We start from the raw sequence: 72,089 nt of genomic DNA, 5'->3' as shown, positions 1-72,089 counted from the left end.
TATGGCGGATATCGAATATAAACGTGTGTATAAACCGAGTAAAACTCTACCAGTGTTATTAGCTGTGAACAGTGGCGGAGCGTCGATACAGTCAGGGGGCGGATGCACCCCTGACGGACTCAAATGGACTGCTGGCGCCCTTTCCAGCCTTTTTAACACTTTTTACTTATTCACGATTATTGACTTTTTTATTGCACTCTCATCTACCTATTGACATTTGTCACATTTTGTTGGTGTAATTTGGCGATGACATCTATTTATTTTTCGTTTATCTGCAAATTAGCCAGGCCCGGAAAGGATCATTTCCGGCGATCTAGCGAGTATCTTTACCTAACAAAATTATGTATGCTACGCGCTAACCTGTGGTGGCGCTCAGCTTAGATAGTGTCGAAAGCGCCCCTACAGACCATTCTCGCCCCTCCTGATATACCCCAATACCCCTAGCTTTGCCACTGGCTGGGAACCTTCTTTCTATAACAAGTCAGTGCTCTTCCCATCCGTTTTAGGACGAACCACTGTCCACGTGCCTTCCCAGCCGGTTGAAGACGAACCACTGTCCACATGATCATCACGACTATATTATATTACCCCGATTCGTCTATTTATACTACTCCTTAGAAAAGTAACCGCCATTTTACTAGAATAGCGGTACGAATTGCTGATGTCACTTGATGCCAGTGTTAGTATATACCTGGATATTATTTTTTAATGTTAGTGTGTGTACTTGAGTCGTTTCGGCTTCCTCGGTGATGAATAGATCGCCGAAGCTCAATAGAATGTGGAGTACTTCCTATAGCTTGTAGTTTATCTAACAGTAGATTTTTAACCTATAATTGTAACCGTGAGGGGAATATTTGAGGGGAAATAGATCAAGACTACTTGAAGGAGGGTTTTTTTCACATAAAATGCGTTTGTAGTTAACTGAAGTGATGTGAATACTTAATGATCAGAAGTAGGATATGTGAGGGTGGGTATCTAAGTCAAGCGAAAGCATCATACATTTTATAGGCTACAGGTTTATGAATTTGCAAGGTTTTGTGCGATATACCTATATAGTTAGTGAGGATGACGATATACGAGGTTGACTTTGGTGTCAACTTTTCATTTCACAAACTTTCTTCACGCAATGGTAAAACGTTTGAGAGGAAATGTACCTCAACATGACACTGACATGGTAGGCAATTAATCGGTCAATAAATGACGATAATTTATGCCGCCGGAATAAAAATCATTTTGTGTGATGTGATAATTTAAAGACATGGGTAGCTGAAATAAAAAAAAGAAGAAGGATTTTCATAATAAAGATGATCTTTCTTTTTTTTAAGATCATAGTAAGTCCTCGGCTAGCTAGAAGGAAAAATGGTTTCTTCGATAATGTGTGACACTTTCAACATGGCAAATGTTATGTGTCTTTTTGATAAACAGGTCTACATAGTTTTCCTTATACTGTCATACATTTGGCGTGTAGGTTGCAATCATCAAGGTCAACACATGACAGAAAGAAAAAAAGAGAGAAAGGAAGAATAAAAAATAAGAAAGAAAGAGGTTACAGGTCATATGAGATCGCAACACACTGATACTGTAAACGGAAGCCTTTCGATATTCATGTAGGCTAATTCGATCTACTTAAATGATAAATATATATATATATATATATATATATATATATATATATATATATATATATATATATATATATATATATATATATATATATATATATATATATATATATGTATATATATATATATATATATATATATATTTATTTATATATGTATATATATATATATATATATATATATATATATATATATATATATATATATATATATATATATATATATATATATATATATATAGAATATTGCCGTGCTCCGATTGTTAAATGTTTAATTTATGAATATATGCAAAGGAGACGCCAGAAGCATATAGAGAACTACAGATACTAGTCCGGTAGCAAACAACTCCAAGCTGTTTGGGAGAAGCAAATGTTTGATTTGAATGTTAAGGAACATGTCAGTCCTTGCAGGTTGGAGGTATAACCGTCAACAATAATACAGTTTGTTGCATAAGTGTTCAGTCAAGTGTATCAGTATGGGTCTTCACCACTGACTGACACCTTTAACATAGAAAACCCCTTTATCATATCTATTTGACAAATGCAACGGCTTATACAGTGAACGCTATAAGATATGTACGACCGTTTCCACTTTTGGTATCAGTTTGAAAAGTCACTGTTGCCATAGATACGGGGGCATAGGTCTGGTGTAACTCTGTATAAGCATTACTACTTCATTATTGGTTCAACCTCACTGACGCGCGACCCAGTGGCGTAGCCAGGATTTTTATAGTGGGGGCGCTGGGGGGCTTGACCATTTCCTGGGAGGGCGTCTTGTTACTATCTAAGCGGAGCGCCACCATGAGTTGGCGCGCAGCGTATCGAGAATTTTTAGCTAAAAAGGCCTCCTAGATCGTCGGAATTGACACTTCCCAAGCCTTGTAAGCAGGGGCGTCAATCCGATTTGCAACATGGGGGGGGGGGGGGGACGTAAGCGATTCGAGTATTCCGGCCGCAAGTACTATCTAAGCGGAGCGTACCAAGAAAATTTCAGATTTCAATATCTGCCAGATCGCTGGAGATGGCACTTGCCAGGCTGGATAGCAGCCATCTAGTTGCGTGATTTCGGGAGAAAATTACAAATTCGTCACTCAGGAAATCTGCAATAAAGTTCATGCGGCCTTAATTTTTGTAGATTATTTCTGTTATTAGTGATTCCAATTGACATCAACATTAGAACCCAGGGCAAGTTGACAAATGATGCGGCGAACTGGAAACCCCAGCCCCATTTTGCCCTATGTTTCAGGATAGAATACCCCTCATTTGTTCAAACCCATGGCAACTAACAATCTGTGAATACATTTACTTCGAAATGGGCACATTATATTGCACCAAGTCGGTCAAGGAATGACCCCAGGGCCTCAGATATAGGCCTATAGGAACGATGCCCCAAAATGTCCCCGGACATACTAGAGGCGAAAGAAGCTATCCTCCGCGACTGCATGCGAGTTTCTCGACTTGCCGTCCTGGGAGTCATACCACAAAATTGTGAGTTTGACACCGGCATTGACATTTTTCGACAAATCTGCAAATTGCGCGTAGAAAATAAGGAAAGATTGACTGGGCTTTCAGCCAAGTAACATACTGAATGACCGAAATATATGTCAAACTGACATGATCAAAGATTGCGTCTGAAACATTATTAGGGTGAAATACTGATTCTCAGCGATAGTATTGTCTCCTTTCTTGAAAATTTGTTTTTTTAGCGGTTTTAAGAGCATCAGGGTACGTCCCAGAAGTGAAAACCCGGCCTATGCGCTATGTCACTATGCAACTATAGCCTACTGCCGGTCTGCGGTCGAAGGGTCGTTCATGAGTGGTCATCATGGTTATTCGAAACCATTCAGACCAATGATATATTTTTCGCACATGTAATTTTTTTCGACACCCAAAATCCCAGTGGGGGGGGGGGCGACTGGGGGAGCGACAAGCTTTCATGGGGGCTGTCGCCCCCACCCAAGCCCCCCCCCCCTTGGCTACGCCACTGCCGCGAACTGTTTCAATGTGCTGGTCTCAACCCCAAGACCGAATCGCAAGATACTTCGGTGGGTTGTTGACTGCTTTTCAAGAATATGATTTTCAACATGTTTCTTCAAATCAGTCTTAATAACGATTTTTCTAAACTATTACATCATTATGTGAACTCAGCCCACATTATGGACAGGAGGAAGAGTTGAGCATGGTATCTAACGTCACAATAATGTCGCTCGCATATAGAGTAACATAATCCGGTGTTATTGTAAACATAGCACACAATCATTGCGTGCGACTAAGTCCATGATAAGACCTTCATGGCGTATTGCCATAGGCATGCATTCCTTGAAGGTCAGAAGTCAAGAGTACTTTGTGAAATATAATACAACAAAACACATTCGGTATAATATATATAAATATATATATATATATATATATATATATATATATATATATATATATATATACATATATATATATATACATATACATATAGTTATATACATATATATATATATAAATATATATATATATATATATATATATATGTAATATATGTATTTGGTTGTGGTATACCGACACATTTTGAAGCACCTGATGTCTATTAAGCATATAGTGTTTTGTTTTATCATAACAGATTGTATCTTCTCGTATAGAAACGTATAGAAAAACTGCCTTTATTTTGGGGTAAGGCAGGATTGTGAGACTCATATATAATTAACGCGAGAATAAGTAAACTTACTTCTTAGATGGAAAATAGGCGGGTGGAGTGGGATGGGGGGGGGAGGGGAAGACTGTCCCCAAAATATCAGGGGACTCAAAATTCAAGCAAAAGATGTACAGACAGCGTATTCCAAGAACCGTGAGTCACGTGAACCACAACCAATCCGTATTTGTATACACCAAAAAAAAAAGACACGCAGGCTATAGTTTGAAGTTTATTTCAACATCTATATATAGAATCATCAACATATGACATGCAAATTATTGTTAATTTTCCTAATATTTCCTTTTTCAATGTTAAATGCTTTGCGTCGTATTTATAAAATGCTTGACATTGTATTGGATCACCTGAAACTGATTTGGCTTTATTTTATTTTACGATCATTACTGGAGGCATGTGGTGTTCTTTTTGGAAACCTCAATATTACACCAGCTAGGAGTAGACGTCATGGCCAGTGCGGGATGAGGATGGGGAGGGACGGCGGGATACAGTCCCATGGTACGGGGTCAATGTAGTGGCCCGAGGCAATGTGGTATAAAGAGAAACGTATTCTGCAGATATTTATAATATACCTTAGGGAAACGAAGACTTCCAATATAGGGCCCGGTGACCTAGTCTTCGTGGAGACCCGACCTAACTGTCGACGCACCTGCACGGTATGATGACCCCGTTTACAAAGTCCTGGTTTCAAAGGAAGTGGGGCAATGTGGAGGCGGAGTAGTTCGACAGGGTAAGAAATACTAGGGTGGGGGCAGGAGGTAAGAAGCTTAAAAAAGTGAGGGGTGGGGGCACAACATCAGAGGGGCACTTTCTTATTCCACAACCACCACTCGTTCTGTTTTAAGCCGATGCACACCGGCCATATCACTTAAATATGATGTGTTAGTATGCTATCAATACTATTATGGTGCACGTGAATAATTAAAATAAAATATTAAAATTTACAAAGGCTTAAGATATCCAAAGGCAGTTCTTCATCAAAGGGGCACATTGTATTTGCTATTTTAGAAAAAAAAGTGTTGTGGGAGGGGGCACGTTCCCCCAGTGCCCCCGGTTCATAACCCCTTGGCGGTGGTCGTGAAAGGTTATTGCGTGAATATCAGTTTCTTTTCAAGTTGTTGGTTTGGTATAAAACCAACAATTGGAAAAGAAATTGATATTAATCTCTTATGAGAGATGTTAATCTCTCATAAGAGATTAATCACTCGCCAGAAAATATTCAATTACACTTGCAGCGAATCCAACGACTCAAGATGGTATTCAATCAAATTAAGTGTTCACCAGTAATTAATTAGAAATATTTCAATATAAATATATAGACAAGTCGGCAAACACATGTTGGCAATTAAATTAAATATGAACTAATATTTCATTAAACCATATTTCCAGTTAGTATTTGATTTCATATTCTAACAATAAAACCTTTCTATTGTAACCAGGTTAGCAAAGCAAATTCTTACATTATAGATTGGCATACTAATCCTCCCTGACTACAGGCACAGATCCAGAAAAGGTATGGAGGTATAAATGTTTCCCCCCCCCCCACCCTCTTCTTCCCGCTTACAAACAATTTAAAGTATTTACTTACGCGATTTGCTTGTTGACCTAATTATAAACTGAATTAGTAGGCCAAATATACCTCAGAAACACCAATATGCGTCTAAAATATTAGAGAGGGACCCCCGGATCCCGTCCTTTTCCCCCTCCGCCTGGTCCTCCTCTTTATGGGAGTCGGCTACAACGACCACAGGGACACATCCCTATTTTAAAATCCTAGCTCCTCCTCTGAAATAAATCAATTGCGATGTGTAAGGATAGTTATACTGTTGGCAAACTGACTAAACCTACAGGACCTCTTCCTCATCCCGAAAGTTTGTACAAACTCGGACACCCAACAATCACGTGACGAGTAAAGATTGACCAGGTTATACTGTAATTTAAAAACAGAGAGAATTCTCCATTTTAGGAAGTTTCTACACCATCAAACCTGCCTGGACTCGCGTCTGCTATCCCTTCTTTTATGAATCTTGAAATGTATGGTCCAGATTTTTTTACCAAACCGTGGACTCTAAATTAAAGATAAGTTAGTACTTTAGAGCATCCAAACGCAATACATAATTCTTCCCTTTTGAAAGCACAAGCTAATCCGTTAAAATAAGTTAGAAGACATTAGTCCTTGATTGATAGTTTTCTTTCCTCCCAAAAATTAGAAAGAAAGAAGTCATTTCCTTTTCGCTAAAGCAAAATGAACTTTCCGATTGTAATTTTGCCCTCTATTTGTAGTTGTGAAAGTGAAAAGTTCACAATTACCAACCTCTGAGGGGATTTTCTCCATTCTTTGTGATAATATATTGTACTTAAATAGCAAAATGCAGTATTTACATTGCGAGTTATCTTATTAAGCTTATTTCGCCATGGAAAAAGTCTCGTAAGTTAAGTATCTACGGTGGAACTATTTAAAACAAGAAACATGAACAAGGTTACAAATCGTCTGCAGTTATTAATACATTAAGAACAGTAATGTGCGGACAACATCTAAGTATCCATTTTGGAATGTGACTTCACATAAACACATATATTAACAAATGCAATTAATTTAACATTATCTGAGCGTTATAAGGTTTAGCTGCAATTGTTTACACAAGTGCAAATATTTAATGCAATCCGCCTTCTAGCAAGTCGTGCATTATGCCTAGACTAATCATTGGTTACCACTGAATGCTTTCATAACGAAACATGATATCCTAGGCTCACGATGTCAGAACGGAGAAATGTTATAATTACTTGACCATTGTTTCTGCTCCTTTCAATGCTTCAATGCTTTCCCCTGCATTTGGCTGGGCTGTGTGCGTGCACTTGTTTTGTATTCTGACTGAGGACTTGAACAAAGTAAAACCATTCCTCAGACGTCTTTTCAAAAGAATCACTACGTCCTCCGAAGAATTCTTTTGTTTAGGGTATTGTTATGGTTAAAGTATGTGTATTTGAACAATGGAAAGAACTACGGAGTCCTCATTCTGAATGTAAAACACATATGCGTACGTTTGTGTGTGTTTTCCCGTCTCTTTTTTTCAGGTAAGACACAATACCCCAAAGCCTGCGTTAAATTCTTGTTAATTTTAATAACGAATGAATACTGACAATGGTTTCTTCGAAGTAACTGGAGACCAGAAGAAAAAATGCAAAGCCGGATTACTCTCGCAACGGGTCCAGCGCCGCTTACATAGAACACTGTAAGAAGTTATCCGGGAACCATTTTTGCACATCGCACTTTCTTTTGAGACACCATTTCGTCCACTGATAAATGACGTCATGAGATCTCATTATGAAGAATAACCCAGCTGGTCCATCCCAATGTTAAGAGATTCGTCCTGTCCGTTCGCCTCTGTCATACTGCCCGATCTCCAGCCTCTCCCGCTCATCCGAACTTTAATACGATAAAATATCTCTTTCCCGGATTCCAGGTGTGACCGAGATAACGTCAAGACAAAAAGTGGGAAAAACGCAGGTGGAATGAGTGCAAAAATTCTGTCGATTACATGTAAATGACCCAGAAATTCATTGTTTTCTACATTCAGACTAAATAGGCGCATACCAAGGTGAGCAAACGTGAATGCATATCGAGGAAAATAACCGACGGTGTAGGCGAGGGCGGTCGCTACCAGCAGGGCAAAATACCTCGGTGGCCGACGGTTGACGTATGATGTGGTCGTCTGCGCAGGTGCGGTGACTCTTGACCTTATCATACGAATGAAAATCACAATAATCATAATGTAAAGAAAGAATAAAGGTAGAATGTATTCTAGACAGCATTGCTTACTTGACATAACAATGTACATGACGAGCGTTTGATGTTCGTAAGACTCACAGTTCGTGATTGAATAACTGGGTTTCGACAGCAAAGATAAGGCGTTAATAAGATCCGGAGTGCTTAATAGGAACACTAGAATGTACAAGAAAAATACTCGAAGACCCTTCGAAGTTCCAGAACCTCCTCGATTACTAGACCTGTCTGCAGTCCGATATCTCTGGCACTGTTCTGCAGCGACTGCAATTAAGAAAACAACAACACTGTACGTGGTAACCGGTTCCGCGAATTTTATTATCATACAGATGGAGTTACCTACACGCCAGCATGGGTCAAACGCTTCTTCAGTGTATATTCCACCGTTTAGAATCAGTTTTAAGACGAATGCCCAAATCAGATGGTTTAAAAACGTAAACGTCGATGATCTCAATTGACGTTTGGTAAATATGATCGAAATTAGGAATGCTGCTGATAATATTCCAAAGACAGAAAGTGTACAATTGAAAATAATAATGCTATAATGTTTTCCAGGCAAGCTACAAGTTGTCAATGTACCACTGTAGCTCATGGAGTAGTAATAATCTTCCATTCTGGCATAAGAAAGAGAGTTAATGTTTAACCAAGTTGTATACAGCGACTTTGCTTGCACTAAAATGATCGCTTTGACATTAATTCCCGGGATCCTGTTTGGGGCGAAAAGCTGGTCAGTTGCCTGATCTCTTCAGGTGTCTAATGTAGTCTAAATCGCTGCCACAAGACGGAACATTAGACAAGAACTAATAAACACTTCCAGTAAGCAAAAAAGACCTCCTTTTCTAATCCTCCAATAGTTCTTTTTCCTTATTGTAGTCTTGATTTCCCTCGTTCCTCCAATTACTTGATACACTGTGTCACCAACTCTGATTTTATATCACTATGGTAACTGTCCAAGAGTCTTTCCATAATCTGCAACAATATAACAAAATATGATATTAAATCTCGCCTGACAAGCCAAGAAAGAGAGAAATCAAGAAAGAGAGAGAGAGAGAGAGAAGTTAAACCGACGCACAAATATCTAACTGGATATAAACGTCGACTAGATCGTCTTCCAATTTTGTCATTAAACACGTCCAGGATAATTACACTTTACATTGGCAATGACTCGTTGTGTCACTTAACAGCCGCCGCTGCACACCGTTTTCATAATTCAGTATAAATGTTACGAAGGCTTGTCTTGTAAGCAATTGCTTCCATTCGTGACGTCACTCACGGCATCAGACATCGCTTGGCGTTGATATGAAATTCATAAAGCGGTCTGCGGTACATAATGCAACTGAGACACTGTCAACTGCAAAATAATCATAATATTACTAAAAGATGACTGTGATGTTCTGCGAAAGATATCAAAGTTATCAAACGGCAGCCGGTATAGGTAAACAGGTTTGCACGGTAAATGGCAGTGCGGAGAGCGTATATGGAGATGTCTATTACCCATACTGGCAATACTATACGCTATCTCTATACTCACTAGTGTGTACTAGGTGTTTTATATTAAATATTCACAGCATTTTGAGGTGATTCGAGTTGCTTACTTTGTAAACAGATGCAACTTCCCAAACGGTGTGTGATAAGAGGTACCGTTTCCTCTAAGGGTCGTCAAAGACCACTTAGTAGTACCGGTAACGGAGAAGAGTGGACTCGTTGCGGAAGTTCACAGTCATTCGAGTACAATTATACACTGGAGCGTGTATCCGGCCTGACATGCTAAATACACACCGTACGGTATTATTACTTTGCTGTCACAACATCTACACCGTGCACCTACCTATACACAGGTAAGATGTACAGACTAGCTAGCTATAGAGAAGTGGCGTGACCCAGTAATCTACCTTTGCACGCGCCACCGATGTATCTCTGTGATCACGTGATGCTCTACTAAACTAGTATATGGAGTTATCGAACAGACTCTTTTAATGACAGATTAACAGTTCAACTGGTACTTACGGGGAAGGAGGGGCAAGAGGAGGGGGTGGAGGTGGGAAGCGGATGCAGTTGGCACCTCGTGTAAGAGGTTCAACGGGGGAGGGGTCGGTGAGTAGGGGACAGGGAAGAATATTGCCTTTAATGTAGGCTATAACGTACCTCACTGCTGCAATGTGTTTAAATAGTTTACCGTGGCACGCTGCCAAGCTATGTTACTATAGAGATGTGATGCTGGTAGTTCACATCACTGTTTTTATTTGTACTTTTCACTATTATGGTACATTGTGGTAGTATAGGTAGGTAGCAGGGCTTGGAACGAAGGAAGGAACCACTGGATTTGGGGATCGGATGCAGCCATGTTGGGGAATAAACAATGGACTCTTTTGTTTTATCTCTACTTTAAAGGCATATTAAGCATGGAAGCATGGCTACGCATAGATCGTTACCGCTTTGGTTTGTTTATAAATTAAATTGTTTAGCATTAGAAATCAGAAAAAGGTTAGGAACTGTTCATACTGTCAGTAGGAGTGCTGTGAAGCATGGTATAGGAGAACAGTATTTATCTTTTATTTATTTATCTATTTTTTACCTAAATAGTTTTCTACGTATAGAAAAATACAGAGTTAAATCATCACAAGCGATTTGGGCGAGTTCAGATTGTTGTTGTTGTTGCAATACTAATAACATTTTATGCTGTCCTCCCAACTTCATTCTCCCAGAGCAATCATACTGATAGTACAAACAGTTCCTAACCTTTATATGATTATAATGCTAATACCACTATAAACTGTTCTCCCATATCATGCTTCACAGCACTCATAATGGCAGTATGAACAGTTCCTAACCTTTGTCTGATAGAAAAATGAATATTCCTACTGCTTCTGCCGTCAGTAAAAGGGCACTGAGGGAAGGGAGTACAGTACATGAAAAATAGTCTCAACTGGGTTGAGCGAATGATTTGACTAAATGCAAATTGATAACATGCGTGTTCTGCTTCATGATATTCAACTATTTACTATTTTACCCAATTAGGTTTTACCGCCCTCATTAATATGCTGCATACGTTATTTCCAGTCTATGCATGGATAACCATGACAAGTATTATTTAATTGGCAATGAACTCATTTTATCTCTTCTGTTACTAATAGAAGAGGCGAGTTGTATCGAAAGCATTGCTACCATATCAGGGTCTTCAATCACCTTCACGAAGACAGTTTTGTATTTCGGTTTTCCCCCTCCCAATATTTTTTGTAATCAATGTCCAGATAATTTTAATTTAGTAGTAAATTGCATATATATATATATATATATATATATATATATATATATATATATATATATATATATATATATATATATATATATATATATTCAGCAAGTTTTGAATGTTTTGAATGAGCCGACCGGCAAAGGTATATTATCTTTGAGAAATTACAAGACCCGTTAGACTGAAGTCAACACTCACCTGCAAGGCTACAAGGCTGCAAGACTACAAGTTTCGTAAGTCGCCATTAGATTAGTAGTCAGGTGTATCAAACAATGGTGTGGCTGAGTGAAACGCCGCTACGACATCTGGCAGACAATTAAGAAATGAATGGTTTGTCATCCATAGTTAACATTGACGAGTAGCGCCATCTATTGCCCAAAATCGTTTAAAGTTTAGCAACGATGTTAAAAATTATCCCGATACAAAATGGTGCATTGAATGTAATTATCAAGTACTGAGGTAAAAGATGCGAATTTCTGTATGATAGGCACAATCCTGCAAATTAATGGAGCTGTTCTCGAATATAGAACTATAGTGGTAGTGGTATTGCGAAACGTGGTCATCTTGTGATCGCAAACTCTGTACCATTTCGGCAATTAGTTACACATTCAACCGCCTTAGTAATGGGTTGTCTTATCCTTGCAGATAAGGTTACAACTCAATGGATAGCTGACACGTTGGTCATTAATTGCGCCCTCAATTTTCCAATCTTTGACCATGCAGATTTTTTAGCTACAGGATTCGCATCTTTCTTAACACTTGTAAACAAGCCTCCTCAATAACCTGCCTACAAATTTCCAACGTTGCTCCTTCAAGGTCTAAAACGGTCTAAACTTGCTTCAATTGTCCGATGTGTGCACCCAACTTCCTTTCATTTTCTTTATTATAAGAGCTACCAAAAACAAACCATATCCAATTTCCAATATATTTTTTTTTTAAAAAGAGAAGAAGCTTTTAGACACCATTCCTGAGGGGACACAACCACCCATAAAATGTTCAGTGGTTCAAAAATAGGTAAGTTTAACATTTCAATGATCAAATACAAATGCATTTTTAGAGGCTCTTGCGAGAATACAATTTATTAGGGTTGATACTTTATATTGCAAACAAATATTGTTGACTCGAGTGGAAACATTATATAAGTTGGTAATAAAATATTTCTTTACGTCTCAGCCTTTTAGCTAGGATGATAAATAACATACATCTGATCTTTGGAGATATACAATACACTGTAGATCGCACACCAACCTTTAGTTTAATAAGGTCATGTGTAGTAATTACATCCTTTTTCGAGGGACCAGTTTCGTCGTAAGGTCGGCCACCAGGGACAATTTTTGAAGTGTTCAGGAAAATGAAGAAAAAAGTCCGTATCCCATATTTCCACGGGGCTCCTAATTATTCACGGGCCTGTGTCCCCTCTGAGCCCCTTCCCCTCCCCTGCCCCCACCCACCTACTCTGTTTCTGACGTCAGACTTGGAAGGGACTCGGGAAGAATTACTTGGCGTAACAACGACTTGATCACGTGGTTACAGATTCGATGGAACGGGATTGGGAGTGAGTTGTTTAGCTTTTGTCTTTGGGGCTAACCTTTCTTCCATTGTTTTTTCAAATACATTCATTTGCTGAATAACAACATAACAACTCCCTGCGGAGATGTCCATTGCTGCTCTTTACACTGTGTTATGGGTATTGGCCGTAGCTGCATGTATTGACTGTACACTAGTGTCTAATTACCGACGGTAGCACGCTGTGTGTGTGTATTTTCTGGGATCGATGGTGGTGTCTAACACTTCTGTTACACCGCATTCGAAACTAGGTCACATTACCGACATTAGAAATTTCTTTTTGCGAGAGTCTTCACACCTTTTAATCAAATCACTGACCGAATAAGCACAATTCATCAATGATATTGACTTCTTCGCGATTGATTCTTTGCTGATTTATTTCGAAACTGACTTGGGCAAGAGAAAAGCCTTCCAAATAGCCTTACCAAGGGGAAGACCGATACATCAATAACTGATAACAGATATGATGTTCCGTCACAGTGTCACGTTCGTTCTGTATATGCTTCGTTACGGAAATAACAAAAGAAGAAAATACAATAGAATACGGAAGATGCGAATGGTTTTCCCTTTATGTTGTCAATGTCAAGAGAACATAATTTATAGTCCCTGGTATTGGAAATAATTCTCAAATTCAAGTTAGGATATATTTCTACCTATATATGGTAGTTCGAGATCCGGCTATAGGAATAACAACGGAATTAGAGTTAGCATTATGTTTGATCTCTAGAGCAAGGTAAAAAGGTCACCAAAAGAGAACTAGCATTGTTCGATACAGGCGACAAACACCCACACCGGAATTACGACCTTCCTTACCGGTTTCGAAACCCTGGACATACAATTAGCGTTCATAGCCTCGTGGTTAGGGTGTCCGCATATAAGCGGGAGGCCCGGGTTCCAATCCGGGTGGAGGCTGGAAGTTTTTCTCTGTTCTGGATTTTTCAACTCACTAGAATTTCAATGCTATATAGTTTCGCTGGAGTGTTCATGAGGGCCCTAGAGTAGGTCCAGGTGTAGGCCGAAGGAGGGAGCGGGGGGGGGTAGGGTGATTGAAAGGATCTCCTAGAAGCCCAGCTTTCTCATATATTTGTTGCTCTCTGGTTATGAGTTTAAATTCAAATTACCTATACATGTGTGGGAGAGAGAAGTTCAATTCCTATAGAATTTATTTTGCAAAGTCGTTGTGGGGGGGGGGGGCCGGGGGGGTGGTCCAAGAGGCAACGCCTTCAGAATTTATAGCATTATTGTGATATTTCTTTTTCTCCACGAGCGTCTTTGAAGCACACACGCACACATAAAAAGAAGCGCGTGGGAAAAGGATGAATGATTTTTTTTGAAGCTTTGGCGGGAGTCCTCGAGACTTGTAAGTTGGTTTTCTTTAGCTATGTGAAATTCACGACCGAAATACATTTCAGAGAGAAATTAAGTTTCATTGCCAGAACGTGTATGAAAGCCCCGGTAGGGGTCAAGTGTGGAGGGGGGGGGGAAGGAAGCACCGGAAGAAGTATCCTTTTGTTTGCATATTATTCATTACGAAAAAAAATTCTAATGTAGACGTAAGAGAAAGTTTTTCAGTTTTACCACAGCTGGTTTAGTTGGTGGAGCAGGGGAGGGGTAACGGGGGGATGGGGCATTATGATTGGTGAATTTCCCCTCCTTACTTGTGGCCACCACTGCCCTAAAATGCTTCCGAAATAATGGTGCATAAGAAAAAAAAACATAATGTGTTACAAAATGTACGCTATAGAGACATGTAATAAGAATGTAAATTATACGTTCACATGTCCTTCTAATGATCAGACGGTTTTTTTTTTTGAACGAGAGAGGGGAAGCAGGGTGATCCATTATTGAGGCCGTCAGAGTAATGCTTGTTTATGTATGAACACAATGTGACCATGCATGAAAGCTCTTTGGAAAGATTATAGCGTGATAATATTTGGCGCCAAATATAGTTCATGTCCTTTAACAGATAACGAATACATAGAACATTAACATATATGAAGTAACTAACACGCAAGCGGATATCCCAGCCTGAATAATAATGTTTTTAAGACAAATAAAAGACCTTGAATAAAAATAACTAACATGCAATGCATGTCAACACAGCCTTATGTTTTCGTATACATAAACAAAATTATCTTTTCTTCAGGGGGAGTAGAGGGGAGTGGAGGGGAGGGGGATGGGAGGGGAGGGAGGGGAGGGGGATAGGGATTCTACACTGCCATACCCGTCTGGGCATATTTGGAAGTGTCAACGGAAAGTAACCGGACATCTCGTGTCACGTGCAATCCCTGAGCGTTCAGACTGTAATCTTGATCGTCCTGACGGGGTCAGGATTCTACGAAAACTTTAGTGATTACGATTTTCGGATTCTGATCCTGAGAACGAGAGCTTTTAACACTACGAAGTAGATCTCCCTTGCGGTATCAGATTCCACCCCACCCCCCCTCAACCCTCCCCCTTGCGTCCTAAAATGTGAACAAGGCTTACGAACTTTGATCTTGCTTTTTTCCGTCGGGTAGGTGATTAAGTTGACCCGTGTCGCGTCCATGTTTAAGAACGGGTGGCGGATCGACGTCGAACGAAAGACATTACGAAAGTGTGGACACGGTCACGACGATTGTTATAACACTACTACGTATACTATACAGTCGGTGTGTCGGTTAGTAGACGTGTGTCGGTCTGTGTTTTATGAGGAATTGACGAGGGTAAGAATCTGGAGATCTCGGATCATGTAATCCACCCCCCCCCCCGATCGTTCTTTCAGGTTAAAGTTCCTCCGGTGGATCACGACATCGCCACGTGTACGTGAATTTTAACACTACGAAGTTCATCATCGCCCTTGCGGTAAAAGATCCCGATTGCGCTACCAAAGTGTGAACACGGGCTTATGTAATATCATCACAGTACATTCCAACGTATATTTGACAAGCGAGGCAACTGAAGTTGCAAACGCAAGCATGTCATAGCAGTCAACCTGTGGAGAATGTTTTAATCATCAACGATCCATTATAACAGCTGAAAACAACGCCTACAACTTCCGGTGCTACCCTCGATGTTCCTCCAGGTAGCGACATATTGGGTACTAACATACTTCCGGTGCCGCCATTAAAATGGACTACCATAACCTTTACCATTAAAAATTATTAAGATAACAGATAACATTTGGCAGCGCGAAAAATAACAAGATACAGAATTATCACATATTGTTAACCATCAAACAGTAAAATCGATATAGGATAATGAAGGACAGGATGATCGATCGATCGATGTTGCGGCATGACATGTATATCAAATCTCAATGATAAAGTCTTTGTTAAATGCGAATTGATACCCGTCTATGCTTATCAGAAATTGACATGTATAAGAAAAAGGAGGCAGAAATGTCATATGTTGCAGACCTTTGAAAACTACTTACATATCAGAGCAGGCTGTTTTATAACACTTTTATTTTTTAACTTTTGGGAGATTGCTCTTTTTAAATAGCTGAGTTCATCTGCTAAAAGCGACTGGACTTTGTAGCCTAGTACATAGACCATTACGTCTGTTCCTCAGATACCGCCGCAATACAACTCAGTCGGAACCATAACACTTATACGGCCTCAAAAATGACAAGTTCGATAATAATAAATGGTAAAGAGCAAAGGTATTAAGCGTCTTAGATCAGGCTTCGAACCAGTTTAGTACCTCTGGGAACGTGGAAAGTTTTAAATAAGAATTGAAAATGTTAAATTACAGTTGTCATGTTAAACAAATTGCATCCGAGAAGTTACATTCCAAGGAAAAAGAAAATAAAAGAAAAGAAGTTTAAAGTACAAATCCATTCGTTACCGTTGGCACAACTGACATGAATTATATTGCATGTATACTGTACGTGTCAAGCTGGCATAGTGCTGCCACAGCTGGAAATTTAAATTAAATCCCCATTCATTGGCAATTGGTTTGATCCTGCCCTCCACTCCCCTCCCCTCCTCTCTTCTCCCATCCCCTCCCCCTCCCCGTCTCTGATTTTCTACATGTCAGTACCACCCCCAATCTCGGAAAAAAAGAGAAGAAAAAACAATAGACCACCGGGAAAGGAATCGGTCAGTAATTACGTGCATTTGTTTCAAATCCATATAATATTCATAATACTAATAATAGTCAGTAGTTATTTTTTACGACGCATAAGCGACCACAAATGTGGGAGAAGCCCGCAAGGGCTTATGGATTACAACTTACACGTCGGGTGGCTTCCAGATCAACAATTTAACTTAAATTTTGAATCTTTTCAATTTAGAAAGTCATTTAAGATGCATGGAACACCGTAGATTGCGCTTGGATAAAAACCCCACCTTACTATCGAACCCGGAATCGCCCGATCGCTAAGACACATTGCTTCAAATGCAAAATGCTTTTATCCACTCGGCCACAGCACCAATTGAATATATATATATATATATATATATATATATATGTGTGTGTGTAGCAAGAATTAATTCTTTTTACTCACTATCGTACGATTTTCATGTTGTATTGCTACAATCGTATGGATGTGGGGAGAGATGGGGGGAGGGGGTCTTATCTTCTTTTTCTCTTCTTTTCGCTATAAGTTACAATTAATTGAAATCTTTTGCACACTATGTCATTTTCCCACACATCGTATACATGTCTTGGTATGCTCCCACGAGAAATAAAGAGACAAAAAAATAAAACCACAACGGCAAAGAGGAAAGTACATACCTGGATAATCACCTTCTTCCTCAATTAAGCTAACACCATGAGTTCCGTTTCGTGCCTGCGCTCATTTGATCATCCTATTAAAATATTATGTATAGGCTACACCAGGTTACCGAACTCACTCCCGGCAAAGTTCACGACTCCGCTCGACATATTATAATGCTTGTGAACTTGTGAAGTGACGTCAACCCGACATGTTACATTTCCAGAGAATGTCATCATCGAATGTTACATCCAGTACTGACACCTCCCGTACCACCCTCCCCAACCCTTACCCCACCCCTCCAAAACCAATCACAAATCACCACCAACGGCATCGTATAAAAACATTAACTTTAACATCGACATCATTTTAGTCTCAAACAGGGCGGATGCAACAGCTTTCAATGTATCACAGAAGTATAGGAACATGAATTGATCCTGTGTCCACTGGTTGTATACCTGGTATGTCTATATGTAAACTGATACTTAATTCTCCTGTGGAATTTCACAAAGAATGAACCAATGTTGCCTAAGAGAACAGGAGCATGTTCTCAGCGTAAGTGCAGGTATAACAACTAGATCTGCATTTGCCCATAAATACGCAGTTTTGTAGTGCTCGTGGAGTGCTTGCAGTATTAAGAAGAACTTTTCGGTTGTTCATGGTGTTAAATTTTGGGCGGACAACACACCAGGGAGTATAGTCATGTAGGTACCTACAAAGTGAGGGCGCATGTGAGCCCCGAGACAGGCTCAAAATAAGTTGGCTACGTAGCAAGCCTCTGTAACTGTAAATGTACTTAAAGTTGCAACGTCCAGTCGTGTAGGTATCGTTCGCTTGGCCAGTAATGCCAATAATGTAGCGCGCACGCGCATTACAATAATTAGCATGAATCACTCTACAGGCCCGATGCCCATTCTAGAGAAATATAATCGTGGTCATATATAGTTCACTGTTTCTGCACTTGAAGGTAAATAAGCATACCCTTTATTCCATCTTTAAACGCAAAGACATGGATCTATTGATTTAATTTATATCTTTTGCATATCGGTATAGATAACGAGTTAGAATGTCATTGATTTCTCAACTATGTTTTCTTATCTTACATGACTTGAGTCCGTGGAGTACAATTTTTACGTCCTCGTGCTTGTATACCCGAGACTCTTTTTACTCGTAAAACGGGATATTTTAATAGTTATTGAAGAAAGTAAACTTCACGTAACAGGTAAAGGGTTTACTCAAATTATTGTCCTCTTGTCTCGGAGAAACAAATTCATTTTACTCCATTGTTGTAATCTAGACTGTGTATACTCCACACTAAATCTGTATTCTACATGTATTCTACAACATATTGTTTATACATTTCCCGATTTCCGCTCAATTTGATAACAGGAGTCTGCAGTCTATTAAGAAGATTTCAAAACAGGAAGCTATAGAAAACAGAAGAGACATTGATATGTCCTCTAAGCCGAACTTTAATCGGGCACCACGCCAACTCATGAAATCAAACGTCATGTCCTAGTAAACACATTAAGGGAGCTTTCTTAGTTGATTTTTCGTTTTTGTTACGTTCAGAAGTTGCTCCCTTTTGTTGCACACAGTTATATGTATGTGCTGTACATTCAGGAACATTAACGTTATGTTGCTTTACACTAAGCAAAGGTTGTTAACCTAGATAACAAATAAATCACTTACCGGAGGGGGGGGGGGGTAGGGGTGGGGCGTGGGGGTGTACACCCTAGACAAGAAATACAAACCTATACAATAATTAAAAGAAGATATTCGTACAAGTTTACGTGTAGATCGAATTATGTGGCACTAATTTCTAGCCTAAATATTTATCAGAATGCATAATTTCTCGTCTATATTATTTTTCTGAAGGAGGACCACCAGTCTGTTATAACCAAGACAACGACCCCCGGGTCACAGCCATTTTCGAGGAGTATCCAATTGATGTGAAAATATATCTTGCCTTTGGGTAAGAGTGTCACAAAGTTACATCACATCACAACATATATATATATATATATATATATATATATATATATATATATATATATATATATATATATATATATATATATATATATATATATATATATATATATATACAGCGCAACATTTAACAAGCAGGTTTTTTTTTCGTCCATACATCCCATTTATAATGAATAAATAAGTACACTGCCCTACAGTTTTTACCTCAATAAAAAGAAAAAACAACAAGAAAAATAAATCATATCTGCGAACTGATAACACAAAAGTCAAGAACTTATCAAATTATCCTTCATGTGATAATTTATTAGTAAGTACATACACCATATATTTTTGCCAAGTTTTACTGAATACACGGTAATTTATGTAGATATCTCGATTCATGTCGGAATGTATGTGCGTTTACTTTTATGTACGAGGAGCTGGGGGAGTGGTGGTGGGGCAGGGGGGGGGGGAGGGGAGGAGGGGTTAATTGGGTGATGTCTCGATGGGATGAGAGTGGTTTACGGTACGTGGCCTTAATGTATAATAAAGTAAAAACGAGCCTCTTAAAAAAGAAATAAAAATTATAATAATAAAACGCGATAATAGTTACAAGAAGAATTCGTCCAAGGTAGAATATTGTCTGACTTATTTAAAAAAAAAAAAAAAAAAAAAACAGAACCGCAAGATGGGAGGAAAAGGACGATGGAAATTGAGGGAAAAGAACAAAGCACCGAAATCGGAAACAACAGGACGAAAAAGGACCAAATATATCGTTTAGGGAGGGTAAAAAAAAAAGATAACAGGAAGAGAAGAGATTGCAGGGAGGATGAGGATGGGATAGGGTTGTATTGGGATATGATGGACCGAGGAAGAAGGAATAATTGTCCTTTTAGTTTACGCCCTGACCATATATATATTAACAAACATGCACTTGTTCTGTTTTTGCCTTCTCTCTCATTATTTTCATATTTACAGCAGCTAACCGAATCTACAAGTAACCAAACATTGTAAGTATCATACTGAAATATGTTTAATAAAAATAAAAAGAAACATAAATTTTTACCATCAAACCCAATATGTAAATATTTACATATACATAAACCTATATCGGGGGTCATCGAACAAAGTGACTGGAATGATAAGTCTAGCATACAGGTAATTAGGTAGGTTACCAAATAGAACCCATTGCGAAAACATATGACTAAATTTATGACCATAAATAACATGGATATACATTGAAATTTCTTACACATCTGTCAATGACGAATAGCGTTGACTGCGTTAATGACGTTTAACAAAGTATAACATAGATGAATCTTCTAGAATTTACAAAAAAGTAAAAGAAAAATAAAATAAAACTGTTAGCAAACTGCTTATCCACTAGAGAGCCTGTGTAATAGAATGTGTAAAAGTAAGTTGGCCTGACGTTTCGATCCTAGCAGGATCTTCTTCAGAGGCTAAATGACAAGTTACAGTAACAGAGGGGACAAAAACACGCACAGAATACAGACAGGTTAATGAGCACGGTGAACACAATGAGATGGATGAAAGGGGATTATAAGTAGAAAGCAACAGGAGAAGAGGAGAGGAAGGAGATAAACTGTGGAGGGACAAAGAGAGGATTAAAGGCACAGGGTAGGGAATAAACTGGAGAGGGACAAAGACAGAAAGGTGTGAAGAAAAATGGAGGGGAAGAGAGCTGTGAGAAGAAGAGTGAAAGGGGGGGGGGGGGGAGGGAGAAAGGGGAGAAGGAGTAGGGAACAGAGGAAAGTTAGTCATGTCCTTCCTGAATGTTCAGCCCATGAGGTTGAATGGTACGGAGGCGTTGCATCCAGAGCCTCTCTCTGCTGATTCGTACTAGGTCAGGACGGCTACCTAAGGATTCAATCCCCTGTAGGGACATGTCGTTAATGGTATGGTTGGGAAGGTTAAAATGTTCTCCAACTGGGGTCTCAGTCTTCATGGTGTTGACTGTGGATCTGTGACCATAGAATCGCTTCTTGAGGGTGGTTTTGGTTTCGCCAACATACTGGATGCCGCAAACTCTACAAGAGATCAGATAGATGACATTGGTGGTAGTGCAAGTGATGTGACCCTTAGTCTTTTGTGTGAGTTGCATGCTGTGGCTGGTGATGGAATTGGATTCAACAATGTGGTGGCTGCAGACGATGCATCTCGAAGTACGATCACATTTGAAGGTACCTTCAAATGTGATCGTACTTCGAGATGCATCGTCTGCAGCCACCACATTGTTGAATCCAATTCCATCACCAGCCACAGCATGCAACTCACACAAAAGACTAAGGGTCACATCACTTGCACTACCACCAATGTCATCTATCTGATCTCTTGTAGAGTTTGCGGCATCCAGTATGTTGGCGAAACCAAAACCACCCTCAAGAAGCGATTCTATGGTCACAGATCCACAGTCAACACCATGAAGACTGAGACCCCAGTTGGAGAACATTTTAACCTTCCCAACCATACCATTAACGACATGTCCCTACAGGGGATTGAATCCTTAGGTAGCCGTCCTGACCTAGTACGAATCAGCAGAGAGAGGCTCTGGATGCAACGCCTCCGTACCATTCAACCTCATGGGCTGAACATTCAGGAAGGACATGACTAACTTTCCTCTGTTCCCTACTCCTTCTCCCCTTTCTCCCTCCCCCCCCCCCTTTCACTCTTCTTCTCACAGCTCTCTTCCCCTCCATTTTTCTTCACACCTTTCTGTCTTTGTCCCTCTCCAGTTTATTCCCTACCCTGTGCCTTTAATCCTCTCTTTGTCCCTCCACAGTTTATCTCCTTCCTCTCCTCTTCTCCTGTTGCTTTCTACTTATAATCCCCTTTCATCCATCTCATTGTGTTCACCGTGCTCATTAACCTGTCTGTATTCTGTGCGTGTTTTTGTCCCCTCTGTTACTGTAACTTGTCATTTAGCCTCTGAAGAAGATCCTGCTAGGATCGAAACGTCAGGCCAACTTACTTTTACACAAAAAAGTAAAAGGAAAAAGGTTAACTTTAATATTTAGTAATACACTGAAGAGTCGACTGACGTCATCAAAATTGAGTCTTAATGAAGCCTTTTATATAATTGAACTCAGATGGATATTGACACCCGAACGAGGAGCCAACTCACGTCATCATCATATAGCCTTAAAATAGCATATTTACCCACATATTGAGCATATTATCAAGTAAATTGATATTTAAGGCCCGAACCGAACTCGAAAAGCTTTGCTAATATACATCTTGCTGCTCTGCCCACCATATATATTGTCTTTAAAATTCTGCTTAATCTGATTTCCTCAGTTCATATACCAATCAGTATCAGCAGGAAATTCCAGTCAAACCCTGTCAAATTTTCTGAATTTGAACACTGTATTACGTCAGAGAGTCTGCCAAATACAGACCTCTGATTGGCTAATGAAATGCGAAAACTTAGTTCTGCAGTAGACTTCAAATCTAGCATTCTGTCTTCGATTGAGTGTAAACATTCTCTTATAAGAAATATTTATCATACGACATAATGACGTCACATAAGAATTTATGAAAAATATACCAACAGGAATCATAAAGTGAAAAAATAAGGTATCAACTTTCCTTCAAAAAGTGGGATTTCACCACTTTTTGGAGGCGACACGCAAATTTGCATTAATGATGATGATGAAAATGGGAAACTTGTCCCAAAACCGGAACACAGTCCTCACGCCCCCACCCCCTACCCTAAAAAAAATGAAATCCTGCTTCCGTCAAACAGATTTCTTTTAACTTTGTTTTCTTCAGGCACACATATACGTTGAATAAACATATCAATAATGATTTCAAACATGAAACAGTTTTCCAATGGCATTAACCATTATTTTTACAATATCACTTTATTCACTCGTATCAAACTCTCTACTTGTTTACACATGAACGTTCCTTTAAGAACTTCTTTTTTAAGTAAATAGTGGCTTCATTTTCTATTTTTTTTCTCTTCTGGTTCTAGTTCAGTTTCGAGTAACGATAACTTTGTTCACAATTGTTTTTGACCAACGGAGAATGACAGATCGTCACAAACAACAAGAACCCCTCTGTCTCTCCCCCTCCCCCTCCCCACTCCCTCCTACTGCCCTTCTCTCTCTCGACTTAAATAAATCAGAACGCACTTTCTTTAATTTGATCATAGGCAAAAGATAATTAATGATTCTGCCATTTTTTCGAAGAAAAATATAGATTGTAATAAGCTCTACGCAACAGCTTGAGTACCCTGCTCCGGTGCTTTTTCATCATTCCCATTGTTGGCTGAATCTTGCGGAACCTCATCGAAACTCTCCGGAACAGTGAAATGTTGATAAATGGACTTTAAAACGTTACAATGTTCCCATGACAACAACATAATCAGTATTGGTGTAAGAGCTGGGGGTAACAGAACGAAAAATGTGCTCACCGATTCCATGTGCCACCAGAACGTGGCGAAGTGGTTCTGGTAAGAGTTGCGCGCCAGCGATATGACGAGTTCGTACGAGTATATAGGGAAATACCCGATGAGGAAAACGACCGTCAAGGCGAAAACGAGTCCAAAGTGACGTGGGTGGTGATTGTCTCGTGGAACTAGACTCTCGCCAGTCGTTGTGCCCCAAGTGGAATATCGCGATTTCAGGACGATGACGTAAATTCCGGTTACTGTGGTAACGATAGAGAGAAGAAGGAGCGGCGCGATATATTCTACGAATAGTAACTTGGCGGTGACGAAAAAACGCTGTCGTAGGTGGGTGAGGTATAGCTGACATATTGAGAATTGGGAAGAGTACCATAACACACTCGCAAACACGAACTCAGGTATGCTGACCAATAGCGCGACGGCCCATACCATACCCATGACTATCATACACCGTGTGTGTGTCGCGTTAAACACCGTCACGAACCTCTGCCGATATCGGTTTAATTGTTGGATGGCTATGAGGATGAGGAACGCCGTGGAGGTGTTGGTCAGATACGTCTTCGAGAAATTAGCCAACCGACATAGAAACGGTCCCGCTTGCCAACATGGGTTAATCGCATCCTCGATGTAAAGCGTACCGCTGACGAAGAGCAGACAACAACACGAACCAATCAGGTTATTCAGAAACAGATATTTGTCCTGCCTCAGTCTTGGATTCTTACAAATAATCACCATCAACAGGAATGAGGCCAATAAGCCAAGGACTGTGATCACCGTATTGAAAATCGCCAATGTACCGTAGGTGGTAGTCTCGCAATAATTGTCAAAATCGTACGAATACGACCAGCTGTCGGTATCGGCGGAGACCTTGGCAGGAGCATTTGTCGATGTTTTCGGTTGACTCATCTTGATAGGAATTTTCGCGATAACTTTTAGTCAAATTAAACAGAGACAGACGTCACATTTATCAGTCATTCCTTGTAAAAAGTGTTGATTCTTCACTTCAAAGTCTGCTGAAATACTCGAGAGATCTTGTGCAGAGTCTGCGGCGCAACGGCCAAGCCAACCCCTCCTTTTTTTGTAATTCAAAGAGAGGAAGAAAGAAAGAAAGAAAAACTGTCGAAGATGTAAAATAAGAAAAGTAACGATTGGTCTATATGCCAGAAGATATCCAACTATATTCCTACATAGAAGCTGTACTTGCTTGAGCTCTTTACAGCTTAATAGGTAAAACCTTACCAAATCAATACACTATTTATCTGTTATTGGAAGTAATTTATGGTGAAAAATACTTCCAAACGTATAGCAATCCTATCAAGTGGTTTTTATATCAAACGGAGAAGATATGACAAGGTTCACAGCCTGATACTATTACTTCCGGTAGAAGCCGATAAATACTGTAATCAGGTCTGTGCGGATATCAGTTTCCATGTCAACGAAGGCAATACCCAGGTTAGTTGTTTTCAACGATGGGTTAGTGAAACAGGACACGCGTCTATATAGGTTTTTTTGAGTCAGGAGTTATATAAACCGGCATGCAGAATGCTCTACGTTCCTCAGGGATGTGCTCAGGAATATTGAGTGCCGGGCAGATTGCGCGGTAGTGTGATCCACACCCTGGGAGAGGGATCTCACTGGACAACTTTTGCACATGAAGTATGCTTAGGTGGTGCAATTTCCTATTCTGTGCAATGTTTTCTCCCAGATTTTGGTTATGGTAAAATTTGTTAAATTATCATAAAAAAGTGCCGGGCGGAAATAATTAAAATACTGTTTGTGCTGGGCGGCATTCAGAACTGATGGGCGCAGCCGCCCGGTGCCACCCAGTGTGAGCACATCCCTGGTTCCTACACGCGAATGTGACATAATGCCATAAATCCGCAGTTGAAAAAGGATCGAACTTTAACTGAAAATGGTACCAGCTCCTTGTTAATTGTAGCCAAAATTGAACTAAACAGGCTACAAAGAAAGACTTTAAACTGTCAAATCTATTCCCTATAAAACTATTAAATTTAAGGTTATTATTTCATATCATGAAACCTAATTACGAACTAGTCACACCCCCTATCAATTCATTTTCATGATATGGAATGTCGTTATCATATTTGGCCAATGTTGTATAGCAGATTTAGCCGACGTTGCCCTTCTAAAGCTGGTCAACTATCATAACTGGTACAATATTTACAAAATACTGCCAATTCCTTGTAAAAACAAGGTCGCTATGTTAATTTTCCTGTCCTGAAATTGACCACCGATATTTCTTTATGATCTATCGTAACTTTGGTACAATACGGCAGTCTTGCATAATAAAAGTTACTGGACACGTTGTTGCGCAGACCACCATGTTTAATAATGTTTAGTGATAGTATACAGCGATGATCATCCTGAGTACCATGACATTAGAAATATTTATATAGAATGAAGTTGCCGTTGGCTGGATTCAAATAGTTATTCTGCAGGTATAATACCCCATCACTACCGGCGCTATTACTATATGGAATGTATAACTATAACGTTAGGCTATATAGCCTTGATATAAAATCATAGACCTCGATGTTGACGTCATGCATGCGACTCCGCCGGGGCTTACAGGGCGTGCCGTCATATAACAGTTTTCACAAGTTGCAGGTATATATATATATATATATATATATATATATATATATATATATATATATAGGTAATGATTACATTTTACCTGCAGTGCCCTGCGCTGACATTCGAAGAAAACATTGCACTATGTATTCTTTCCTTTGAGTTAACTGAAATTAGCATATAGGGTTAACTTTAGACACAATCGTAATGTTGATATGTTGTAAACTGTTAAAAAACGACAACAACAACAACTGATTTCGGTCTAGCGTGTATTTCTATATCAGTAATAATTTGTGAGGAATGACCCTTTCAGCATCTGAGACTCGTCGCCGTAGACAGTAGTAGGACTACTTATTATAATATATAGAACGTTAGGTCAGTTCCTCAGAGGAAATACAAAACTCAATAGGCCAAAACATAATACTTTTATGGGAGACAAATGAAAAGTTTACAATCCTTTTGAAATTTTTCAATGATAAATTGTGTTATACTTCACGGAGGCTCTATTGTTCGCATGAAGTTAAAAGAGCATGTTTTAGTTGAGTTATTATAGCATTGATGAAACAATGGATTAACATTTAGATCGGCACCGAGGGGCATTAAAGAAGCATTCACGAGATTTATCATAGTTTAATGCTGCAGGTATTGAAAACCAGATGATCTATTGAAGCATTACCAAAAAACACTTATTTTGTTTCCTTTCTTCCCTTGATTATTACATGTATCAAGAATGAAATTCTTCTTGAAGTTAAAGGCATTGAAGACTGACTCGCCCCAAACCGCGTGCCGCCCTCTGAAAAGAAGTTAATTCTCCATTGATTGCAAGTGAAGTTTTTTCTTGTCGCTACAAAATGCAGACATTAATGAAAAGTGATACCTTGTTATATTTAGCTGGACCTGAGATGCCCATCGCTGATATGTACACTGTGTTGTGGGTATTGACCGTAGCTGCGCATGTTTTGACTGTACACTATTGTCTAATTGCCGACGGTTGCAAGCTGTGTGTGTATTTTCTGGGATCGATGGTGGTGTATAACACTTCTGTTACACCTCATTCGAAACTAGGTCAGTTTACCGGCATCAGACGTTTCTTTGTGCGCGAGTCTTCACTCCCATTAAAGTGTGCAGTTCCAATTGCCTCTACTCGCCTCATTTCCCGACGGTTGGCACAAAACATTCTCATTTCCGAAGAGATCTGCTCTCAAGTAACTATAGTAACGGTTAGTTATAATCATTTAACTTGGCTCGACTATAATAAAACCTAAGTATATGCTACACGCGTCCGTAAACAAAACTTCACAACCTTACACCACGTCCGTGATTCTAAACACCGCTCCTGTCATTAAAGCTTCATTTTAAACGGTAAAGATATTCTAAAAACTTCCCTTTATACGATATCGTAATCGTAAACGACGGGGAAATTGTCATCAAACAACGTCGTAAATGATTTATGTAGTCTGCCCCCCCCCCCCACCGCTGACGTTTATCGATAGTTAAGCAGCACATTAGTGAGACATTCTTCAATCTAATTGCGTCATGTGACCGGTCGTTTCTACCTTTATACAGTCTAGGCGTTCCTATGCGATTGAGTGCTTATGTTTAAGTTACACTACTACCCCGAAGCACAATCCCCAGACTGTGTCTGCATATCAATTATTCTTGCTATACCAGCAAATCTGCACCCGATCCTCATTGTTGTCATGATAACTATATGGTGTATATTGATAATGTTAGTAATCGTGCTGTATTATAACATCATAACAGATGTCATGAATGTCAGCATATTTATTGTGAGCGTTGGCAGAGTACTGGTTGACTTATTATCTAATGTGATTCTGCATATAACCAGGCATTTAACTTGTTTGATGTGTGGGTTGACTTAAGCCCGGTGAAGGCACAGTGTATCGTTTTATGGTGGCAACAACAATCACTGAAATTGAATTGTATTGCTCAAATGTCGATGTACTTTGTCAATGTCTTTAGAGTTAGCATCCTAGTCGCTTTCTGTAATATCCGACTTTAAAAGGCCTCCTTGAACGGCTTGTAATACTTCCACGATAGTTACCATGAAATTCATAACAATGTGTAACGACATATGTGAGGAAGTTATAACTATTGTGGAACAACATGAACAATATCCACCATAGTTATCGTGACCACAACGAGAATCGGTTAAAATCTAAAGTCTAACTTCAAAGTGTTTATACTCTCCTAAAAAAAAAAGAACCAAAAGAAATATACACACATATATATATATATATATATATATATATATATATATATATATATATATATATATATATATATATATATATATATATATATATATATACATATATCTATATGATTATTTAGATATTACATTTGTTGTATACGGTGTGTTATGGTCGCTAGTTGTTTCTATGTGCCTAACGGCGTATCGTCAACCCTTCTAGTTTTCTTAGCCCAAAAGAATCTGGCATAATCTAAGGTGGCCAGGTGACCATGCAGACATCCCAGTATTTCATGTACCCAAGCCCGCATTAAAAGCATGTTCACGAAATTGTCCTTGGATTCTACGTATTCTCCTCAGATAATTACAAGTATGCTAGGAACTATTCCTCAGTTTAACATAGAATAGAGCTTGAAGACATTTGAATTTGGATAGAATGTTTAATGGGGATTTAATACAGATAGAAACTTGGGCGTCCGATTAACATAGTTAAAACGAAACGCCTGTGAACACAGTAGGATGTCCTTTAATGTCTATCATCGAACAACGTAGAGATAACATAACCACTTGTATGTACCATGTTCAAGGTTTTCCTGAACAAAAATAACTATGGTTACTTTAATGTTAGGAAAGAACTGCTCGAGGGGGAGTTGGGGGGGGGGGTATTAGCGAGGCTGAGATTAAGTTTCATACCGTGCTTAAAGAAATTTTAATATAGTATGAACTCGTGATTTAGCTGACAACGTTATCAATGTGAATACCAACTTGTTAATAGCTACACGAGACATGACCACAAAGAACAATCCTCAATTTGTAATTTTGGCTTACGTTAACATAGAAAACTGGGCAGGAATCCAACACTTGTATTCGCCTAAGCTTTCTGCATGGATTTTGAGAACATGTTCTCGTGAATTATGTGACACGATGTCGGTCTTTGATGACGACTTGGCTAACATATCACATGAATGACAATGCTTCACTGATTAGTTGGTTTTGAGCAAGCGTATAGTAAAATGCTTTTTTTGGCTCTATTGGCTTGCCATAGGATGGTCTTTGTTTTACGCTGACTGTCACTGATCAACATTAATCAAACCGAGTAAAGGATCTTCCCTTGTACCACACACAAACCCCCCAACTGGCTTAGTATCAATAAACTTAGCTGTAAGTAACAAAAAACTTTGATAAATCACATAAAGATTTGTTTCCTTTCACCTTAACGTCATTCTTTGAATAAATACGAACTCAGTATCGAATAGTGACTAGAATAATTTTTCTCGAAATTCTTCTCAGAAAATATGTTATTTGTGGATATTTGGTCAGTGAGGTGCAGATGATTCTAAAGGTGTAGATTTTGTATATCCCCATCTCCATCCCACCCCGACTGGTTCAGATAGGGGGGAGGGGTATGAACTCTTTATGGGATAGACAGAGACAGATTCAGGATTTTATCAAGACGGCCCGAGGGTGGTCATGCGGTCGTTGAAGTTGACTTCCAAGTAGTGAAGGAGGGTACATGCATCCACCCCACCCCCAGTGAACATTCAGAGAAGTCAAATGCTGCATTCTGATGTATATTTAGGGTATGAATTAGGTGACTATGGAAATTTTGCTCATAAATACTTTTGTATGAAGATGGAAAAGGTAAGAGATTGGAGAGTTGGGGGGGGGGGGTGGGGAAGTTGCATGGAAATGGTATATACATACATATGTGTATATATATATATATATATATATATATATATACATAAATAATGCCTCTGACATACAATAAAAATATATTCATTCCGCCCACTGATTATTCGGTGTTTTTACAGACGGGGTAGGCGATACTCGAAAGAACACATTTAAAGAATTATTAGAAGGTCATAAACTTGCTGAGAATGAGTAAGTTATTGGAAGATCCTAAAGATGACACTGACGAAAAGAAAAACAAACAAACAAACAAACAAAACAAAATAAATTTGCCAAGTTATGAAATAATGTATTTCCTAGTGAATTTGGCATACATGTTTGAAGATATAACCACCATTATATATAAGCAAAGCATCCTTTTTTTTTAAATATCAAACAATAAGATGTTGTATTAACATCAACTGGCCCATACATAAACCTAAAAATCGTAATGAACTGCTATATACATTGCAAGGAAACTCCTAGATACCCCCTATACACTACACACAGAGAACACAGAATCTACTGGAAAACTATAACACATGCTACCGATTTATCAGCACGATCCAGTTTTAAATGGGAGACAAAAAGTTAATAGGTTTTGTAAATATGATAGGCCGAAGGTTAACTTAAAACTATGCTCTTTAAAAGAATACAAAGCGAGGTGAACTCAGATATGACGTCATCAACTCACTCGGCTAAAACGAACTTAAGCCTGTGTTAAAAGCGTCATCGGTATTGTCCCGCATATATGCTAGATGCCATAATGGTCACCCATGTTTGAAAGTTATCTTCATTGCCACAGTTAAAGTAGCTACCTACACTGGGATATTTAATTGTCCATGTCCTCAATGTTTGTCTATAATTTCGAGATCGGAAAGTCTAGAAAAGCACTATTGGAAACGTATTGCCTTTGTGCTGAAATTTTGATGAGCTTGAAAGAGCTATCCAACCTCTTTATGCGACCTGAATAGGAACACAGTACGGTAGGCTGAATAAACGGGAGACCTACTTTCTTCTGTTATCACGTGACTAAATCAGAAACAACGTCACGCACTTGTGCTGTTTAAAAAAGAAAACAGTGAAATGGTATAGTTTTAATATAGTATCGTCAGTTTTATAAACCTTGTGGCACGATCACCGTATGATGTATGACGTCACTATATAGCCACATTTCATAACATTCCATGAAGCCCTATTTCTTGAGGAACCGAATGTAAACTACATAACCCTGAATGATAACATGATACCATCGAAATATCACCTACACATTTTTAGAGGTAGAGATGTAGCCATGGGCTCGTTGCAGTCGACTCCAAAGTATGGCGAGGGGCAGGGGAAGGGTGGATATTCTGCTGGAAGAAAACTTGAGACGTCAATTTGTGCAGTTTTGGACATTTTTATATTATAAATTAAGTATATATTGTCCGATCTAATGCAATATGTTATGCTAGTTACTATTTTAAAATACTTGTGAGAGATTGAAAAGAAGTAAGTGTAGACACCGCCCAACCCAAACAATCACCTCGCGCATGCGTAGAAAAGAACGTCTGACGTATTTACAGTGAAAGGAAGATGGGATACGATTTCGGTAGTGATGAAGGGTAACGTAAGTTGGTGTTACTGCTTTTTTGATATTGTACATATGTCTCAGTATTGGTTCGTACAAGAAACCTCACATTATTATTATACTCGTTACATACCAGTTTTTTAACACTTTCACAGTGTACTGTGATTGTTTAAATAGACGCGAACACATATTTACCTAAAATAATAAATGATAATGTAACATTGTCAAAAAATGAGACAGAAAAAGCATCAAATATTGTTTATTATGCTTTCAAATTAACATCGGCAAATTCTTCCTGTTTTTCTGCTGCCGCACCGGTTTCTCTTGTCTGATCGTCAAAAATAGTAACCGTAATACCGCGATATATCTCTATCACGGTGTCACGATGTGGCCATGAGAACAGCAGGACGAAAAGTGGCACGAGGGCCGGCGGAACCAACACGAAGAAGGTACTAACAAGATCCATATGAAGCCAGAATTTGCTAAACCTTCCAGTTTGAAACAAGCCTTCTTTAAATGAGGCTAACTCGTACGAATAAAGAGGGAAATATCCTATGGTGTACACAAATGCCAAGCAGATGACGAGCGCAAAATGTTTGGGTTGTTTCAAATCTCGGACGACTAGACTCTCACCAGCCGTTACTCCAAAGGTGGTGTATTGTGACCGTACCATGAAGACGTAGAAACTGGTAATGATGACAACGAGAACAAGAATAAGAAACGGCGAGATGTATTCTACGAATAGGATCTTAGCTGAGAGAGTAAATCCTTGCGCCAAATTGGAATTGTAAACACCGCAGAAAGATAGAACACCCTCTTGATCGAAGTGGAGCACGTTTGATAACACCAACTCCGGTACGCTTACCACTATCGCGAAACACCAAATCCCGGCCACGGTGATGAGCCAACGCTGATGAGTGGCGTTGAAAAAGTTGTCGGTTTTTCTGCGGTATCGGTTCAACTGCTGTATCGCTAGGCAAACTAACAAGAAAGTCGAGACATTCGTTAGAGACGTCTTCAGGAAGTGAACCATCTTGCACAAGAAACGGCCGATACTCCAGCAGGGGTTAATAGCTTCTTCAGTATATAGCAAACCGGTCATCGCCAATAGAACAATCGCCACACCGATCAGATGGTTGAGCAGCAGAAACTTATCCCCTCTCAATGCAGCATTCTTCATTATCATCGTCACTAAGAAAAAACCGGTAACGAGACCGAAAATGGTGAAGGAGATGTTAAATACAGCCAGCGTTGGGAAGGAGTTGTCATCACAATAGTTCATAAAGTGGTAGAGGTAGTCGACTAAAGAATCCGAATCGGTAGAGTTTGGCTTTGTTGTATCACCTTTCATATTGTACAAAAAATTGTTCCAACTGAATTAAACAAGAAAAAAAAAGTGTTCCGTGGCAATACTAGTTTTATAAGGTTAAAGTCGCCAAAAGAAAGTCCGTAACGGTTGAAACTATAGCCAGCCTTCAGATGACCTGCAAGAATGGAACAAAATATTCCAAGCTAAAAACGTACGAAGCCTCTATCCAGAAATTACAATATTGCTTGATGTAATGACAGCAGACGAATGCTGCAAACAAATCCTCAAAGAAGCACACACTTCTAGTGAGAATATGTGACCCCAACACCTCGTCGGAATAGGTGAATAAATATTTTCTAAGCTGTGCCAAATCAAAGTTGATCATAGAGCAATATGTGCCATTCATACGCCTGCACGTGACAGTCTCAGTTGTCGATCCCCAGCAATCCAGGTCTCTCTTGGTGTTTTTTTTAACAAGGTCGATCGGTCAATGCCAATAGTGTCTAAATATGATGACTTTTCCATTTTTTTCATTTATTGGCGGGAATCCAGAATGCCAAAAAAAACAAAACAATATCGTATGGTTTCCATGCAACCCGTTTTTGTGAGCATTCCCAGGGAGGTAGCATTTGTTCAACAACTTAAGTATTTTTAGGTTCAGTTCGCTGGTATCCTATAGTAACAGAAGTTTCTGAACAACCAAAACAAGTGCCATTCAGTCCGGGTTTCCAACGGATTAGAAGGGGGTGGGCTGAGGGGGATTCTAAACTTTTCCAACTGATGTTAGTATCGGGGGCATATATAGAAAGGCGTCCCCGGGCCCGGAAGAGTGGGCGAATGCTACCCCGAATGAATTTAACAAAACACTAGAACCCGAATGAACATTATATATCCTTTATCCTCAGATTGATAACGGAGATTAGGTCGGGTTTGGGGAAGGGGGCGGTGATGAGACTTGTTCCCCTACCAATCCTGACTTTGCGTATATAGATCACTGATCTAAAATGGAATTGCATTGTTACAATATGAATGTTGGAAGAACGTTAAGTGCCAATTAAGACTGAATGTGGCCTTTAGGTATTGATCGATTATGCTATTATCACAATCATATGCCATTTCCATCACTAACGAAAAAGTTCCATATCAAGGAAAACGTGTAAGGAATACATTGGGTGCTTCTTAAAAGAGTGACAGAGTTTATATTGACTCCAAAGCTATCTTATTTCATTATGCAATTTGTCTATAGTTATATCCGTAGACTATGAAAGCGGCTGATTCGACGATCTGTTAAACTTAGTTGATCAGTCACAATATATAACGACCTTTGCATCAGTATCATACGCGACTCTTACACTGAAATATTAAGTAAAAATATGCAGTGTGCCTCCCCCCCCCCCACCCACACACACACACACGTACTTTGCTTATCTATCTGTTGCACATCTGTCTTAATACTTTGGCAGGTTTGGTTTTTATTCACAGCTCCATGCTCAGCTGTAGCATTACATACACCCCTAATATGATGCCTAATGTAAGCAGACTTACATGAAATGTCCTCATTATTGTGTGTCTCTCTATATATTATCAAATGTAGTTTATACCAAACTGTCCTGTAATGATACTGGTATCATTTACATGTGCTTTGTAACTGGATAAGTGCACCTGACCTTTAGTTCCCCTTGAACTAGGACATCAAATATCGGTCGCAGTATTATACTCGTTGCAATCCAACAAACTACACAAGGCAACTTTTCATGGAGCTTTCTTTTGGATTTTCTACTCGAACAGCAACAGCTGAAAGTGTCAAATTCTTCATCATGTAATACTGTCGTGGATTGAAGGGACGGGGTTGTGTGCTGTTTGTGGTGTAACCCCTCCCCCACCCCACCCCCGTTTTCAGCCTCACGCACAACTGTCAAGGTATAGTTACCTTATTTATTTCATTTTTATTTCATTTATTTATTTGTGTTTTATATAAGTATGACATATGACATAGAAGGAGACAAGAAACAAAACTTGTGAAAGGAAGTTTAGGCTACTAAAAAGAACTTTACAAAAAGAGAACCCCCAAAACAAAACAAAAAACAAACAGAACCACCCCTTCCTCTCCCTTCCCTCACCCCATTTTTCCCTCTCAGTTTCATTTCGCAGTTCTAGTACATGTTGATGAAGTGCCTTTGTAAGCTTTTTCTAAAATCAACTAATGAAGGCATCGCCTTCAAAGTGAAAGGTAGAGGATTCCAAAGTGCGATGGCCCGATGATGTAAACTGTTTTTAAAGAAATTGTTCTAAACATTTATAATGTTGTGACATTTATAATCTAAATGTTACTCGGAATGCACCATTAGACGAATTAAGTTTTGTAAGCTGATAACCCCCAGGGCCTCCCCTCACCAAACAGGAATTCGGATTCAACGATTCCATCACCACCCCTCCCCCCTCCCACCTCCTTCATGAAATCTTTAAATACTTCAATATGATCATGTACTATAGTATGGAATACAACATGCATGGTTCTACAAGGGAGCAGTCAGCGAGCTGCTTCGATATAACAAAACAAAGTGCAATTGACTGCTAGCTATTTTTAATAAAACTTGATATGTTGTGTTATCAGACCCTCAATGCACTTTTGAATTTGGTATTTTTAAATTAAATTGTCCTGAGGGAAGTATATTGGAGTGTATAGTGAACCCCTCTTCAGGCAATATTTATGATAACACTGTACAGTAATCGGATATTATATCAAAGGCGCTTACAAGGTCATACCGGAATTGCCTCCTCCGTCACAAAAAAAAGAAAAGAAATAATAATCATAAAAACTAACAACATGAGCAAAAAATCTCAGTTGCTATAAGTTTTTAATCCTGTTTATATACATGGACGTCCTACCCATTCCAAAAGACTGCCTCTCATTATTATGAAGGGGTTACATAATAGTCAAATGCCACCGTCTCTGTACCGGGAAAAATGCTGTGAAGGAAGTTTAACGGGTACTACCGAAGTAATAATATGTCCGTTACCCTCAGGTGCGGATCAATTATTTCAAAAATTAAGAGATGTTAAGGATGTACGGGCGTCTGTTGGATACTCCCCCCTCCTCCCTCCCAGACAGATACTCCCCCCTCCTCCCTCCCAGACAAGAAGTAGAATTTAAGACGTTGAATAGTGCATTCTGAGGCATATTTAGGCTATAAATTAGGTTGATATAAGGAAGGGAAGGGAAGGGAAGGGAAGGGAAGGGAAGGGAAGGGAAGGGAAGGGAAGGGAAGGGAAGGGAAGGGAAGGGAAGGGAAGGGAAGGGAAGGGAAGGGAAGGGAAGGGAAGGGAAGGGAAGGGAAGGGAAGGGAAGGGAAGGGAAGGGAAGGGAAGGGAAGGGGAGAGGGGAGAGGGGAGAGGGAAGAGGGGAGAGGGGAGAGGGGAGAGGGGAGAGGGGAAGGGGAGAGGGGAGAGGGGAGAGGGGAGAGGGGAGAGGGGAGAGGGGAGAGGGGAGAGGGGAGAGGGGAGAGGGGAGAGGGGAGAGGGGAGAGGGGAGAGGGGAGAGGGGAGAGGGGAGAGGGGAGAGGGGAGAGGGGAGAGGGGAGAGGGGAGAGGGGAGAGGGGAGAGGGGAGAGGGGAGAGGGGAGAGGGGAGAGGGGAGAGGGGAGAGGGGAGAGGGGAGAGGGGAGAGGGGAGAGGGGAGAGGGGAGAGGGGAGAGGGGAGAGGGGAGAGGGGAGAGGGGAGAGGGGAGAGGGGAGAGGGGAGAGGGGAGAGGGGAGAGGGGAGAGGGGAGAGGGGAGAGGGGAGAGGGGAGAGGGGAGAGGGGAGAGGGGAGAGGGGAGAGGGGAGAGGGGAGAGGGGAGAGGGGAGAGGGGAGAGGGGAGAGGGGAGAGGGGAGAGGGGAGAGGGGAGAGGGGAGAGGGGAGAGGGGAGAGGGGAGAGGGGAGAGGGGAGAGGGGAGAGGGGAGAGGGGAGAGGGGAGAGGGGAGAGGGGAGAGGGGAGAGGGGAGAGGGGAGAGGGGAGAGGGGAGAGGGGAGAGGGGAGAGGGAGAGGAGAGGAGAGGAGAGGAGAGGAGAGGAGAGGAGAGGAGAGGAGAGGAGAGGAGAGGAGAGGAGAGGAGAGGAGAGGAGAGGAGAGGAGAGGAGAGGAGAGGAGAGGAGAGGAGACGAGACGAGACGAGACGAGACGAGACGAGACGAGACGAGACGAGACGAGACGAGACGAGACGAGACGAAACGAAACGAAACGAAACGAAAAGAAATGAGACGAAACGAAGGAAAACGAAGGTAAACGAAGGTAAACGAAGGAAAACGAAGGAAAACGAAAGAAAGAAAGAAAGAAAAGAAAATAAAAGAAGAAAAGGAAGAAATTAAGAAAGAAAGAAAGGAAGAACATCAACCAGCCAACAACACAAATCAAAAAACACAATTGCCCTTTTGTGTAGTATTAATTTTTTATCATTTATTTCTACTGTGTAATTTCCGATCGAATAATTGCACGTTTGTCGTACAGTCGTACACGGTTGTTTTAAAGATCCCCGGAGCACTTCTACTTGCAATGATATACCTGTATATTTCGCAAAATGTTGTAGCAACGATATTAACTTTCACCTGAGACAAGTGATTGATTTCATCTTTTCATAACAAAATTGTATCTTTAAAAATCTAGAACACACTGTAGGAACGAAATATCGTATATCACGTCATTTTTATATCTATCTATATTTTAATGGAACCAACGCCTAGATATGTATTTCATTATTTTCTTTATCCACGCGATTTTTGTAGGCAGTGATATGTTTTACCTTCCGTTTACACTAGTTTCTCTATGCGATTTCAATACCTGTAAAATAAAGGAAAAATCGACAGTCTTAGAGGTGATGACTTGTCGCAGAGGTGGATTTCGGGACACTTTTTTGGCGCTTTCATTTGGCAACGGGCTGTACAAAATATTTCCTAACGGTAAGTAAATATTGAATACGAATGTGTTACTTTATTTTACGAAAATTTGTTTAAATTGAAATTATTGTAATCTTTTAAAATTAAATTCGGTTATTTTCCAGTATAGCAATACATTCCAAATGTCTTTTCAAAGACTAGCATCGTTCAGCATTCTGGTGAAGGACTTTCTTCCGTCCTCCCCCCCCCCACCTCCCCCAGTTCACCCTAAATTCTTCTCACATAGCACTAATCGATGGTGATACTGTTGGGTAAGATTCATCTAAAAACAAAAAGCATAAATAAACCTCCAATATACAAGTGTTTTTGTTTTGTTTTGCGGGAGAAAATGTTTGAACTTAGGAAAATTAGACCGATCTTTCTGGTAATTGCTTCAGGATAGAATCAACCAGTATTGTTTTTGTTATATATATTGCCAATTTGACTTTCAATTTTTAATTTCAAATTTCTGTTTATTCCGACAAACAGTCTCGAATTTAATGACATGGATAGTGAAATCGCGTTACGAACAATTCAACAGTACAGTCAACCATTTGTTTTGTAGTAATACGTCGATTTTTGAAAATTTGTATTTCGTTATTAAAGACAAAAACAATTATGATAACAGGAATTTTTGGAGATAAAACGTCAGATTTTCGAAATGAAACATATACATATCGAAAGAAACAAGAAACATAAAGAAAACATAAAATATTTCGAGATAAAATGCATCATTCATACAGGGGCGATCCTGCAAGCAAATATAAATAAAACAATAAAATATGCATTGTAACTCGTTTTTACTCTACTCCGTATTCGGATAAAGTATATACGGCGTTCCTTACTGCCATGATTTGCATAACAAAAGGTTACGAGGGCATTTTTCGTCTCATTTCTTTTCTGTAAAGTAGTCTGTTTAAAGGAGAGTTAAAGAGTTCTATGGTTTACAACAGCTGAAGGAGGGAATTATTACATTCTGTTCTTTCTCATTTTTGTTTTGTTCACTTTTGATTCTCATGACTTCGTTGCCCAACGTCTTTGTTTTAATTAGGTAAAGTATTAAGTAAACCATATGTAAAAATGGGAAGAGACATTCTTCAAACCGGTTAACGTATTTTTATGAAATTAACAAGTTATGTATTGCAGTTATAGATTTTATCGTTATCGAATACCATCGAAAGATTATGTAAACATATAACCCAAAACACTGCGTTATAGGATGAATTTGTTCATAATGTGCGTTATGGTATGTCATAGGTCATGCAGTAAGTTAACAAAAAGAATCAGTCATTGGTATATGTTCCTTTAACTGTTTCCTGCTTCAGGATATTCAGCTTTAAAAAAAATATACTAAAACTCTGGAATGCTCCTTTAAGACTGAATTGACGATGACGTGATTCCTCTGCTCATGCTTTTAACGTGTTCTTTTCAAGTTCATATTAACAGCAGAAAACTCACATATGGCATTCAACACCATACAATTGTGGATTGTGGGGGAAGGGAGGGTGGAGGGGGTGGGGCGACGGTCAGCATGACCTTGTTGATAAGCAATAGCATATTCGTAAGGACATATATACCCATAGCCGTAATCGTAACATGAAACAAACATGATCACCTCAAATTAACATTAAACCATAAGCTGTTAGTATAACTGCAGTATTAGTATTACATGTGTGTTACGCCCCCATATCGACAGTGCTTTCTATTCCTTAACAGTATAGTTGAATATCACGGTACTTACGGTATTTTTTTAAACAAATATTCTCAGATATTCATCCAGATCACGATGTGAATGTCACAGTGTCTATTGTGTATATATCATATCGCGATGTATGCCGGCGATTTTTAATGGCAAATATGTTGGGCCCCTACATACAGGGGGTCTTGAGCTGGCGTCCCTGTGGTTCGCCTTAATCCGGCATTTATTGGCAGTAATGAAAATATAAATCATTTAATTAAATTCGTGGGACAGAAACATGTTTTGCTACTTGATGAGGATAAGCCATGTAAAAAGTAAAGATAATTAGGCATCTGTTAAATTTATTTATTCACGCTTAGATTGCGAATATCATCTTATCTCGAAATTTAACTGCAAGACTTGGTCTGAAAACGGCACAAAGTTACAATCAAATATCAAAAGCGCTCTTTATCAAGAACGCATTACATCTTGTTTGTTTATAGACACCAACGATGATGTCACGAGGCGGACTTGCAGCGATACTAGTGATAGGGGCGATCTGCCTAATGATGATGGATTGTGTTCAAGGTAAGTAAAATATAGAATCCCAGAAATTTGGCAAAATATGGTCACTCAGAGGATCTATAGGAAAGGGCGGGGGGGGGGGGGCGAGAGAAATCATAGTGTGAAGGAGATTAAACATAAACTGTAATACGAAGCCCAGAGAAATTCTCTAATCTTTTACTTATAATACGTATTGAGCTTTTTGTCACGATCAGCTGAATCGAATCACAAGTAGTAAGTATTAAATATTGATCTGGATCCTTTGAAGATGCCAGATTAAATGTCAAGTCTGTAAGAAACGGGTAAACTTTAAGATTTCCATTTTTTCTCCACTTTACAATGGAAGATATTTGATGATGATCAAGAATAGAAATTGAACTAGGAAGAATGCTGACACAGTGTATCGCCGTGTGTTTAAGCAGTGAAGGCTTGAAAAAAGTGAGGGCGCTTTGCATTGTACGGCAAAAGCCAAATCATTTGTATACGTTTTCATGCATATACTGTACATAAATTGAATTTGATTTTATCCGTTTTTTTTTCGAAAGATTTTAGGACTTCCTTTATACAAATGAGACATGTTAAGGATACCAGAGTGGTTATTACTATACTCCTGATCTAAAGTCTCAATGTGTGTTTGCCAAATTTTAACTTCCACCTTTCCAGCATACTGCCCTCAAAGCTCACTGAAAATACACCGTTCTATGCAATTTTCATATTAATAATCATTATTGTTATTGAGTTATCTGTCGGTAAACATTTTGAGCTGAATAAAATCAGCCAGAATTTTAAACGAGTCCGTAGATTCTTCAAACTTCAATCAAAATTTGCAAGCCCCGCCCAACAGATCATACGCCAATCAAAGCTCTCTGTTTGTTTGCGACCGTTAGCCTTGGCTAACTTTCTTTCTTTCGGTCCTACCGATGTATCTTGCACAATTGAGTCATTTCCTTCCATTGCAAGCAATAACCAGGTGTTTTCAGATGTTTCCTCGTGAAATTGGATCTAAAAAGGGGACGATCCGATCATATATATATATATAGGTTACATTTTATGTAATGAACATGCTGATATAGGCGGTCGCAGTGATTTTACGGTAAATTGTTCGCGCCATAAGGGCAACAGAAAATATATTTGTTTCTTTCGATTGCGAAAGCTTATCTCCATTAAACCCACCTGGTCGGAGTGCATTTAGTATAAGAAACATTGAATCTACTTCGGAAGTGTGTTTTCCGAAATTCATCAACAAACACGTACTGAGACTTTAAAACCCAATTTTGATTTTTTTTTCGCCTCTTATGACTCGAGAAAGTGAAATGTTTTATGCATCTTTTAATGTCTTGAAAGTGTCATTTTCGGTATCTGAGAGGCACATGGCAAACATTTTCTTTCTTGTATTACTTTAGTGCTCAACTCAGATAGTGTCATGGTTGTCCCTGGTTAATGCCGTGAAAAGTCAAACCCCGCCCACCCCACCCCTTACCACACGCACCTACTTTAGTGTAATACTTAATTCGAGTCACTCCAAGATAAATGTATGTCGTCCAGTTACAGAGTTTATGACAATTGACAATTCATAATCATGGACGTTAAAATATGAATCTAAGAGACTGACTTCGGTCAGCTTGCGGCTTTGATAAGCCAATGAGGCTTTTTCGCGAGTTCCTGCTTGCAGGAGGATCTAAAATACATACATACTTTAGTTATGTCAAAGACGTAGTGTTTGTATTATGCGCCGATATTTTCTTGCCGTACAAGCAAAGCGCCACTATTTGGATGAGTGGCTTCAGTATATATCTCATGACGTCATTCTCCCTACTTCAATTTCGATGTGATCAATGTGATCAAAACATTCACCTTAATCATATGGAATGCTCCTGTAAGGTGAAATTTATAATGACGTCGTCTCCTCTGTCGTACAGGCATTAATTTTCGATGTTAGTCCATTAATTATATAACTTCGAATAAACTCACAGCAAATCATGTTTTTCTTTTCGTTAACTTCATATATAAACAGCGTAGCATAGGTCCTTGAATTACATCCAACATAATTTATCATTGAAAACCTTTACCATAACGTAAACAGTCTCAAGAGGCCTTAAAAGTCGTATGTGTTCCCCTTGACTTCTACGTTACACTTGAGGAAGTATTAGCCTATGTAGTTCAGTCGCTTTGATTGATTAACCTCAGTTGTTTCAATGGTCATATCTCAACAACAGCAAAATAGAATAAAATGTTATAGAAACACACACTGGACTGCATAGCATTGTTGTCTTAACGGTCTGTCAATATATGAAGACTAATTTTGAACCTATAAAGTAATCCTTTGCAACAGAAAACATCGGAATGGAAACGCTTTCGCAACATGTGTGCATCGTTAATAACAATCTCGAATACCCGCATATATACTATCATTTACATGTCTTTGCTTACTTCTAAGACAAATATAAACTATTTAAAACCTATCCTCTTTTTTTGTCAAAAAAAAAATTGTATAAAAATACGATTTGCCGCTCACTGAGTGGGCCGTCGTGCACGTTGAGGTATTGACTTACAAGAGGGCGTTGGACAGTGACGGTCTGTGCCACTATTTGCGACAGTCTTAGTCTTTCAACCGGCGTCGCTGGAACCTTGAACCCGGTCATTTTGGGTACCGTATACGAAACTATACCAAGTCTCATGAATAAGAGAAAATGCAGTCCTCCGTATCTCATCATGTCAAGCTGACTGTGGCTTCGGCACCTCGGACCCAGTCCGTTCCCGAAGGGAGGTGGGCGGGGGGGGGGCTAGAGAAATGGCCCTCCTACTTAAAAACAAACAAAACCAGAAACACACATGAAGGCATCGAAGGAGAGTCACATCAGAACTTGGACGGTGGGGGGGGGGGTAGGAAAGGTAAGATGTGGGTGAAATTATGTGCGTTGTGATTATTGTTGATCACTTATTAATACAATACGATTAACTTTCTTAGATTTCCGGTTGTCCAGGTTTACCAAGTTGACTTTTATTTCTTGTTCAGGGTACAGCCGTGATGATGCCGTGGAGCAGAAGTGCGCCGTCATCAAGAAAGATTGCATAAACACTGGCGGTATATTCAAACGTTCCTTTGTGTGCGCAAGCAACGGTAAACGGTATATCAATGAATGCGCACTACAGTTAAGGTCATGTGAACTCTACCTGGAGACGGGCGAGGTCATCATGGAAGAGAGATGCTTGTGGGTTGACATAGTTGAGGGTGAGGACAAGGGGGAGGAGGAGGAGGATGAGGACAAGGGGGAGGAAGAGGAGGAGGAGAATGAAAACGAGCATCCACCAGCGTCTGATTACGACAGCCAAACTACGGTCGATATGGTTTACGCAACAACCGGAATGAATTCTTACACAGTAGAAGCCGGACATGACTCTATCCAATACTCTGAATCTGCCGATGGTAAGGTGTTGTTGTTCTTGAAAGATCTGCTACAATTTTCAGGCAAAAGCTGACGACTTTTTCAGACAATTGAGAGTACAATTGGTACGATATTAAAACTTTTGGAGTGGGAATATAGTTAGGACCTTGACATTTAGGGAGGCTTAAATATAAAATAAAATGACTTGAACTGACAGTTGCTACTCTATAGTACTTTGGATGTCATCATCTATAACACTAACACCTCCCCCTCCCCCACCCCTACCCCTTCCCCGACCCTGAATAAAATTCTTCCTTTGTCCGTTATACCACTTCATTGTATCAGCTTACTATCATATTAAAGAGAAATGAAGGGTGTAACAATGTTACATAATCCTACTATAACTAATTGTCAGAATTGAAGCAAGACACCAATACTGTCAAAGTTACAAGTTTAACTTTAAGGAAATATCCTATTGAAAGTGCATTTCAATGAAGTAGAGAACTCACTTCCTAATATCAATATCCTTCGCAAAACAATGAAGATTTCCTTAACTAGCTTGTTGATAATGAGATGATGTTGGAGTCAGCTTCATGCATTATTCTTGACAGTTTGACAAAGACATTCATCCATATAGAACAGCCCCTCTCTGATATGCGAAAGCTAATGCAGTATACGAGGCTATCATATTCGTTGAAAGTGGGGGAGTGTCCAGGCTACATGGCAATAATACATTTTTGTGTGTGTAAAATGTGAAGCGTGGTGGTCAAAATCGAAAGGTAAATGTACCAGCGATATTATCATTGCAAGTTCGAGTCCTGACTGGGACTCGAATTACATTTGCGCCTTTGACACCATGTTTGTGACCTTGCGCACTTAATATAAACCATGGTATTTCTTCAGTCCAGATATTTTAATTGAACCTGCGTAGTAACTTTTGAATAGAGTGGTGCACCTATGGGATGTAACCTTCCCAGGCAATACGTATTTGCGATGCACTGTAGGGAGACTTTGCGCTACTGTTACCATTGGTATCGGTGTTACAAATTACAAATGGCTGACTAGAGTATTTGACTTCCTGGTTCAATGACTAAGTAGCTAATTCAATGCTAACTCACTGACTAACTGACATTGAAGAAACACACTGATTGGCTGATTGGACTTATTGGCTAGATGGATGGATGACTTTCTTGGGTGTCGGTGTTACAGATCACAAATGGCGAGGGATTAACAGCAGTAAACGTCGTGTGATGGATTAGCCATGCCTTGATACAGAACAGTACATTTTGAATTTGAACTTTTACTTTGCGCAGCAGACGGAGAGTAATATTTTAACATCTGGTTTACAGGACAATACAAATATATAGCAATACTTGTATGCTACGGGGAACGGTAATATAGTATGAGTAAAACAATGAGAAGAAAACGAGTGTATATGCATAAATGTTTTTATCAAACAGTATTAATTGACGGGCTGATAGCTGCATGATGTGCTGACTGACTGACTGGTTCTTGCTGACTGACGCACCCACTGCCATAGTCACTCACTGATTGGTTAGTTGGATGGCTTGTTGGCTGACAATACTGTATCTGACTTCCTGGTTCCATGACTTACTGGCTGACTAAGTAGCTAATTCACTGCTGACTCACTTACTGACTGACATTTAAGAAACACACTGATTGACTGATTGGCTAGATGGTGGGCTTTCTTGGCTGATTATAATATCTGACTTCCTCGTTGACTATATTACTGGCCGAACTGAATAGCTAATTAACTGCTGAATCATTTACTGACTAACATAATAGTTCATTGATTGGGTGATTGCTGACTGACCCACTCACTGACATAGTCATGGATTTGATTGGTTAGTTGGATTGCTTGTTAGCTGACTGTAGTATCTGGCTTTCTTGATGACTAACTTACTGGCTGACTGAATAGGTAAACAATTAATTAATTAACTGGCTGATTGATTAGTTAACTGTCTGTTTATAGTCGCGAGCGACACAGTTGCTGACAGTCTCATAGACTTAATGATTAAATGAGTAGCTGATTGATTGATTGATTGTATGCTTGAATGATTGCATGACTGACTGACTGAAATAACTGATTTAAGAATTCCGTTCTAATCAAATTCACCAATCGCTGCAACTCATCGCAATACTCAGCGACAAAGTATTAAAATCTTTCTAGCCTCGTAACGTTTTAATTGTCTTACTTCAGATGATTTCAAGCAACCACCAGAAGTTATATCTGAAGAAAAATTGTGCAGCTGTGAGTTAATTTCCTTCTTCTAAATAATGTTTTAACAATAACCTCATTGCACAACAAGTTCAACACGAGAGTCCTCTCATGAAATTTTGGGTACTCTACGAGTAATTAAAAGCCAGAGAGGCAGAAGGGTGTGACCGGGGGTAGCGAGTAGGCTAGTAAGGGTTAACGTCTCGGCCTTTTGGCTAAGATCATGTGTAGTATATGTTCCATTTCGAGGGGAATGGAGATGCACACCTGATGATGATCACACAGTCACAGTCCCGATTCAATGGGACTGGGGTTGAGAGCGGATCAGTCGTTCGGTTGTTTGGTTTCTTGCCCAGGTTCTTTCCTGGCAACTTTTTTTTAAACAGTAGGAAGGGTAAGCTCAAGAGATTATTATGCGCAAAATGTAATTCGGAAGACACAAACAACTGCTTAATATGCATGCGAATATTTTGCCCCCTTTTCTTTACGTATATAGGTAGGGGTGATATGGCTTGTCCGAGCTGCATAGCTTCTCACGGGGGTCTAGGAGGACCCGTCTGTGCAACTAACGGCGAAACCTACAAAACGCAATGTGACTTGGACACGGAGAGATGTGAAGGAGGAAACTTTGATCTAAACATCGAACATGATGGAAATTGCGCATCCACGACAAAACATGGACATGAGCATGTGGCAGGAAACTCTGGGAGGGGCCACGGGCACTCCAGGGGTGACATTGGTAACCGTGACAGCGTGTTCAATTGATGGTGGTAACTTGTCGGTTGGCAGTTTCTTTCCCAGACGAATTATATTGAATAAACTATTAGTAATTTAGTAATTTACGAAAAGAAATCATACCTTCTTTTCTTATAGTTCTATTTTTAATCAATTTATATTTTGTATCTTTTCTTCGTTATAGTGAGTGTTTCAATAAAATGATTAACTAAGGACCAATTTGCTCAAATCTACTTCCCGTTATGATGTTTTCATAATATCTCTGTCAGCATTAAAAATGTAATGTTTATATTATTTGTATTGCGTTACATCATTTTGGTTTTTACACTAAGGGTGTAAAAAAAAATCTATAAACAGCCGTGGAAAAGGTGTAGAGATTAGGGTTGGTGAAAAGAGGAGAGGAATGTGGTGAACACAAAAGGTTTGATGGTATCGTTTACTGGTACGCTGCCGAGATTTTACTCTGCAGACTGTTATGAAATTACAGCGTAAATTTAAGAAAATAAATACGGCCAAAGCTAAGAACTAGACAAACCAAAATTGAATATTATGTAGTCTTGATAGCTGACGTTGGCTGATAAACTTAAAGGGTTATTCCGGTGACTGACGTTCATAACTAGTCACTAAATTTATGGGAATCGTTCTACTTCTTCAGGTCAAAATCGTGTGCAAATCGGGCATTTTGTATGAATTATTCAAATTTGGGGATATTTTGTGAATGCATACATGGCTACAGCAAATGGAATCAGGCGCGTAGCCAGCCTTCGTGATGTTAGGGGCAAAGTCAATTTTGTTTTGTTCTGTTTAAAATTGCGAAACCATTTACGAAAATTGAAATTTTAGTAGGCGAACTTAAATTTGATTAAAGAGTTTTTTACATGAATTTTTATAACGCAATAGGGGCTCTTTCCTTTGTTACGAATTCGAGCTGACTGGAAGGAGTGGGAGGGGGGGGGGTGACTAAGATTGGTTGCCAGTCAGCACCGGATTATCCCTTCATTTTAACCCGCTGATCGACTAAGATCCATTCCTTACGTCATGACTGAGATTGGTTGTCTTCCATCACCGGATTATCCCTTCAATTTGACTCGCCAATCACCTTAAATCCATTCCCTACGTCATCACTACGCCTTATTTCATGTCTGAGATTGGTATTGAACGTGAATTAAACAGCTGTAAGGGTGTCATTGTTGCGCACTGACACCAACATATTTTGTTACCTTTATCTTATTTGTTATGTTTTAATTTGACCTATTGTTTAGACCTTGTATTTGAGTGAAAGGTTTGTGAGAGGGATAATTAACCAATGAATATGGTGTGTGCACATTCATGACGCAGTAGGCTATAAACCATTTTAAAAGTAGAGTTTTGAAGTAGATAAAAACCTATATTGGACAGGTTGCATCAATTACCGTATATAAACACGTGTTTCTTTCAAGTTAAATGTTTGGTGTGAAATGCCTTCATATTTTAAAAATATTTTCATGACGGTATATGGAGACTAAGAAAAATATTTTCTTTCACTAGACAAAATACATGTACTCTTCAGCTCTTCAGCTGATAAAAGAATTTGCAGTTTGATATCTCTTTGGCTTCATTCTAGTAAGCTGAACCAACAACATTTACAATAAAAAAAACATATAGCTTCACACACAAATTTGATTATATTGAATCATTTAGCTTTCTTCACTTGCCTAGCGTGTAGTATCTGTTTTTGTCTCCCAAACTAACTTCTGATTGACCAGGTGCAGCAGGTTTCTTAGCCATGAACTCACTGAAATTTCCTTTGCCAACCTAACAATTTAGTTTCAAACATAGAATTTTATTATTGTCAGGATTTTCAACAGCAGAGCGGCAGATATCTCTCCGGGGAACTTTCCCTTGTTTTATGTTCAGTTGGAAATACTCTTTCTTTTGCTTTCGGAACAATCGTTTATCTACAGGAGGTAATAGTAAAACGCAAAGATTATCTAATCAGGTGAAAACTCTATAATAAAAAAAACATTGCCTGTGAACTTGTTTCCTATCCTCTAGTGCTTTGTAAATGATAAGTACATTCACCTCCACTCAAGTGTTATCAGAAGTTCTTCTAAAAGTGTTATAACAAGGGCCTCTCTTTGACTACAATTCCCTGTCAGATGTATGACCTAAACGTTTGAATCGATATACCTGACGCACATTGGAATTTGTCAACTCTTTAAGTATACCTTCACAGCAAAATGTAAAATTCACTGCAAGCCAAGCACAACGATGTTGCAGAAGCTTATCTAAGATGTGAATTAAAAGTCGTGAAATAGGTTATTTGGCAGAAGAGGGGGCCAACTTGGACTACAGTTGGTTCCAAATGGGATACTCTGGTGGGATAATCCTCATATTGGCGATGGGATTCATCTGGGATTTGTCCTTGACACTATCGAAGTAAGAGTCACTGCCGGAATCCAAAAATTGACATTCAATTAACCAGCTTTGAGTGATCGGTAAGACAGAAAATGTCAAATGTTTAGGTTTCCCTAAAAAACAGTGGTAAAATGTTTACATGACAAAAGTGATAGCAATTTTCCTTTATTCGGCAAACATGTTTTTTTATTATCCAAATGCTTCCAGAAAGCAGAGAAAACATATGGGGGTATGAAGAATTAAGTACCTGAACAGCCGTCAAGACTGGTTTTTAGTTTTTCCTTACAGCCAAAACCTCTGAAATCTGCTGATGGTGCCTATGTTTCCGCATTTCTACAAATAGTTACAATAACAAATTTAAGTGCATCTACTTGACAAGCCTCATACAGTAGCTTCTATGTATTCTAGGAAAATTGCTTATCAAAATGTACCTTGTGTCCTTACAATCTTTGCTTTTATATAATAATAATAATAATATTCCCATCTACAGGTTGAATCATGAAAATGCAGGGCGAGGGACGCAATAAATGTATAAAAAGCTTAGCCATACTTTGAACTTCATATTGTTGGCCACCAGGATGGTGTTATTAGCCTAACATATTGTTTTATGTGAAAGTGCAAATCTCAATTACTTGACCTGTTGTAGCATCAAATACGCAACCATCTAACCAGGTGGTTGGGCTAAAGCCATATATAGTTTTTAAACTGTGGTGTGATACCATCAGTGTACATTTTGGAAATTTCTGGAAATTGCATCCTGTTGTTGAGTATTTCTGTACTTCTGTACTTCTTGGACAATATGATTAAAATGAAAATATTTTGCTCAATCTTCTTGGTGCACAAAAATTGCATTTTAGAAGTCCATCATGATGAACCGCCGACAATGATCCTCTTTTGAGTTATAAAGAAGTTCATGTTTTCGCTTTTTCAATGCTTATTTCAGACTATTATTCACGATAAATTGGTCCAAATAAACAGTGTATTGCCATTTGTAGTAGTGACACATGCCAGTGTGGTTGGGAATACTCAATACTGTTGTCGGTATATGGTTTCACTTAACGGGAACCTGTCTAAGCCTTTATTGTTATTGGCTTTTAATAAAGTTATCCACTAATTTTACCCACTGACCCACCAAATTTCAGTTCAATACCACAAGAGAATGTAAAGTTAGGTCTTTAGCAGCACCCCTCTGTAGTACTCTGGAGGTGTTTGTGTGTTTGGTGGGGGACTGATATCCATGGCCATTGAGAGCAACTGTGGGACATCAATAGAGATAAAAATAATAGGGTTCCGAGAGCCTGTTGCCCCTTAATCTTAAGCCAGTCCCTAGAAGTAAATAACGACTAGCTTATTCCAAAGATCAAGGGCTGAACGGTCACAAAGCTAATACCCTGTGTATAGTATTATCTGCTTGTTATAACATGTCAAAATTACATGAAAGTGCTAGCATCAATTAAGGTGTAATCGAAAGGTCCAGGGACAACTTTAGGCCAAATTTAGCTTGCAAAGGCCTCCTCGTATTTCCAAAATATGACCACAGTTTGTTCAGGGGCCTTTCTTTCGTTTAATAGCCTTTGGGTATTTGATATTTATTTCAAAGAGACGTAGATCTATCATGCACTGGCTCATAATAACCTGGATTCCACGATAGAAAAAGCAAATGTTGTATGACTTGGCCATGTTGTTTAAATTTAAAATAGCATAAAATGCCCAAATTTGGTTTTACAAGCACCAAAAATCATGTGCACAAATAGAAATAACTACAACGAGTGAGTGAATTATTAAAAGACTTTTGCAAACAACATAGTTCAAAAGATGAAGTAATCTAAATACCCAGTAGCTAAAGTTCTCCCAACTTCTTTTTGACATCTGGTAATTTCAGTATGAAGTGCAAATTGGACAATGACCTGCACCAAACATACAGTAAGTGAGCTTTATTTGTAACCTAAACCAAACAGAACTGTAGTTTTTATCCAACTGACAAATAGTGTTAGGCTAGTAGACTAATTTTCTTTGCACTGACAGATCAGAAAGGCTGACATTGACAGAAAAAGTATGAAAATAAATTTAATTTACCACAATGTCTTGCCTCTATCAGAATAAAAATACTGATAGCAGTGCCTCAGCTGACGATTTATGTTATCAAACTACATTTTCTCTGCCTCTTCTGTTGTAATTCTCTTTCCCTTGTACTGCAGCAAGAATTCATCATGCTCGATTTATTGTGTTGCAAACACTCCATATATCTTTAGAACAAGTAGAAATACTATGAACAATTACCTTTGAAAATGAATAACAGTCGACATAACTTTACAAGATTACATTTCTCTAATTCTACCAAAGATATTTTTTGCTTAGCCATGCATGTATGTTATTACAAGTTAGTACTTACCAATTCTTTCACCGATAAACTTCTTCTCAAGACCAGGGTGAACCTACTTATAGTTGAGTACATCTTTATCCTTTGGGAAGGTTAAATATATCAAAAGTCAACACAAACAGTGACAACACAATTACTGAATGCTGCAAATTAAAGCTCCCACATGTTTTTACAACTATGGATAGGATGTAACGGGGTCCGCCCGATATTCATAAGGTCCGCTATTCATAACGTGCATTTTTTCGATAAAAAAGTTCGCTATTCATAATGGAAATAAAGGTTTGTTATTCATAATAAAAAGGGATCATAATTCATAAGTTCCGGTATTCATAATGGAAACTAAGGTTCGATATTCATAATGGGCAAAACGGTTCGATATCCATAATGGACAAAAAGGTTCGTTATTCATAATGGGACAAGGGGTTTGATATTCATAATAGAAAAAAGGGTTCGTAATCCATAATAGACAAAAAGGTTCATTATTCATAATAGGAAGAAAGGTCCGATATTCATAATGGAGCGAATCTACCATACAAAGTCCCGGCCTGGACCTAGGCTACCTTACAATTTGCATCATCTACCATAAATCATGGGATATGCACTCCTATTTTTGAAAAGAGTGCTTCATAAAGGTAGGCTTTATCAACATTTAGCCATACCAAACACAGTAATCAAATCCTTACCTCGAAAGGAAAAACAGATAAGACTAGCTACATAAGGCTTTCCTCTTGTAGACCTGCTACTAGAGCCCCCTCTTCAGTGTAACGTCGCTGCCCACTAGTCACTAGCACTTACATGTATAAGACACGTGGTGTGCATTTTTTTATGCGCTGTGAGTGCGCTGTACAGTACAATGGCCTATATGTTCTGCATCAATCATCGGAACTTGATGAACACGATTTGCTAAAACCGTTGTCGGTGCCACTGAACTAAGAAATGGTCGGTACACTGTTAAAAAAAATTCTGTTAAATTACTTTTTTTTTTTGGTAACGCAGTTTCCAAACAAATCCTGTAATTTAACAGAACATCTGTTTTAATAATTTTACATTTCAAGACTGTTTATTTTACAATCCATTTTGTTTTTCAAATTACAGAAAGTTACTGTAAAATAATTTTACAGCCCTTTCTGTTTTTTGCACAAACTGTTTGGAGTTGTAAAATTACAGTAATTCTGTAAATTGTTAACGTTAATTTACACACTTTTTACGTTTATTTACTGTCAGGTAGTGATATTCAACAGGTACCTACTGTTTTTTTTACTAATAATTTACATAGAATTGCGGATTTGAAATGTAAAATAACTTTACTCTGTATTTCAAAACATTTCGTTGGTGTTATTCTACAGGATCTCATGCATAAATTAAAGATTGTGAATGTTAATTTACAAACCACTTTTATTTGTTTACGGTCAGGTGTTATTATTTTAAAGATTTTTCACTGTAAATTTACAAGATGCTTCATCCTTTTTATTACCAGATGTTATTATTTTCAAGAATGTTTCTGTAAATTTATAAACCATTTCAGCTTTTTTACTGTCATTTACTTTCCTTTTAAAGATTTTCACAGTAAATTTACAAACCATTTCAGCTTTTTTACTGTCAGGTGCAAGTCTTTTAAAAGTATATTGAAGATTTGTCACTGTAAATTTACATGACAATTCAGCTTTGTTACTGCAAGGTGTTTTCATTTTAAAGATTTTCACAGTAAATTTACATACCATTACAGCTCTTTACTGTCAGGTGCCATAATTTGACATATACTGAAGACTTGTCACTGTAAATTTACAAGACAATTCAGTATTTTATTGACAGGTGTCATTATTTTCATGACTGTTTCTGTAAAGTTACAAACCATTTCAGCTTTTTTACTACTACAGCTGTAGCTTAAAGATTTTAAATATATTAAAGATTTTACACTGTAAATTTAAAAGACACTTCAACCTTTCTACAGGTATTACCACGTGTCAATATTTTAAAGATTGTTTCCATCGTGCCAGGTGTATTTATTTCACAGATTCTCACAGTAAATTAAAAAAACCATCTTAGCTTTTAACCGTCAGGTGCAAATATTTTGAGTATGGTTACTGTAAACTTCTGTAACCTTACAAAGAGAGAACAAAAACAAAAATAAACATGACAGTTCAAGTTTTATTCCTCTAACACTCAAAACGACGCAAATGTGAAAAAATGAAAAAATGATCATTTTGTACTTTTTGCTTCTTACTCCAGTCACATGAGCTGTTCATAGTTTCATGGCTTACATGTTACAGGGATGATTAAATGGGAGCTCATAGATCTGTTAACAACAATTAGTTAAACCAGGGAGCTAAAGGCTTAGTGATTCCTTGACTACATTTATCTTTGTTGACCTCAGATGACCTTTGACATTCATGTTCATGTTCTACTCATGAAGAAGTATGTCACTATTTTCCCTTTTAACTGAAAATGTCAGTCCACACCAACAACATTAATGTGCATATTCTTCCATAAGCAAGCTATACAATCAATTTTAACTTGATTGTACCAAGCATTCTGGACTTCCGTTTACAAGTTTTCATGACTGTTGACTAGATAACGTTTAACCTAACCCCAAAACAACAGGGGTGAAGTGCTCATCACAGGAAAATTACATACCAAGTATGTCCTCATCTGTCCAGACCTGGAAAAGTTAGCATGGTAGAAGCTAAAATTTGGTTGTTTTAAAAAAAAAAATAAAACCCCATTTTTGGTCAAAAAATTACCCCAGAAACAATAGGTTTCTCTTCTTCCCATAAAAAAAGCTACACGCTTAATAATTTACGCTTGATCAGACAGATCATTCTAGACTTATCATGTTAGCAAGGTTTCCGAACTTTAATCTCTGTTGTACAACCTTCTTCCATCCATCATGGACTTTATAGATACCTCAAACTGAAATCAAGGAATCAAAAACATGAACAGTGGACATCAGACACTGCTGCGAATATTTAATCATCCATTACCATGCACTAGTAGTGTCCAACTTCTTCCGTAGAAGAGAACGAGAGTTATGACCATAACAACTTGTTGAAATAGCCAAACTACTGTTTGAACTATCTATCTCAATTCCAAAGAGATATCGGCGACAAAGCTGAGTAAAATTTTAGGCTTTCTATGAAAAATATTGCAATTTGAACAACAAATTGCATTTAAGAAGTGTAATGGAGCTTTTAAAGACCTTTTCAAAGATTAAACTGTCACATAACAAATAAAAAATTAACATCAAAAGCTAAAGTTTTTAAAATACCACCCAGTTTACTGAACTTCTTTATTAAGTATCTGGCATAAACAAATAACTGAAAACTTTTAAATTTATCAGGTCAGTAAATCTCCTTTAAAAAATGTGAACATCACCTGACTCAAAGAAAATCCATAGAAAGAAAATTGGCATTGCTTCAAAGTCGTTTTCTCAATGTCGTATTAGGATTTCCCTGACAGCAACCAGTTTATAACCCAGATTCCAGTTTCTTCAGAGGAAACTGGGGGTGGGGGGGTCTACCCAAGGCTGCAGGTGCAGTCACACAAGACCTTAGACACCTGCTGTTAACTTCCAGGAAACATTTTTCATAACATAAATATGAGCAGCACCAAAACCAGCACAGAAATGAGGTAATAGGAACTACCATGATTTCTTTTGGGAGGTTGAAGAGGGGAAATAGGGCACCATGCCACCATTGCAAAGCACAAGTCTCTCTGACACAATTTAAAGTGCTTTAAGCCATTGATATGATCGCTTGCTACTGCACATTGTTTGAGTGAATCAATTCATTGCTTTACATACATGTGTAAAACGATTCTAGGCTATTTTATGTTCATCTCAGAAAAAAACACCACAGCCCTTTAAAATAGGATGGATGGTTAGTAAGCAACAGGCCAGAGTTAGCATTTAGACATGGTTTTATGCCTATATAAATTTGTAACAGTCTGGTTTAGCAAATGATGCCCATTATTTATGCTAAGCAACATGTACAAACTGACCAATATTAATGGTAGCAGCCCCCATTCTTAGAGTCTTTGTTGTGATCCAAACAGGGATTTCTCCAGATAGACAAATTTACAATGCCCCATGCGGATTAAACTCCAGCCTCAAGGTGAAGACAGATGTTCTAGATCAAACTATTGGAAAAGGAATCTACTACTGAGACATGGTTGCAGGGAACAAACTTTGGCACCTATGGCACAAAAGATAGGAAACCCAATGACAGGCAATCACAGACATCCATTTCACCCAATACAGTAAGAATCATATTGCCACCTATGAACACTATAAACTTTTCTTCAAAGAAAGAAAGGGTCACATTGCCATACAATTTGTACAGAAAATGGTTTTGCCGATGGCTTACAAATTTTTATTCGATGGCAAGTTATCAACAATGATCATATGAGACATGTAAAAAAACATAACACCTAACCAGACAGACCTATTGAGTGTCCGGTACAGTAACAAAAAAGTAAGGCAATGAAACAGACTTAGATTAGTTACCTAAATGTTCTAAGTGAAATCTCTTTGAGACACATCGAGTAAACAGCAGTTCAATCAAGTTTGTCATTCTGCAACTGGCACAGAACCTCTGTCATGTCGTTAATAATTTTGTCACATACGTACTACTATTCCACCGCCTACTTAAGTAGCTTTTGCAGAAAAACTGTACAACCGTACTAAGGACCAACACGTCAACCTGTCCTACAGGTCCCACTCGCTTTCGAAGTCTTTCATCTGCCCCAACAGAGTGACCACCTTCGGATGCACTGCAGACTTCAGCTTACTTTTAGCAGAGGTGTTCGGATTAAGTCCAACAAAGCACCTGTGGGATGAACAGGAAAGCATGCATTACAATGTAATCAAATGACTGATGACTTTTGCAAGAGTTGGAGGGGGGGGGGGGGTAGGCTGTGCACCAAAGTTATTTCCAGCAGCTGATTTGCGATTTCAATTTAACAGCATTATATGATGTTCCATTCAAAATCAACGAACAAGCTGAAAGGAGCACCACCTAAGGGACATTATGACAAAGTTTCAAGAAAATCAAATGCTATTTGTAGGAGAAGATGCATTTTGGAGCCTATTGTGCCCCTTTAATGACCTTTGACCTTCACAAGGTCAAAGATGTCCCAGGGGTCAATGAACAGTGGCCAAGTTTGGTCAACATCCATCAAAATATGACCGTTTGGGGGCCTATACTTCTTTTCACCAAATTTTACTGTTTTAACTCAAACGGCATTATATGACGTTGCATTAAAAATTTACGGACAAGCTAAAAGGAGCACCACCCAATGTACATTATGACAGTCTCAAAGAAACCGAATGCTCTTTGTAGGAGATGCATTATGTAATTTTTCACACAATGACCTATTGTGCCCCTTTAATGACCTTTGACCTTGACTTTCACAAGATCAAAGATGTCCAAGGGTCAATGAACATTGTGTCCAAGTTTGGTCAACATCCATCAAGGAATAACCATCTGGGGCCAAAAAGGCAATTGTTGACAGATTAGCTCAACCAGCATGGGGCAAGGGGGTCCATTATGTGCACAAACCACATTCTAAGAAGGTCTGATGTCTTTGGTGCTGAATGCTAAGATAGAAGAAAGCTGAAAAACAAGTGCTACCACTCTCCACCTGACAATCAGTTGCAATACTCACCGTTGAATGAACTCCATGGTCACTGCACCCTTTGCAGGATATTCTATGTTGAATGCATAGAAACTAGCAAAGAGCATCCCCAGGGAAATGGCAAAATCATTGATCTTGTGGTTGTTGACTGGGACCTTGTCTACAACAATCCCGAAATGCCTTCCTGCCAGCAGTGTAGGACCTACCAAAAAAAAAGATGTCCACATGATTTTCCCAATAAAACAAGTGGGTTCTCAAGCGCCGAATTTTGAGAATGGATCTTTGGGCCAAATATTCACTGTATTATTCCGTGGCCTCTAACGAGGACAATAGAGTTGTAGTTTTATAGTAACTGTTTGGAGCCTTTGGCATGAGACAGTCGGCAAATTTGTAGTCAGTTGGCATATATCTGACTCTGAAAACATGAAAAGGAACATTAAGATACATTTTTTCAAAGGTAAACCACACTCAGACCTGATCATTATTCCGGTGATTTGCTTAAAAATGCTCACTTACCAAAAACAACGATGCAGGGTGATGGCGATCCAATTTCATCTGCCACCTCTTCAACTGTGTTGGTCTCCTGAAAAAGAGATATCTCCTTATTAATGGGTAAGTAAATGTGATTTGTAATTTTGTAACGATATAAATACATACTGTGCAGTGCAGTTTGTGTAGTTGTGGTTTTCCAGGCATAAATAGCAGCCAAGAATGGAACATCCTCATAGCTCAGAGAGGATGGATCCCTCTAAGGTATAGAAGGGCCATGTATTTTTCTCTGCATGGCATAAGAGGCGACTAAAAGGAGAGGACTTGTATTGACTAACAACAGGAAGACACTAAGCAACACATGTGTATGGTCATTTTCACAATCAATGTTGTAACTTTCAATATTGGCATTCTTTGATCCATGGAAAGCTAACCAAGTGTGAGATCTTCCTAATATATTCTACCATTTACTTGCCCTAACTAAGGTTTACCAACTTGATCAGGTTTACCTTGTAGATTTGACAAAACAATATGTGTCATGAATCTGCTAAGTTGACATTGCATAATTCAGAGTGGCTTTCTTTTTTTGGCATATCATTTTATTCATACATTTTTAATTCTCTAAACTTGTTATGCATATGAAGTTCCATTCAGTCTGGGGTTTTCAGAGTGAGCCCTAGCCTTCAAATGAAGCCTGTCAGCAAATTGTGGTTGAATCCTTGCATCCGACTTAAAGAACTTAGTCAAAAATATACAAAACAATTTGCAGGACAATCATTTTAGTGCTGTTTTTGGAATTCTTATTTGGGGGTACACTTAGTACTTCTCCTTTTACACAATAATGTTAGCTTAGGCCACATTATCATGTACTGTAATAGGAGAAACAGCTCTGGAGGCAAGGGGCGCTACTCCCTTTTGGCTTTTTAGTGCTGAGATGCTTTAGTTCGTGTAACACAACCACACTAAAAAGCCACCATAGCCACTCAATTCTTCCGTGTTTGGATATAAAATGAAACGTTGTCTCTTTGGCTAATCAAATTCCATGATTTTTCCAGGTTTTGAAGCATTTTGCCTCAAATTCCATGACTTTTCCAGGATTTAAAGCATCTTATTTAAATTCCATGACTTTTCCAGGTTTTCCAGGTAAGGCTGGGAACCCTGCATCTATAGAATTAGATGATTCAATTTGATTCTTAATGAAGCAATTTCTGGGTTTTTACTGAATTTTTGAGGCTGATTTAACCCCAGCCTAAACGGACTACTTATTGAATTATTTTCATAAACGTTTTTCTAATTTCTTCATTTATGCAACATACATACAGTACACAGGTGTTATCCACCAAAAGCAGTACCAATCCATGGTATGATGACAGGCCGTGCCAATTGGCCAGCCTCCAGTTCCATTACTTGCTGTATTGCAGGATTAATGTTATCTTTTGACCCTTTTATGTTGCACTAACCACAAAAGTACTTTAATACAGAATGTACTGCATGCCAACAAACCACACCCAGTAGGCCCTATAGTTTGAATACAGATATGCCTCTCCATACCAACCTGTGAAAGATGCAAAAAAGAACTAGCATCTTCTCCAAAGTAGCTTGCCAGGAGGCAAATCAAGCCAGGCAGCTCTGCAGAATTGTCCTGAGCTTCCAGCTTCATAGTCTCAATGTTCTTCAGAGTGTCTTTCATGGTGATGCTCTTTGTGGGACACTTACGAAAGTACCGCAGGATGCGGCGCCCTTTGGTCTCCAAGGAATGCTCCAGCGTTGGCAGAAGATCGATTCCAACAAGCTCCTTGAAGTGCAAAAACATACCCAATTTTTCTGACAGAAAGGGGTATTCCTCCAACAGACCTTCAATAGTGACACTCTTTGAATTAATCAAAGTGCGGATTGAGAAATACACACTTTGCATGTGCGATGTGATTAGGTCTTCATCCCAGTCTTTCTCGCCAGCTGCATACATTTCCTTCAATGCAAGAATCTTCTCTTTCTGAGTGGCCTCAGTCTCTCCCTCAGGGAACCCTCCCGGTTGCCAGTTTATGCAACCATACGAGTCCCTCTTCTTGATGCGTTTTGTCTTCGGTTCGGTCACTTCTTCATCGGAAGTACTAGTCATTGAAGATGAAACAGATGGAACCGGGAGGTAGCTTTCATCTCTTTTTAAATTGTTTACTCTGTTTTCGAGTTGCTTCAAGATAGAAGCCGTGCCATCACCAATAACTTCACCTCCAATGTCGTCCCTGAAACTCGCAGGGTACGCACTCACAACCTTTTTTGCAACAGTGACCAAGTTTTTCCGTCCTGGGCTTTCATCAAGTTTGAAAATGTCATCACAGATTACTCTGATCATTTCCCTTCTTTCTCTGGGGGCTGGTCTCTTCTTTTTCTTTAAGCAATTGTTTAAGTTTTTAGACATCTTGCTCCAATGGACTTCGAACGTATCAGCCCAGTTTCCTGCGCACTGGTCTCTGGAAGGTTGAGTGTGTATGTCTGGTGTCGATTCTGTGGACAGTGTTGAGGTATCCAGGTCAACGGTTTCCTCTCCCTCACTCAGCACATTCTCTGGAGCAGTATCTTGGAATGAGAATAACCATACACAAAATAGTTATTAATACTGTAGAACATTAGGTCAGCGCGTAAGTTTGACTGTCCCAAGAATGTTAAGAGCCTGCAGAGTTAGGTGTTTTTTATTTAATCCAGAAAGCCAAACAGCTTAGTAATTCATTGACTGCCATAGATATGCTTTGTGCAACTTTGATCCTGCTCAAACAGCATTGCAGACTTTTGTGTACAAGGTTTTCAGACTTTAGCCTCTGGTGACCTTTGACCTTGACTTTCAGATGGTCAAAGGTGATAAAGCAGTCAATGAACATTATGTCTAAGTTGGGTCAACATCCATCGAAGACTAAGCCAGTGAGGGCCTATAAAACTTTTTTCTCTGATTTTACTGTTTCATTGCTACTGACATTATATATGAACATCTATCAAAAATATGTGTAGAATTTATAGGAAGCACCACCTAAAGAACATTATAACCCAATTTCAAGAAAATCTATTGTTCTTTGAAGGAGAAGTAGCATTTTGCAGTTTTTCCAATTTGTTTACAAAATAGCTCATTATGCACCTTAAATGACCTTTAACCTTGACCTTCAGAAGGTAAAAGATGCACCATCAGTAAATGAACATTGTCTCCAAGTTTGGTTAACATCTGTCAAAGAACAAACATTTGGCAGCAGAAAAAGCAAAAATTTACACTGGATAGATAGAGTGACAGTCCTATCACAATAGCTCAACCAGCATAGCTGGTTTGAGCTAAAAATCAGAACATTTTAGGCAAAAGATTTGGCATGGATTGGCAATTTATAAGTGCAAACTGCCAGGCCGATTTTCTGTTGAGTGAATTTTTACTTTGCATGCCACCTGCACAGTAGACTAGTGTGGATAAGGCAAGTTTTGGGGCAAAACAAATTCCGGCCCCCCCATCCCCCAGGGGTCCCGTACACCTATGATCCTGTCCCTCCCTGTTCTATCTTTATTATTACAGCCAAGTGGTCAAAAAGGTTATGTAGTGCACCCCTGCACTGGGCTAGTTTAGATAAATTTTCAATTAAATGCTTTCAAGCAATTGTTTACAGAGGATTTGCCTTCATTGAACAATGACCACTGCAGACACAGTGTGGCTTTCATAATGTCCAAGTACATACAGTAAGCCTAGCTGTATTTCTGCCAAATCTAACATGGGTGACATTTGCAGAATTTTACAGAGAATATGGATGGGTTATGGTCTCTGACCTGTACTCATTATTGCTATGTGATTGATGTGATTAACTAATTTTGAAAACTGAGGAACAAGGCCCAGAATAACAAAAGTTAAGGAAAACATGTCTCCTTTGGAGAGTTGGGCTGTCTGCGGTCATGAAAAATAACCGGCATGGCCACGCAATTACTTTTATTTGCTGAAATGATTAAATGGGTTTACCAGACCTGCCAACTTTTCAAGTGCTAAAACTGTACTTGAGAGACAAAAAGTTGTATTTTACCCCAAAAACTGTATTTTCCCTGGCTGCCAAGAATATGCCCGAAGATGCAAGTGTCACATGACAGCATTCGCACTAATTAAGGCTCAAAATTGTGTCATTTGCACATCTACAGCCAGAATCTTCTGCGGGATAATCCCGCATAGATTTCTATAGGCCTAGCCCCTGTCTAGGTCTAACTTAGTACGAGGGACTGCAATAAGTGTTCACATAGATCTCGATCGTAGCACATGTGCAATGTTTGCATGCTCAGTTTATTGTCGCACAATCCAGCTGCACCTGGGAGTCTACTATGACATGCACGTATGCACAACAAATCAGAGTTACGATTGGGTAAAACTGTCTTTGATTGACATTTTGCAGAACTGGTACATGTCCAATTCTATTATGACCATGTGGAAAATAATGTACAAAGTCACAGCAGATTCAATAGCCTAGGCCTACCTGCAATTCCACGAAGCCATCACGAACTTTCATGTTCATACGATTAATCCCCTAGGCCAGCTTCCATTTTTAACTTTCCGTATGGCGACGAAGTCGAAGGAGAAGCTTAAATATTGCCAAAACATTGCGCATTTCGACATGCACCTTATCCATATGGCGGATCTATAGTCCAAGTTTGGCCTCAATCCGACTTCCCTTATTGTACTGGGTGTATATGTACGGAGTGCCATGTGTGCCAGAAAACTATGTTTAAACCTAACACTAATATACACACTGTACATATACACCCACTACAGTGTATGTACTGTACACACTGTACATACATGTATGTACTGGTTGAAATTCATTTTATAGTAAAGTCTACTATTTCAACCAATTGTATATGTACAGTGTGTATATTAGTGTTAGGTTTAAACAGTCTTCTGGCACTCATGGCACTCCGTACATATACACCCAGTACAGTGTATGTACTGTACACACTGTACATACATATGTATGTGCTGGTTGAAATTCATTTTATAAGTCTTCTAATTTAATGAATTCAACCAGGAGAAAACAAGTTCATTGCTAATAGTATTTTTTTTATATAAAATTAAAAACTGCACAGTATTGAAGGTATTGAGGTACTGTATATAATTATCAATTAGTAGCAATAAGCCCCACTCCTTAATGTAGGACTGTTCAATTATATTGCATGGGCAATTTTATGGTACTACAACAATAGGCTTCACCCCTTCTTATAGGACCATTCCATTAAATTGCACAGGTAAAACATTTTTCCTTTTAATCTTAAAACCTCTTTTGTGACAACTTGAATGAAAGGAGAGGCTACATGAGTGTAGAATAAAATTACACCTCCCACTGCTACACACCAAATTTCAACTTGATAGGAACAATCATTCTGGACTTATTAATGTTTACAAGGGTTTTAAACTGACCTCTGACCCAACCCCAAAACAATAGCTATCATGTACTCATCATGGGAAAACACATACCAATTATAAGCTTCATCCATCCACGTAGGGTCGACGTTATCGTGTTTACAAGCTTAAATTAGGCAAAATATCAACTTTTCACAATTTTCCCATTTTTTTAAACAAAACCGAATTTCAGCTAACTGTTAGACTTACAGTGAAACCCACAGCAGCCTCGCAGTGGATGAATCATGTCATGAGCAAAATTTAGAACTACACTGGAGCCTGGAACAGCCGGGGACGGTGAAAACCAAAACCAGGACTCGTAGACCTGTGCAGCAGCTTATTCATAAATCACCATCACACTACCTCTACTAGTGCAGGGGTGTAAGAGAGGTTTTGAAAAAAGTCTGCAAAAGTGGTAAGTTCGGTCGAAGTTAAAAAATCGGAATTCCGCGTAAAATCAGAGATTTCACAGCCCTGACTAGTGTAAGAGTTGCTGGGTCACTATGAACAACACTGACATTTACCCAACTAAATCGCACGCTCAGAAATAAGGAGTTACCAGGAACAGGCAAGATCACAGCCTATTTAGCCCCCATTCCCCCCCCCCCCAATATTTTAACCAAATCGCTGCTCATGCGGTACATTTTGTGTCCATGTGATATTGCCAGTGTACCATAGTGACCTTTGACAATATATCATTATCATATTATTATAATGTAAGCATGAGCTGGCTTCTTAATTGAGAACCAGGCTCCAGTATTACTTAAGTAAAGTATATTTACCTTCACCTGCAGTTGACCACGCATCTATGAGTCTTCTGCGCTGAATAGGCTTCAGCATAGAGAGGTCGTCCTCCGTAACAAATCTCAGATCACCCACAGATTCAACTCCAACATCCACAAGTTGATCCAGGACTCCATTCGCAAGTGCCAGTGGCAAGGATGGCAGTGCATCACTGATAGCAGACTGAATGGGACTAAGTCTTACAGTATCGGATGAATCATATGCATCCATTTTTCACTTACTATGCTTTACCTGACCTGTATAGTAAAACCAAATTAAAACACTCAAGCAAATGAGTGCATGTGTATGCATGCCACACATTAAAGCAGGCTACTACTCCACTGCAGGCTGCAGACTGCAGCGTATGCTTGATCTGTATCATACTCAAGCACTAACGACCTAATTTTTCATGCCTAATACACAATATTTATTAGCATGCAAAAATTATACTTTTGTTTAAAAAAAAAAAAAAAAAAATACCTTAGCACTAGTGCTTGGCTTGTCTAGTGGATGTAGGCCTAGTTGCTAACTAATAATGAAATTTACAAAAATAGTTTCTCATGCTTTTGTCTAAGAGTGAAGGACTACGGCAAAACGCAACACTTAACAATAAAGACGCGGGCTTTGTGATTCATTGCCTGAAAGTTTTAGCTTGCTGGTAGTAAGTGCAGGATGCACAGTTTGCATTATCATCTCTGCATGTCTTCACAATGACACTAAGTTGTGAAACTATAAAACTGTGTGGTAATGGTGTATACATTGTAGGCCTATACTATGGATGTGATTATGACACAAAATTATAGCATTCAGACTAATGTTTGTCAGTTAGTCAATTGTGTGCTGTACCTCCTATACCACAGATAATGCAAGGTTTCCAGGTAGGCCTACTGCACACCAGTGGTTTAAACCTGTGGTCAGCAAACTAGAGGTCACAACCCTTCTGAGGGTCCCAAAAATATTTTAAGGGTCTAGACAAAATTGCAAGGGAAAAAATATTGCCAAGTTTGTCATTGAAAATGGAGTGATTAAAGTCTAGAGCCAGTGATCTGCATCGTGTTGTGTTGCCGGTACTCCACATCAGTCAGATTTTTGTCCACAGTAATGGTGTTTCTCATGTAATATTAAACTGAAACCGAGGTGGTAGTACTAGGCACTGCCTTGACATACGGTGAACTGTTTAACGCATATAGTTACACAGATTTTAAACTGGCAATCGTTGGTAGGTTATCGCTCAATGACAGCAGCTAAGTACGCTTGAGAATATTGCAGTGCTATGCTTATATTATCGTCATTTAGCAAACATTACCATGATGTTGTATACCGTCCGTCTACTACTTTATCTTCACGCACTATTCACACATGCCATTTGTCAAGTTGCATCAAAGCGGGCATGGGGCACAAGCTAACAAGGCCAATGCAGCCATGGGTCATGGGGAATACTGCCTCATAACAAGTTCTGAGATGGACACAATCCAATTATTCAATGGTTCAAGCTGGAACGCTCAGGCCAAGATTGTACTTCGCCCTCAAGGCACATTATGGGCAAAATAAAGGCAGGATTAAAAAGAATGGCCGTTTGGAGAACACTAGTTAAAAACATGCTTCTAATTGCACTTTAAACCGGTTGTCCAAACGTGTAGGTTATCACCGGTTTACTGCCCTGACCCCTGGTACTATCAGACACGTGCAGTGAAGGGTTCTAGGCCTACAAGTTCAGATTGGCATGTCTTAATATGGGATTGCGATGAATATTTCTAGCGTGTCTAACAAGGGACGAATGTTAGAAAAAATAGCGTTCTCCTCTTTGGGAAAGAAATTACTGATTTTCAACTTTTTATTTATTATTATCAAGTGTGTTTAAAGAGTAATGACGGTTTGAGTAAGAACTGTAACAGTAACGCTATGAGCGGTCGGCTTGTTTGTACTCTTGGCCTATTTGCACTCTGGACATACACCCTTGTAACTGTGAACTGGCTTATTGCTTTAGGCTGGCTTTGTCAATATATACCTTAAAATCAAAATCCCAGAGTCAGCTTTGCAACCAAGTGCTGAGACAATCAAGGACTTACATTTTCTTGAGCATGCCAGGGGTACTAGGAGTGTGTCATGCAATTAACAATTACAGTATTCATGTGTCTTTGTTTTTTTTTTGCCTGTGAAATGTATGCATATAAAATGCCCCCCTCCCCTTTTAAGTGCTGCTTTTAAGTGCTATATAATTTAGAAGGGACATGCCACCCCTATACTGTCAGGCTATACCACTGTCACAAAATATTCAATATACACGAATGGTTGCAGGCTGTATACACAAGCAACTGAAGGTGTGCCTTGCATCTCTTTGAACCAAAACAAAATTTACTCACCATTATTTACACAGAGTAAGAAATCAAAAGTGAAAACAGTTATGTTTTAGAGGGAGCAGAAGTCTTCCTCGAACTAGATATGCAGTCAATGGATAATAGTCCGAAAGCTTTGATATATTCACACACACTACATTATTGGAGGGATGCAGCATATATACTCCTAAACCTTGAAGTATGGTGGCAGAGTGGAGCTTTACTAAAAGGTATGCTTCGTCACAGACCAAAATGGTCAGAAGTATGCAACCAAACTTCATGCCCTCACAAGCTACAAATAACCCTGCACTGTACTCGGTACCACTAACGTGCATTCTTTGACTACAAATGGCCAAATCAGTATTTACATTTGCTTCTAGCAAGGCAGCCCTGATCTCAAGACTGAAAATCTCAGGATTCAAACACGTTCCTTTTTCAAGAGAGAACCTTGATTGAAACAGATTCCCAGCACTGTTATATGCTTGCAGCATTTGGTGTCTCTCTGACAGAGTATGTGTTATGTTGAGGAAATTATGGCAATTTCGGCTACATCTTTTGAAATATGAGTGCTTGCTTTCAAAACGAAGAGTCCACAGTCTTATCAATGGTCCGAGCTTGACTATCAATTCAGGATAGTGACTGAGAAAGTGATGTTTGGGCCTGAGATTTACACAAGGAAAGACACTTTTCCTCCCATCGAGATACTCTTCTATCAATACTCTGAGGTAACCTATTTCATTGAACGTGATCTGGGGAGCACAGACATACTGAACAATTTCTCGTAACAGTAAAAACAGCTTCCAAACAATGTCACTTGGGTCACAAACCTCCTGACCAAATAAAATTGGAAACAACTTCATCAAGCACCAATTCTCCACTGCTTGTCCACCAAGCCTGGTAGCATTTTGGTTGATTTTTGCAGGTTTATTATTGATGTCAGGACCAATAAACTTAAACTGCTCCAACTTCCTATTCAAGTTTAGGTAAGTAAACCACTGTTTTTCCTTCACCCAGTAATTTATGAAGAGCGCCAAGTCGTAATCTACCACACCTTCGAAAAGATCATGCCCCAAGCAAGGTGGTAGTCCAGGAGAACACACATGGTAATATGTGAGAGCATTGAAATGCGAGTCAAACTTGATCCCTTGATAAATACTTTCATTAGATTGCCGGAGTTGTTCCACACACCTATTATACTCATCAGGAGTTCTACATTTACCGTTAGCATAAGGAGCACCAGAGAGAAATTCCTGCCTTGTCAGCAAGCAAAACCTACAAAAATGTTGTGCAGTGAAACTCTCAACAAACCCACCAATGGTGTGTGACCCTAAGTTGTCACCCATGATACAAGCCAGGGACCCTTTAAATCTGCGACCATCTTTCAACTGTATACCACTTTCCTCTAATGATTTTAAATCTTCTATGAGTCTTTTGAATACCTTTTCTTGACCAAACTGCTTTAGATCACTTTCTTTGCAAAGAAGTGCAAGCTGCAATGACTCAATTGATGATCGATACTCGGGAGGGATATTGCCAAGTGAATAATACACGGCCAATATTTTGTGTTTTTTTTTCGCAGAGCCTAGAGGGTTCACTACTTCGAAGGCATCTTGAAACAACATAACAGGGACTACATTGCTATCACTTTTAAACAGTTTGTTTTCCCTGAAAACTTGCCCATCAGTGATGTCATTTAGTGCAGAGGGATTTGTACAATTTGCCTCAGATTTTAACGGCGTTGACTCATTTTCAAGGAGGAGCTTAATGGTGTCCAAAAGAGGAACATAGTGGCAATGATGTATTTTACCTGATATGCCGCTGCCAAGGGCAATAGATACTGGGCACACAAAGTTCAATGACTTGTAGAATACTCTTCTTGTATGTTTGGTGCGTAGTTCACCTTTCACGCTATCAATGGCAAGCCACTCATCTTCGGAATTTATATAAGCAACCAATTGCTCTATGAAATCTTCACTTACTTGTGCCTCCTTCAATTTACTTGTAAGTTTCAATTCAAGAGAGGCCTTGCAAATATCATGAATACTTTGCAGCTCTTCCACAATAGTCTGTATTGTTGACTCTGGAACCAATTTTTGTCCCTGCAGCTTAAGCAAGAATAATGCAAAACTTTTCAAAAAGTCAGTTTTAGAAGTGTTTTCCTGTGGAGCTTCATCATTTGATTTATCTAGATCTATGTGACAGTCAACTTCTTCCAAACATGGGCTATGGGTGGGGCTAGGGGACATAGAGTGGTCATCAATGGGACTGCTCAAAGATGGGGCACCATTTGTTAAATGCGTTTTGTAAACATTGTTGATGCTTTTCACACCCCACTTTCTATGGTAACGAGACAAATGAACAGCAAATGTCGTCTTTTTGGTAAATTTTCTTTTGCACTGGCTAAATGGGCAGTTTATAATTTTTCCATCATCGATATGTTTTTTAAGATGCCAGAAGAATGACTGCAAATTGGGGCATTCTTTTTGGCAAAAGGGCAGTGCACACTTGAGCGATTGGTTTAATGTGCAAAACTGGCTTAAGCCCAGAGTAGAAGCTCTAGAAGATTCACCATAACTTAAGTTACCCCTAGGCACCCTAGACCTATGATGTTTTCGAGTGATGTGAACTTTCAATGAAGTGAAAGTCCTAAAAGTATACTGGCAATTTTGGAAGCAACATGGAAATTGAACATTTGCCAAGTTTCGGTGGCTTCGTAGGTGGCCTATGTAGTTAGCGACACTATTAGTTGAGGTTTTGCATATAGTACATAAACCAATAAACATTATTCCCCATGAAAAGGCAAGTAGTGTCAGGATATTCATATGGCCTGACGTTTCCTGTGTCTTTGTGACTGTAGGCCTAGGCTAATGCATACTGTAGATTACAGCTAGGCATATTCATGAGGACGTAACTCATAGTAGGCCTAACGATAGTCAATGAGCTTGTTACTTGTTACTGTTAGGAGCAGGCAACTGCAATTACTTAACGCTAAACGTTCGCTTCGGCCTAGACTTGAGCCTAGAGGCCCGGCCCAGGTAAATTACGCGTAACCTAGCCTACACACACTTCAGTCACTCAGTAGGTTAGGTTAGAGTCGGCTTAGCCTAACTTGTTATATTACAATAGTGTACTGACTGCGACAACATGTGGCATACATGACACATAGGCTACAAACTTAAAAAATAGTGGTTTAAGGTCATCAGGAATTGTTTAGTCGAATTACCAAAGATGCAGAAAATAATTCGTCGCCTTAATTACTGGTGATAGTAGATTTTTAGAAGTAGTAGTCTCAAAACAGCCCGATAACAGTTCCGCTTCAGCAACCGAACCTAGCGATGAAGATACTGTACTGCAACTGTTCCGGCCGCGTAATTTTTTTTCCCAGGACCCCCAAGTACCGTCCACACATACATGCACAGTATTACTACAGTATACTGCAGGCGGGGCGAGCGCGCGGCACACAATTTATACCGGTTCGCGCCGGATTCGTTACGTTTTATTACCCCATAAAGGATAAGTGCTAGGGCCAATCAAATTCTGCACATCGGTTAATGTAATATTTAAATATATATGTTTGGCTCAACAATCCTAATTTTTATCGGCAAGAGTTTTACCAGTCCCAGATTATTCTAAAAATACATTGCCTTGACTCGAATTTTAAACTTTCACTCTGCGGATTTGTTTGTAATATTCTGAAAACAAAAAGTTTTTCCTATCTTTATTTGAATAAAAAATCAGCCTAATCTAAAAACTTGTTTGCGTTTCACATGGTAGTTAAATAACGACTAATCAAACTGTACAGTTTTGGTAAAGTAATTTATTCTCCTTTTTTATTTTCTTCTAATTTCTGGGTTTTCTTTTAAAGTGAAATGAAAAAGAAGACACATAAAATACTCTAAGATTTTACTTATAATTTTTTTGAGGAGCCAAACTCTGTCAACTTCTGCATACATTGCTTGTCTTGTACTCTTGTATGAAATAAACAAATAGTCAACGGTAACTTCTATTTAGAGTTCGCTGTGGTTGGCTCTCATGCCCGACCCTTTTCCCGCGCGCGCCAACAAATGAACGCCATTTGTTAACTCAGACATGCAACTGGAATTAGATATTAAAGTTTTCGATGCCACGTTTGGCCCTTCCTTCAATGCCCGCGGGACAAAAAATTACTTCCCCTAAAAAAGTGCGCTGCTATTCGGAGCTGCGAAGCATTTTGCGTTACGGGTGGACAGTCCCACTGATATTTTAAGGTATATTTTTAAGGTATCAGTGGCGTAGTCGTAGTTATTATCAGGGGCGACGTCAGCGACGGGGGTTCCGGCCATCGATGGGCACCCCGGAGACCCCGCCTCCCCCCGTCCGAAGAGGAGTGGCCCCTAGTTGGAGAGAAAAATGGAAAAACGTCGGGAGCCTTGGCCAAAAAATTGTGAAATAAGTAGTCTAATGTAAAAACAGTGGTCACCCAGTCTGGGAGAAAGCGTAAAAGCGGGGAGGCCCGGAGCAAAGTTTACGAATAGCCTGAGATTACAAATAAAGTATGCCTCCGCTTTTCGTACTCAGTTGCAGGTACCTAATTAAAACAGGGGCATATCCAGAAATTGTCAATAGGGTGGGCGCAAAGCATGACTGATCGCCGTCCTGGGGGGAGTCTAAGGGGATGGGGTGGCCCCCTCCCCTTTGGGAAATTTTTGCCTCTGCAGAAGGGCTGAGATGCCAAATGGTGCTATATGTTTAATGTGACCAATTTTCAAGCCTATCTTTTGCAGGATTTTTCATTTTTGTGCTCATTTCTTGGGGTCATGACGGCCAATAGGGGGGGGGGGAGGGCGCCTCCCCCTGGATCCGCCCCTGATTAAAACTTGAGACATATACATGCTTGAAAAAAATACAAAATCGGGGAAAACAGGATAGAATATTAGAACGTAGGAAATGCAGGTGATACTGAGGTGCGCATTTCTAAAAAAAAAAAAAAAAGAGGCGCTATAGGCCTAAGGCGCAAAATTTAAGAACACCAACCATCTAAAATCAAGTCGGGGGTACAACGCAGACAATGGTGCTACATGTCTGCGTTGTACTGCGCTGTACTGCAAACCAGAATGTGCAACTATCGGCGAACGACGGCAAATGTGTGCAGCACGGTCAAACCTTTATGTGCTCCAAGGCGCACCGGAACACATGAAGCAACTATAGCAGCTCGGCACTGACGCAACTCGACTGAGTCGATGTGCAGATGTAGCAAACATTTGTAATTTGACTCAGTTGCAAGCAGTCGCAGTACGCAATTTCTTACAAGCCTAAAGCACAACTAATATGTTAAAGAATGTCTATAAAATAAATAAAAGAGTTTCCTTTGGTCAAAATACAAACTATCTGTCAAACTGCGATCATTTTGTAAATGGGAATATAACTTAACATATTTTTTTACGGAATTGTTATTTTACAAACACTTTGTGAAAAAGTCGTAAAATAACAGAACGTAATATTTAAAAACAGGAAATTATGTTGAAGAATTACAAATACATTTGTGTTCTGTTAATATCAACAGAATATGTAAATTGACATGTAATTTTACATAACTATATTGTTTTACAGTCCCTTTCTGTAAAAAAAAAATCATATAACAGCAGGATATAAAGGTAGAAAAACAAAAACTAATGTTTCCTAATTGAAACATTTTTGATATGTAATATTACAGTTTACGTTCTTCAAATTACAGTTATATCATCAAGTAACAGACAATTTATGTCAAATAGAGAAAACACAACATTTCTGTAAAA

At 39.1% G+C, this 72,089-nt stretch overlaps 2 protein-coding genes and 1 long non-coding RNA gene across 5 annotated transcripts; 1 reads left to right on the top strand and 2 right to left on the bottom strand.

The window, feature by feature from the left end:
* Positions 1-5,420: 5,420 nt before the first annotated feature.
* On the bottom strand, positions 5,421-21,792 carry LOC139984100 (uncharacterized). 3 transcript variants are annotated; one of them, XR_011798940.1, is made up of 3 exons: positions 17,642-21,792; positions 11,530-11,661; positions 5,421-9,454 (listed from the first exon to the last, which is right to left on the bottom strand). It is a non-coding gene; the product is annotated as an uncharacterized lncRNA (long non-coding RNA). The 3 variants fall into 3 exon arrangements; XR_011798939.1 differs by having other exon boundaries at positions 11,555-11,661; XR_011798941.1 differs by lacking the exons at positions 11,530-11,661; positions 17,642-21,792 and adding an exon at positions 9,699-10,027.
* Positions 21,793-38,157: 16,365 nt separating this feature from the next.
* On the top strand, positions 38,158-48,464 carry LOC139984099 (uncharacterized). Its single transcript, XM_071997805.1, has 5 exons — positions 38,158-38,317; positions 40,475-40,559; positions 43,552-43,962; positions 46,143-46,193; positions 46,657-48,464. The coding sequence occupies exons 2-5, from the start codon at positions 40,484-40,486 to the stop codon at positions 46,923-46,925; spliced, it is 807 nt and encodes a 268-aa protein (XP_071853906.1). The 5' UTR covers positions 38,158-38,317; positions 40,475-40,483; the 3' UTR covers positions 46,926-48,464.
* Positions 48,465-53,790: 5,326 nt separating this feature from the next.
* Positions 53,791-70,099, bottom strand: LOC139984098 (uncharacterized). Its single transcript, XM_071997804.1, has 6 exons — positions 69,539-70,099; positions 63,979-64,236; positions 59,348-60,369; positions 57,820-57,886; positions 57,334-57,505; positions 53,791-56,495 (listed from the first exon to the last, which is right to left on the bottom strand). Exons 2-6 carry the CDS (start codon positions 64,208-64,210, stop codon positions 56,375-56,377), a joined length of 1,614 nt encoding a protein of 537 aa, XP_071853905.1. The 5' UTR covers positions 64,211-64,236; positions 69,539-70,099; the 3' UTR covers positions 53,791-56,374.
* Positions 70,100-72,089: the final 1,990 nt, after the last annotated feature.

The sequence above is a fragment of the Apostichopus japonicus genome, chromosome 17 (assembly GCF_037975245.1).
Source record: "Apostichopus japonicus isolate 1M-3 chromosome 17, ASM3797524v1, whole genome shotgun sequence".
Classification (NCBI taxonomy): domain Eukaryota; kingdom Metazoa; phylum Echinodermata; class Holothuroidea; order Aspidochirotida; family Stichopodidae; genus Apostichopus; species Apostichopus japonicus.
This window is presented reverse-complemented; position numbering and strand designations above follow the sequence as displayed.

What these genes read in the sequence shown, in the direction of transcription:
- LOC139984098 (XM_071997804.1), bottom strand. Translation starts at nt 64,210, where the DNA reads ATGGATGCATATGATTCATCCGATACTGTAAGACTTAGTCCCATTCAG. An exon ending in CTTTTTTGCATCTTTCACAG is followed by an intron (nt 57,887 to 59,347) that starts GTTGGTATGGAG and finishes TCTCTTTTTCAG; the next exon opens with GAGACCAACACAGTTGAAGA. An exon ending in ACCATGGAGTTCATTCAACG is followed by an intron (nt 56,496 to 57,333) that starts GTGAGTATTGCA and finishes TTCATCCCACAG; the next exon opens with GTGCTTTGTTGGACTTAATC.
- LOC139984099 (XM_071997805.1), top strand. Translation starts at nt 40,484, where the DNA reads ATGATGTCACGAGGCGGACTTGCAGCGATACTAGTGATAGGGGCGATC. An exon ending in GATGATGGATTGTGTTCAAG is followed by an intron (nt 40,560 to 43,551) that starts GTAAGTAAAATA and finishes TTTCTTGTTCAG; the next exon opens with GGTACAGCCGTGATGATGCC. An exon ending in TGAAGAAAAATTGTGCAGCT is followed by an intron (nt 46,194 to 46,656) that starts GTGAGTTAATTT and finishes TTACGTATATAG; the next exon opens with GTAGGGGTGATATGGCTTGT.